This window comes from Gopherus evgoodei, chromosome 3, assembly GCF_007399415.2.
Source record: "Gopherus evgoodei ecotype Sinaloan lineage chromosome 3, rGopEvg1_v1.p, whole genome shotgun sequence".
Lineage (NCBI taxonomy): Eukaryota > Metazoa > Chordata > Testudines > Testudinidae > Gopherus > Gopherus evgoodei.
The window spans coordinates 83136421-83197747 of record NC_044324.1 but is presented as its reverse complement, the minus strand read 5'-3'; the positions used below and the strand labels follow the sequence as shown (position 1 = coordinate 83197747).

At 43.3% G+C, this 61327-nt stretch overlaps 1 protein-coding gene across 1 annotated transcript; it reads right to left on the bottom strand.

The window, feature by feature from the left end:
* Window positions 1–1915: 1915 nt before the first annotated feature.
* UFL1 (UFM1 specific ligase 1) lies at window positions 1916–54156 on the bottom strand. Its single transcript, XM_030555969.1, has 19 exons — window positions 54048–54156; window positions 52899–53044; window positions 45907–45935; window positions 45035–45132; window positions 44382–44496; window positions 36652–36782; window positions 35879–35937; window positions 26013–26159; window positions 23052–23227; window positions 22196–22375; window positions 18221–18341; window positions 15080–15202; window positions 12383–12503; window positions 11493–11659; window positions 9981–10111; window positions 9735–9815; window positions 6000–6085; window positions 5338–5518; window positions 1916–4020 (listed from the first exon to the last, which is right to left on the bottom strand). Exons 1-19 carry the CDS (start codon window positions 54122–54124, stop codon window positions 3805–3807), a joined length of 2385 nt encoding a protein of 794 aa, XP_030411829.1. The 5' UTR covers window positions 54125–54156; the 3' UTR covers window positions 1916–3804.
* Window positions 54157–61327: the final 7171 nt, after the last annotated feature.

Below are 61327 nucleotides of genomic sequence, written 5' to 3'. Positions count from 1 at the left end.
CATACCTCATGGACTTGCTTTCTTCTGTGTGGTGAGCACATCACATCACACAAGCAGTATGTTCTTTTCAGAGAAAGTATGAAATATATGTTCACTTTCCCCTGCACGTTACCTTCTCCAAACTTCAACTCCAAGTGTTCTTCCCTGATTCTTGGAAGGAACTTGCAGAATGGACACTATGTCTGTATACCCTGCCAGATCTGCCTTAAGCACTGAAAGCAAAGTGAAAACCTTCACTAATAAGGAGTATGAAGTGGGGTTAATTAGAAGATAATATGGAGATTAAAAGTCAGTTGCCCTTTCCTCAGAACCCAAAACAAGCTATTGCCACAATAGCCCTTCACAGCAACCTATTTCATGGGTGTAACTAGACCAGCCTGATTTGACCTAAACTTCTACTTCCACCCTCACAAATATCAGCATGGTATTTGTCATTAACAGGAGCCCCTTGAAGAGCTCTCTTTCCTCTTTCATTTTGCTCCGGTTAGTTCACTCAAATTTCTCTTTTTAACCAAGATTTAAATCCCTGACAGTTCATAAAAATAATTTAAAATCCCATTTCACTACTATATTGATCTTTGGCCTTTTTTAATGTATTCTTCAAATTACACTTTAAAAAGATAAGTAGTTATTTAAAATATCAGAGAGAAAGATTTCTGCTCTCACAATAAAGCATTTTAATAATCCAAAACCTTCAGATGACCATCACTTTTATATTTCAGTTACAAACATGCTTTTCACGACGGGAGTAAACTTCCTTCAAAAAGGGTACTGCTCTCACAGACCCCGTACTGTAAAGAAAATGTTAAGGTCAAAAACACGAAGCCATTTGAAACATTAAGCCAAAGGTATACGGAGAGCTTTAACAGAAGTTCTAAATACCTATCAGAAACTCAGGACAACAACCTTTGTTAGATTACACCACCAATCTTAGACTGCACTCGTGCAAGTCATTTAAGTTGCGAGTACTATAGTTTTCAAATGCCACCACTTCTCAAAGGCTAACCTCAAGAGTTTCCCTGAGTAATCACACACTTCCTTTTTTAAAAGTCACTTTGGAAGAGACTATATATAAGAAATTTCATGGAACATGTATTGTTAATGAGTGGAATGAGGGGGCAAGTTGGCGGAAGAAATGCGGCTCCCCAGCTCTTTTCTACAGAGTAATTTAAATGAAGCTACAATGTACATTTATCTGAAAAAGAAATAGGCAGCCTTTTTTTGTGAACTGAACATCTGATCATTAGGATAAGTAAGAATAATAGGAATCCTTTCCTTTTTCCTAACCCTAAGTCCATTATATATAGGAAAAAAAAAATCATTAGCAAAGTGTTTGAGGAAACAATATTCCATTTCTCTCTCTCTCATAATTAAGACACCTTTAACTAGGAATGCACTTGACAGACAGACAGCTAATACTTATTTTTTCTGGCATAGGAATACTGGTGAAGGTTTCTCATACTGAAATTAACCACTGAAAATTCCAGGAAGAGATCACTATTGGAATGTTAGTACTTCTTTCCTATCCTTTTTAAAGAACGTTTTATTACTCTCATTGTTTGGCTGATAATTTAAAAAATCTGTTGCATTATGTAGGAGACTTATAACAAGTTCATTATTATTATGTCTCACAACAGTATTAAGCAAAAGAGAAGCACTCAAAATTGCAAGTATAAACAAATCAAATGGAGCATATTAACAACTGAAGGTTAAGCAAGAAGTGCAAATCCAATCAATATATCCGCAGTTAAATCAACAGCAGAAACAATTTTATCCACTTAACCATTAACTTTATTAAAATAATTATATTTGCATAAAGATATCAGATTGTACAGTATTATTTACAAAACCATCAATGCCATTTAAAAGTGTGTACAGTTAATATAGGAAAATTAGAACTATTTTGATTCAATGACAAGAGGCTAAGTAAGTTTATTGTATGCAAACCATTTTTTTAAACAAAGTTAAAGCAGTCAGAATATTTTCCCCTTTTGCTTTTCTCTGACCCTTCTTTTCAGGTGACATGGTTGTACAGGGGCTTCCGGCTAGGATGATGGACACAACTGTCTGTGCCTCTAAGTCTGGAGGGCAGAGAGTGGAGCTGCTCTTTTGTATAGGATCACTACTGTTTTGTAAAGATATTATTGAATTTAGTACAGTAATTTAGTGATTTTATATAAGTGATTCTGCTTTTTTAAACTCCATTCTAAAAACAAGCCTAAATGAAGTAAGACAAAAGTTCAGATGTCAAGTCACCTTTCTTTTGTTGCAATCACAGTTTTGGGGACATTTTTGGTTGACTTCTACCCAGTGCACACCACTGCACATGACTTGCAGGAATTTAACAGACAATGCTACTTGGCAACTTCTCTACAGTAGGTTTTTCTCAGTGCCAAAAAAGTTTTGGCAAGAGTGAGAGAATACTTAGAACTATTATTTTCACTGAACAGCAATGTCTATTACCTTACTATTCAGACTTGATTTTATGCAAGCAACTCGTAACATTACAAGTATATATAATCATTGCATACTTCAGTGATGATAAGCTGAAACTGATTTGATAAATTAAAATTAAAATTGCTCCAAAACAAATAAAAAAATATACAACTGACATACAAAATGTATGTAATTAACTAATGTTGGAAGGATTCTAGTTGGTATACTTTATACATATTTTCTCTAAGACATAGAATACACCCCATGTACAAATGAGGATGTAAATTACAATGGACATGACAAAAATATTGCTAAATAATATCAAATACCTCTGGGAATAGGTTAACACTAGAAAAAACACTGTAGAAGATATCCAAAATGGTTAAAATTTCCAGAATGTCTTTAAGAAACATACTGTAAAGTGAACAAAATTCTGAACCAAACTCCCTCAAATAAAAATGGCATATATAATAGATGTTTGCCCTTTAAGAAACCTCTCTAGGAATCCCTTCAGTTAAATGAACAAGCTAACTTGTATGCTAATTACAGAAGTCCTCACCTCACTCTCTCAAAAAAAAAACCAACAAAAAACCAATACAGGTCACCTGCAGTTTTATGACAAATCATTAGCTAAGGGACATGAAATGAAAAATAATAGTGTGCACAAAATTCACTGGAATTCATTGAAAAAAAATCTAGAAATCCATCCTTAATTCAGCACCATAACCTCTTTGGTTAATAACATTATTTGAACTGATCGGATATTTTTACTATTTTGTGCAGGTGTGCCTGACCACTTCATTAATAACCTCTGCACTGCTTAATATGCACTCCTGAAAAAGTTCAGATTCATGAGATCAAAAAAAGTAAAGATGACCTCTCATGCCATGCTATTACATACCTATAACCTTAATTTTAAAATGCAGCTGTGGAATCCAGACAAATGTTTACATTTTGATAATTACTATACACGTAAAAAAAGGGGGAAGGGGGAATTCACATCTGAAAAGCAAAATATAAACTTATGGATATATGTATAAGAATTCTTAACCATTTGAAAGAGTAACTATTTCCTGAAATACTACGGAAAGGCTCCATCTTAGAATTTTAATTACATAGCCAATTTAAGTGTTGCTATTAATGTCTTATGTAACAATGCATGCAATGTGGTAAAATATATTTTAAAGAATGTAAATCAAAATTCAGTTCCACCACTACCTGTTATCCTTCAGGCTTCAATTCTATATGCAAAATTTCAGAAGCCAAGACTATCTCAACCATTCTTCACTACCCCAACAAAGTGAACTTCTTTCTCCTTTCAGAAAAAAATATTCTGACTGTTCGCTGGATTTAGATTTAATTAGACCTTCACTCCTCTGTTACAGAAGATTTTCTGGGTCTGAGAACAAGATCTTTGAGAGAGGCGGTGATTTCTTGGAGTTCTTTTCGAATAGTGTCTGGACATTCTTTCTCCCCTAGGTTATCATCCACTGTGTCATCATCCCCTTGTCCAATCTTATAATTCTGACTGATCAACTGTTTCACTACTAATCCCTGATATTTGACCAGAAGAGAATGTTGATCCTGAGGGGAGAAAAAAAATTAAAGAAATGGGTTAAGGTTATTTAAAGGAGCACAGCTGACTTTGTGAGATTAAAGTAAGCAAATATTTTTCCATCAAGACATTTTACAATCTAAATTGTCACATGAATATTTTAAGGCACATCAAAAATAAAATGTCTGTAGTAATGAACAGGCATCTACGCTGCAGAAACAGCATGCTTAGCCACTGGAGGAGGGAGTGCTATGCCCTGATTAACAGAAGTCTGAAGCACATTTTAGGGTGCACTGTGGATTTTCTTTAAAATTGAATTGAAATAAGTCAGGATTTATTCTCACTTCATTGGGGAGAGGTAATGGTTAGGACCTGTTCAATGGTCCACCCTTGGAAGGTGAATCCAATAAAGTTGCAGATACCTGTAGACCAGGGGTGTGCAAACTATGGCCCAGGGGCTGCATCTGGCCCTTCAGATGTTTTCATCTCGCCCTCAAGCTCCTGCCGGGGAGCAGGGTTGGGGGCTTGCTCCACGCGGCTCCCAGAACCCCACCTCTAGTTCCTACATATAGGGGCTGCCAGGGGCTCCACACGCTGCCCCACCCCAAGCACCTCCCCTGCAGCTCTCACTGGCCAGCCAACGGAGCAAATGGGAGCTGCAGGGGCGGTGCCTGCAGATGGGGCAGTGCCTCTGCATAGGGGCCAGAGCAGGGGGACATGCTGCTGCTTCTGGGAGCTGCTTGAGGTAAGCACCACCCAGAGCCTGCACTCAGACCCCCTCCTGCGCCCCAACCCTGCCCCAGCCCTGACCCCCTCCCACCCTCCGAACCCTTCAATCCCACCCTCCTGCACTCCAGAGCCTGCACCCCCTGCCAAAGCCCTCATCCCCTCCCACATCCAACCCCCAGGTTCATGAGCGTTCATGGCTCACCATACAATTTCCATACCCAGATGTGGCCCTTGTGCCAAAAAGTCTGCCCACCCCTGCTCTAGACTCTGGTAAACATTTATGTTGTTGATCCCATGGAACCACTCCATCAACGGCTCAGTGAAATGACAACCTTTAAACTACAATCAAGGGTTGGAAATCGAGACAACTCATAGCTCTGAATCATCCTCACAGATCACTAATTTATAGATGACATGTGACAGATGAAGCCACATGGAAGAGCTAGAGTGCTAACGCCAACAAACAGATTGAGTCAGATAAAATAGAGAGACATTTTATATTCTATACCTATAGATTCTATACCTTGATATTCTATACCTAGAACTACTCAGTGCGGACAATCCCATGTTTTCCTTACAGTCAGACACTACAGGGTGCTATTTCAAAAGCAGAATACCTCTGGGATCTTAGTAGTTAGGAAAGAAATGATTTGTGGTACGCATCTTCCTGGTGCATGAAGCATGCACTGTGTGGAAAACTGAAACAACAGGATCGATGTCAGATGTAAAACAAGAGCTGGATCTTCTGTGACTTTCAGTTGTTCAATCAGAGCCTGTCTATGCTGAAACAGAATTTGCCTAAGAAAACAAAAAGTGCACAGAGAAAACATATTTGTTTCTATTTTGTTCTTTATCAGGTTGGAATTGCTAATATGTATTTAGATTTGATGGATATTAACTTTTTTCCTCCCAACAGACTGATTCTTAATATTAATGGGTGGCATTTTCAAAAGTGCCATCCTGAGCTTTTGAAAAATGCCATCCTGAACTTTTAAAATGACATCTCTGTAAAAAATGATACACAGCAGCCATCTCCACTATCAGAAAAATTAGCTTCAAACTTGGTACGCTATCTGCAAATTAAATATCTGATGTTTGGAAAGCTGCCTAAACTTAGTCTAAAAAGAAGACCCCTGAATTTATCCTCCTCCTCCACCTTTTATCTACCTACATGTTCCACTGCTACCAAGTTAATTATCTAAAATGTGTGCAGAAATAGTGCTATATTTCCCACTTTGCACAATTCTTTAAGGTAATAAATACAATTTTAAAAAGTTACCTTTCCTTCTTTTTGTCTCCTTTTTTAACCATAATATCACAAGCATCTGCTGAAGAATCAAGGCACAAAAGAAAGTCTTCTAAACTCTATAAAAAAAATTAGACCCAGGTATAGACACTTAATTTGTACTAGTGGCTAAAAAAACTAGTTTACAAGCACACAGTTTTTCCCTGTTCAGAATGATGGCATTCAGATCACAGAGATGTAAAATAATTACCAATGTAAGATGGGGGAAAGGATTCCGTTTAAAATAAAACATCACTAAACCTTTAAAAGTTTATATATTTAAATAGTAAAGGTTATAAAATTAAGTAACTGAATGTGGAAAAAAGTATACAATATATCATTTTCTAGAAGGTATTGCAATATTACCTTATATACTCGCTCATTAGCCTGTTCGTTTATAAGCTGACCCCCCAAGATGGTTAGGTAAAAATAGCAAAAACTCTATGACCCTTTCATAAGCTGACCCTATGTTTATGGAGTTGGCAAACTTTGGCTCCTCGCCCGGTAGGATAAGCCTCTAGTGGGCTTGGACAATTTGTTCACCTGGGGCGTTCACAGGCACGGAGCCCCCCAGCTTTTAATGTCCACGGTTTGCCGTTCCCAGTCAATGGGCACTGCGGGGCCACTTCCTTTGCCTGTGAACACTTCAGGTAAACAAAATTTCCTGACCTGCTAGCAGCTTACCCTGACAGGCCGGGAGCCAAAGTTTGCCAACCGCTGCTACATTTGAAAAGCTGGCATCACAAATAACACTCAGAATTTTGCAAGAATTATTTTAATGTAACCTAACAAAAAACCTGTTGTTGTTATAAGAACTGAACAAATATATATTCACCTTTAAAATTACAGTCAATATTTCACATCAGTAAATGGATATTTAAAACAAATAACTTAGAACAATATGAGACTTTAAAAAGTCTTAAAATCTTTCAAAGTCTGAATCAGTCTCTGATTCACCAAACAATTCATTAAACTCGGCTTCAGCCACAGCTGCACCCGCATTGTCATCATAGATAGTGGCAGTGTCATCTTCAGACTCAGATTCCTTCCCATCATCAGCCTGTTGTGTCATCATCAAATATGGCATCATCTTCTGACCCGTCGAGTGAATTGCTGATACTACATTTCCCAAATGATTTTTCTATCATTTCCGAGGGAATGGACACCCACACGTCCTTGATCCACTGGGCGACCAGATTGACTTCAGGCTTCGTAAGATTCCTGTCTTTTGTCAACTTCGCCATGCCTGAACACATCCATTCAGACCACATTTTGTGTAGCCTGTCTTTAAAGGGTTTGTTCAGGCAGACATCAAGAGGTTGTAGAACAGAAGTTAAGCCCCCAGGTATTACAGTCAAAGTAGTTTTCATATTTTTGGCCACATTTTTCACCTCATCCGTCTTGTGTGTGCCCTGAACATGTCCCAAATGAGAATAGCAGGTTTCTTGAAAAGTGCTCTTGGTCTCTTATTCCACACTTTTTCCAGTCACTCAATAGTTCTACTTTCATCCATCCATCCATCCTTCCCTTTTCGTGTACATGTATGATGACACCAACAGGAAATTTCATGTTTTTAGGCAAGATTTTTCTTTTAAAAATAACAACAGGAGGGAGCTTTGATCCATTTGCCAAACACGATAAAACCACTGTAAAATGGATTTTTTCATGGCCAGTGGTTTTAATTAAAACTGTTTTTTCACTAACACCGATTACCGTTCTGTTGCTCGGGAAATCGAATGGCATCGGTATTTCGTCCATATTTCCTATTTGTGACAGTTCAAATCCTTTCGATATTTTATAACAAACCTTTGGAAAGATTCAATTTTTTCTTCCAGATCTCTTGGCAACTTTTGCACTATCTTTGTTCAAATCGAGTACACCAACCCGCTGATGTGACAAACTTTGATAGCTTTACTGACTTGTATTTTTCAGCTTTCAACAGAGCATGCAGACAAATTCTAGTTCTAGTGACAAAGTACCCATTTTGTTGACATTCAACGACCCAATTATTGAGATCTTTCTCCAGCTCAGGAAATGAAGTGCAGCACGTTTGACATTTTTTCTTGCTTCTTGGCAGATCTTTTAGTGTGGTTTTATTTTTTTGCCATTCTCTTACTTGTCTCACGAGTAATTCACGAGCAGCAGCACAATTATTGTTTGCTTCTGCATATTCAACAACTTTAAGTCTGAACGCTGCGTGGTAAGACCATTTTCTTTTGATTTCACCATTATTCATTTTAAATACTACTATGAAAACAGATTATTATTATTGTAGTTATAGATTTTGTAGGACTATATATAGGAATGTCACCTGCTTTATCACTGTCAAATTATTATTGTTCTTTGTTTATTTCAAAGCAGCCCTGTAGAATGGCATGTTTGTGGGGATAACAGACTATTTCAATTTTATTAGAGATTCCATCAATTCTGCACATTACATTTTCATATTGGCTCGAGAGTTATGAGGTCCAATGGTAGAAATGCATGAAGAGATCAAATTACACAGTAGCGGACTGACAACAGTGCTATAGTACTATTGTTCATTGTATTTTTCTGATTGGTTTGTAAGGCATAGCATTTTCTGAAATGCATGGGTCAAATGTCATGCAGATCTGCAGCATTGCTCTTTTCGTATTCTTTTCAAGCCAATCTAGTCCACTAAACAAAGCCTTTGCAACTTTAAAAGGCTGCAGTATTGACATCAGTAAATAGGTTGGCAAACGTTGGCTCCCGGGCGTCAATGTAAGCTGCTGGCAGGTCGGGACATTTTGTTTACCTGGAGCGTCTGCAGGCATGGAGCCCCTCAGCTCCCTGTGGCCATGGTTCGCCATTCCCAGCCAATGGGAGCTGTGGGACGGTGAACCACGGCCACAGGGAGCTGAGGGGCTCCATGCCTGCAGAAGCTCCAGGTAAACAAAATGACAATGTGTTAGATATTCAATTCAATGATTCCATAGAGTTTAAAATCATCACATTTTGGTGTAGACCTGTTTATAAGCCAAATGATTTTTCTATCATTTCCGAGGGAATGGACACCCACACGTGCTTGATCCACTGGGCGACCAGACTGATTTCAGGCTTCATAAGGTTCCTGTCTTTTGTCAACTTCACCATGCCTGAGCACATCCATTCAGACCACATTTTGCGTAGCCTGTCTTTAAAGGGTTTGTTCAGGCAGACATCAAACGGTTGTAGAACTGAAGTTAAGCCTCCAGGTATTACAGTCAAAGTAGTTTTCATGATGCTCTTTGATGCGTCACCTTTTTTACCAAAAATATTCGGCTTATGAATGAGTATACATGGTATCTACTTTTCTTAAGAAAAATATGATAAGCCTTTTTTGTACATTAGGCACTAACTTGTTTTTTCCAGTTTTGTTCTACAGCTGCTATAGTCCACAATTTAATGATTATGATGCCTAAATACCTATAGAGGTGAGGGCTCAAGAATTTTAGGGGGAGGATACATGAAATATCAAGTGTTCTAAATAAAATTTATGAAACTTCATTTTAATCTCTACTGCCAACATCCTAAATTGAGATTACCCCTAAGCCTCTTAAAAATGTTTATGGGATGAAGATTGACTTATTCTTACTGATTTACAAGAATTTGGATTGAGGATATTTGTATGCAGCCTTCACAGCAACAGTAATCACCCATCCGAATCTTTAACTCAGGTGGCTATTAGCATTACATTAGTAGAATGGATAATCTGAACTCTGGAAGTACCTTGCCATTCAGAGAAGTATGTAGCTTAGTTAAAGGACCTCTGGTCTCTTCAGGTAATCTACCTAAAATCTTTTTCCTGACCTGTTGAGAAAAAAACAATATTGTTTTACAAATAAATGTTAGGCTCATCTTCACGTCAGTACTTTATAACTGAAAAGCTGTTGTGAATAGTTAGGAAAGAACATTAATACTGCGACTATTAAAATGAAACTGCCTTAAAAAGGAATGAAAGTGGTATCTACATACCTCACTTGTAATGGCAGTACAATCTTCTGATGCCATCATTAAATCGGTAGCAAGGAAGTTGAAAATAAGATTTGTGATGTCTGTACAAACTGTCTTCAGCATGTGTTTGGCAAGATTAGTTTGTATCTCATCTGTAAGATATAATTTCTGTAAGTAAAAGCAGAGTAAGGCTACGTCTTCACTACCCGCCGTATCAGGGGGGTAGCAATCGATTGCTCGGGGATCGATATATCGTGTCTCATCTAGACGCGATATATCAATCCCCGAACGCGCTTATATCGATTCCGGAACTCCACCAACCCAAACGGAGTTGCGGGGTCGACATGGAGAGCAGCGGACATCGATCCCACGTGGTGAGGACGGTGAGTAATTCGATCTTAGATACTTCGACTTCAGCTACGTTTTCACGTAGCTGAAGTTGCGTATCCGAGATTGATTTTCCCCCGTAGTGCAGACCAGCTCTAAGAAAGTAACTTATTATGTTGTCTAATCCACCCACATGACCGTTCAGATTTCCCTACAGCAGTGGCTCCTATGCGGTGGGCTAAGGACTACTGGTGGTCCACAGAAAGGTAGCTGGAAATGTGGTGCAAGCTCTTCTTGTTTCCAGCTGCTTCTACAGGGGTCCAAAGTTCCTCATTGCAAGCAAGAGCCTGGAGGCTTGAAAATGCAACTGGACCAGAGGAGTCAGAGCAGCTGATACTACTAGGGAATGCAGCTACATGAAGAGGAGAAGAAACTGGTGCCAGAGGACAGCTCTTGAACCACAAATAAGACTGGAGCTGCCAGCCACCATAAGACAGAAATATCCTGGAGAGCAGGAGAAAAGGGACTAAAGCAGCAGGGTTTCAGGAACTAGGCAAAGAGGCAACACCTTCAGGGAACTAAACAGACAGTGCAGGAAGGAGTTGCACAGAAACACATGCAGGATGAAGAAGAACAGATTCTAGGGCTAAATGTAATGAAAGGCAAAAAGAGACAGTATGATTAATATATGTCAAAAAGGCAGACAACTTACTGCTTTAGAGACAGTTAGAAATAGTTCATTTTTCCTCTAATGCTACTTTTTACATGTAAGCACAAACTGTAGTTGCCACAGTGATGCTATGCAAGTGTGAATGGCAGGGGAGACCCTCTAAATTAAGGTGTTGTCCATAATGTGAAGAAATCTGAGAAGCCTTGACTATAGTATATTGCCTAGTGATTGTCCATCCATGTTTTAAGTGACTGAAGTGATGAGGGTTCTACTACTACACTTTGGAGACTATTCCATAATCAAACAGATGTCATCAGGATACTTTTCCTCATATTCAGCGTACTTTCCCTGTTCTTAGTTTCATTCTAAACTTCCAATAGATACATTTTACAACCTTACAGTACCACTGAAATTCCTCTCCCTCCTTGGAATTGAAATCATTTAAATAAAACTAGATTTTGCTAATATATTCAAATGTCATCACCTTTCTAGTACTGAGGTGTTCGTTGTTTTTTTTAAGGAAGTATTCGTTGTACCTGTAAAATGCTTTGTTCCCTTTTCAAATAATCGGATATTATTGTACAAGTTTGAAACCTCTTCCTGCAAATCCTTGATGGTCTGCCTCCTGCTAGCTCCAGACAAAGAAGAGGTTGAAGACACGAATACTGAACGTACCACTTCCTGGTAGCTCTTTGTTAGGGACCTCAGAACAGGGAAAAAAAGGAAGATCTTAAAACTATTAAAAAAAAAAGTAGGGTTTATCCAAATACATTCATTATTAATGAGAAGGCTGTTACACTCCTGTTCCAGAATGCGAAAAAAGTGTATCTAAAAGTAATAGTGCATAAGTGATGATAGATTATTAAAATGTACGCATATTATGTATTTCTGGTACTTTTGGCAGCACAATTTGTTATGAGCTAGTTAAGTCCTTGTCAATGTTTTCAATTTCACAGGCCTATAAAACTTGTCCCTAAATCCAAACAAGAGGGGAAAAAAAGCATATAAGATGTCCAGTGAGGATGCTATTTATATACTGTTCCAAATGGTCACTGAACTGATGTCAGATCAGACAGTTAAGATGCACTTAAAATGGTGTGGGTTTTTCTAAGGTCACTCTCACAGTACAGGATATGCTGGCTGGCAGATAACGTAATACAAACTGCCACCATACAGAAACAGCATTTCCTAGAATGTCGTATCAGCACAGATTTCTGATATGCCAGGAGGTTTGCAATAATAGAGTGAGCTACACCAAGTAGCAAGCACTACAATTCTGACTTCTCTCTCTCTCTCTCTCTCTCTCTCTCTCTCTCTCTCTCTCTCTGAGAAAAAAGTACTATTCTTCTAGTCAAAGCAAGCAGGAGATTCATTTAGAATGAATCATTAAACACCTAATTTTACCAAGATGAATTAGTGCACTTACCATATTAAATGTTCAGCAAGTTCTGTAATAAGCTCTTCGGGGCAGTCCTGTATATGGTTCCTTAAAACATCTTGAATCTCTTCCCGTGACATGAAAGGAATCTCCAGATGCTTATTCCTACCTGTAATGACCATGAGCAACATTTTAATGGCAGAACACTGAGATGATTTTAGTTAAAGCTACCCATGTGGCACAGGACACTGCAATGTCAGGTAGCTCTGATCCCTAACATGAAATGGATTAGCAGTGAATGTTAAGCAATAGGACTTTTGCCACCGATGCAGTTACAACTCTCTCACAAATAAAAAGACTGATATTTCTGTTCAGATGACTTGAAAACTTCTACTATATATTTCACAAATTATCCACAAAAGGTAAAAATGTCAGTTCTAGATTTTTCTCACATTTGTTATTTAGTGCTGAGATATTTTTGTATAGCACTCAAAAGCAAGACATAAAATGACAGAGCACCCTTTATGCAAGGTTATCACCTACATTTCAAAACACAATGAATGAGTACAAGAAGCATTAGGGAGGGAACGGGGGTTTATAGCAATACAATCACATGGATGCTCAACTTAAACATATTTTGGTGGTTTGGTATTTTTCTTTTCTTTCTTTTTTTTTTTTTTAAACTTAGTATGACATTTATTGTGGACACTGCAGAAGAAATGAATTTTCAGGGGATTAAAAGGAGTGCAAGATAATGACATGGAGAAGCAGAGTAGGAAAGGGATTATGCTACACCTTACACATGAAAAGAAATGCAGACCTGCTTGAAGAAGAAACAGATAAATGAGGCATCAAGAATGGCAACACTGACGGAGTAGTGTCATAGAGGTGATGAAACAATAAAAGACAAGGTTGAATGAACAGGAAGAGGTGGAGCTATTTATTTAAGGACTTGGAAGTGAGGAAATGGTTAAATTTGATTTTATACTGTTAGTCAAGCTAGTTGAGTATCAGAAAGAGAGCTCAATAGATAAAATATTGCCAAACAGCACTCACCAAATGCTATTAAACTCAGCACGTTTATTACTACATATTAACATTTGCAATGATTGATTTTAAACTACACTATGGAGGCTTATACTTAAAAAAAAACCCATCTTGCTAGTATTTCACCTAGATGAACAGTCTGAAAATTATCGCACTATGGCAGGGGTGGCCAAACTTACTGGCCCTCTGAGCCACATACAACAATCTTCAGAAGTTTGAGAGCTGGAGCACACCTGACAGGAGTTGGGGCTTGGGGCTTCTGCCCCACTCCTGCTGAAGCCCCGAGCCCTGGCAGGTGTGGCCTGCAGGGCTGAAGCCCCGAGACCCTCCTCCCCGCTTGACAGAAGTTCCTACCTCACCACCCCACTACAAGGCAGAGGTCCCGAGCTTCTCACACCACCCCCTCTCCCCCAGTCTAGTAGGTGGAGGGGGGGGGCGGAGGGCACGCGCGGAGGAGGCTTGCGAGCCACACTTTAAATGGTGAAAGAGTCACATGTGGCTCGTGAGCCACAGTTTGGCCACCTCTGCACTATGGTTTGGTCCACATTTAAAAGTGATCTAGCTTTGTCACTCAGGGCTAGGAAAATTTCACACCGAGTGCCGTATTTAGAATGATCTAACCCCCTGTGTAGACGCAGCTAAGTTGAGGGAAAAATTCTTCCATTAACCTAGCTATTGTCTCTTGGAGAGGTGGATTAACTATACTGATAGAACGAGGAAGCGGCGGCCAGCACATTCCTCGGCCAGCGCTGCTTCCCGCAGTCCCCTTTGGCCTGGAGTGGCGAACTGCCGCCAGTGGGAGCCGCGATCGCCCGAACCTGCGGACACAGCAGGTAAACAAACCAGCCTGTGTGCCAAAGGTTGCTGATCCCTGTGACAGAAAAACCCCTTTTGCTGATGAAGAGGTAGCTACACTATGGTACTGTAGTGGCTTAGATACAGAAGCATTCTAGCAGCTATAGTATAACCATACTCTATATGAAATACTCAAATTTATTGAAAGAGCTTTTAGTTACTGTTAGGGATTCAAGAGACTTGTATAACTGGAATTAGCAGGGTAAACCATAAAACTTCTGAGAGCGTTTTCACTCTTATTTCAATTATAACAGCTTTAAAAAGCTAGACTTTACCAACATTTATAGCACAGCAAGTTTCCCCCTTCATTTAGAAAAGAACTGAAGTGTTGTAACTGTGCTCATTTTTCCAATAGCAATCACTATAGGTCACTGAATCAAAGTTAAAACTTTTGGCTGGAGGTTTTCCTTTTCAAGGGAAAAAAGATCAGTTATTTCTAGTCATCACTAGGATTTCTTAATTTAAGCTAGTTAAACTTTGGAACTAGATAAGACTTGCTGGGTTTTTCAGCAGATATTTAAAGACTACGTATGATCTGCATCTTGAAATCAAGGTTGTTTATTTTCTATATTTTCCTGAATTTAGTAACAATTTTGCTCTAATTCCCTTTACTTTGATTTCTTTAAGATTTGCTGACAATGCTCACTATGAATGCATATTACAATACCACAATTTATATTGAGATACATTTTCATTTATACAATTTAACCTGCTCAACACACTAGTATCTTTTGATATTTTATCTGGGCAGATAGCTATAATGAGGAGAAACACAAAGACTTACAAAAGCAGAAGACAAAGCATGTCAGTGTAAGTAGATACTGGTTAAACAAAATTACAAACCTGTGCTACTTGCTTGTGATTCCTCATCACTCTCCGAATTCTTTCTTCCTTTCTTCTTGGTTTTCTTAATCCTGATCTCTCTGGCATTTCCACCACCTCCTCCTCTCACACTTCCACTGCCCTCTGGTGGCAAATTATGTGTTTAGTACAGACAGAAGCATTATCCCTTAATGTGATGTTTTTCACAGTTATGGTAACAAATGAGGCTGAACTATCTGTTAAAGATACTAGTGAAATAATCTTATCAACCTATCATGAATGGAACCTACATTACATATTGCAGATTAGTGACAGTTTGATATTTAAAGAACATGAAAACAAAGAAACATACTGATTAATAACTTATTAGTTGTCACTTCATTACTAAAATAAAACGGAACTTTCTAAAAATGTGACTATTCCTTATATCAAATTACAAATATCATGTAAACAACATTAGTAAAATAACTGCTCCCGACAGACGACAAAACCAGATATCATTGCTCAAAATACAAGAAAACACAACCGGATGGCTGAAAATAAGATTTTATTAATGCAGGTCAGCCCTGATGAACAACTGAACTACTGAACAAAAATTTTGCAGTTGTATTTAACATGTTATGAGCGGGGAAGGGATAGGTCAGTGGTTTGAGCATTGGCCTGCTAAACCCACGGTTGCAAGTTCAATTCTTGAGGGGGCCATTTAGGGAACTGGGGTAAAAATCTGTATGGAGATTGGTCCTGCTTTGAGCAGGGGGTTGGACTAGATGACCTTCTGAGGTCCCTTCAAACCCTAATCTTCTATGATTTTATGAATACTCTACATTACAGGACAAAATCCTGCACTATAAGCATTTATCGAATCGCTGATAGCATCTCAATTTTCAGTATGTTCCTTTTCCACCATGTAAATTCTTCTGCCCTTGTTTCTGCTTCTTTCATTTGCAAAATTTTACACTCTGTAATAACTGCATTCCATACAAGAAATAACTTTAAGTTTTAGGCCTCATATTTTAATGTAAAAATAATTACATTCTCAAGTGGCTAACCAATGGATTACTTCTACTATTGCTTAAGAAAAACATACAAAAGCAGTATTCAAATGCTTGTACCGTACAATTTGCTGGCTATGTATTTAATATGAATTCTCAAGCCCTGGTGCTCAGTCATGTCCATGGACCCTATAGCGATAGCTGTGATACTTAAGCTGTAGGTTAGGAACAACTTATATTTGGGTAAGCCCTGGCACCTTGTAACTTCTTAGGAAAAAAACAGGCTTTTTGTAGGTTTATTTGAACTGTGACTGAATTAAATTGAGCAGGAATCGGTTGTTTAGTTAACAGTATAATAAGCAGAAACGATAAAAAGCTATTTTAAAAGAAGCTCTTTAATGATTTGCATCCTATCTTTCACACTGTGGGTCAGCACACAAAAGAAGTTGCTTATATTGTTGACCTGCGCAACCAAGATCTGATCTGTGGAGAGCACGAACAAGACAGCATACAGGCTGTAATTTTCAGACAGAGTGAATGGGTTGTAAATCCAATGACAGCCTGGTTAGAGGAACTATAACACTGCAGGATTTTCAGCTCTCTCCCCCGCCCCTCCTTTTTTTTTTTTTTTTTTTTAAACAAAACAAAAACCACCACCATTAATGCTATTTTATTGTCTGTTTTCAATTTCAATGCAAAGTCACACCATGGATATATTTTAGACTTTCATATATATAAAACTGTCCATCATTAAGAGTATCTAAACAGGTGATAAGTGGTATCTGTCATTATTTCCAGTATACGTAATAATGGTATCTAGAACCTTAAACCGTGGTGATGTGGGTCATCTTGATGCATGCTACATAATGGCCAAAAAGAAAACACCACATCACTAAAGCAGATTTGCCAGGGTGCATGATATAAATATCTATGTGTATGCATGTGACTATATTTATACACATATAGTTTATGCCATGGGTCGGCAACCTTTCAGAAGTGGTGTGCCGAGTCTTCATTTAGTCACTCTAATTTAAGGTTTCACATGCCGGGTAATACATTTTAACGTTTTTAGAAGGTCTTTTTCTATAAGTCTATAATATATAACTAAACTATTGTTGTATGTAAAGTAAATAAAGTTTCTAAAATGTTTAAGAAGCTTCATTTAAAATTAAATTAAAATGCAGAGCCCCCTGGACTGGTGGCCAGGACCCAGGCAGTGTGAGTGCCAGTGAAAATCAGCTTGTGTGCCGCCTTTGGCACTCATGCCATAGGTTGCCCACCCCTGGTTAATGCTTATGAAGAGTAAGACACAAGCAAGGCTGGAAGTCATTCTATTTATGACAGTTCTATTAAAGTTCAAACTCCTCTTTAACAACTATGCCCTAGAAAAATCTGCTGTCTCTTGTGGTGAGAATAAGTTTGGTTTCCAGGCCAACTCAGTCCTGATCTCTTGAGAGTAGAAACTAATGTTCTATTTAAATATAAGGTTATACTGTATATCTAATTAAGCTAGATATATCAGTGTTTTGATTCGGTAGCTTGTAATAAGACACAACATTGAGGGACTAAAACAAATTTCTGAATCACCCTATTAAAAAGTCTTTAAGACTTACTGCATTATGTTTAGCCTGATTTAAGTTCTTCAGTGATTACTGAAAACTGTAAAGGTTTAGAAAGATTTTATGTATATTTACATTCTGGAGCAAACTGAGATCTACTGTAAGACTTTTTTGCTAAATGGAGCTATGCATACTTAGACCCAGTATGCATTTAGCCCAGAACATATTAAAAAAACAACAACCTTGTGAACCTTCAAATAATTATGATCTTGCAGCATAACAAAGAGGAGGTTACAAAGTTGTGCTTGGAGAGGACTCTGACTTTAAAACTCACTCCGACTTCATCTGAAAGGGTCTGGATTTGATGAGTTTTGGAGTACCCTGCAAAGCCTATCAATTTCCCCTGCCATATGGAAAGTAGGATGAAGGAGGAGGATGGTGAGTTGGTGGGGAGGAGGGGTTTTCATTGCTTACTTTTTGCCTAACTATTGTCAGCTGGGGGGTTAGGTGAAACCGGTGGAGTTGTAAATGGGAGTACTTTTATAAATAAGTATGGCCAAGGGCAGACAGGTGCTGCTTTATATAAATAAAAATAATTCCGAATACCTTACCTGTTGCTTTCTTCCTTCTTTCATCCTTTCTGTCTTTTTTGTTAACAGATGAATTTTCTAAAATAGAAGCCTCTTTCAGGTCCTCTTCGGTGACTATATTAACAGGATTATTTTTCATTTCCTGGAATGAAGATAATTCATTTAATGTCAAAATATAAATGCAGAATGTGACTAATAAAGCACCATTCATGCAGTCTAGACATTTTAAAACATATTGTCTTAAACACAGAATGTGTTCTACATGCAGCACAGGAAAAAGATACTTATTTCCCTCCTCCAAACCCAACAACCTGTCCTGCAAGCTTAATATGACCAAGGTAGTCAATGAATAATAGACCTGGAAAATAAATCCAATAAAAAACTACATTAATTTTACCGTAATGTATTCAGTCAAGAAACTTAAAGACAGTGTGAGTCTCAAATATTTTAATAAATCCTGAAGTCTAAACAGTGCTTCATTATTTAAATAGATTGGGTAGAATTACAGCACTGAATTTTGTAACTCAATTCTATTACTAACATTATCTTCCGAAACATAATTCTCCAAAGAATCTGGGGTTCACGGGGTGCCAGAGGTTCGTATGTGAATTTTACTGAATTTAAGGTAATAGTGGACATGAATATCTTAGATAAACAACACCTCAAATATGAATAAGTTTAGGCTGTTCCTGAGCTTTTTATATCTACCTACCAGGCGAGGCGGGTTCCTCATCACATCTTCACACCATGGGAAAAAAAAAACCACACAACATTTCTCTGCCTCCCTAATTTCTCTCTTTTTGTGATGGGGAAAACTGGTCTCCTAAACCCTCTCGGTTCAGCTATCCTGCTTTCCACTGCATTAAGATGAGGATCTAATACTGCTTGACACCAGCTGCTTTAAGCTTTGCTAAAAGAGACACTAGTGAAAGCAGACAGCAGTCCAAGGCACTAAGAGCAGGTGAAGGGAACAAGCAGCCATCCAGCCCAGCAGCTGGGAGGGAGGGCCCCCAGAAGTAGGAGACAAGAGTCCGGGGGCGTGCGGGGGAGTGGAGGGAGGAAGTATATGTTGATCCAACAGAGGAGCTAGGACACTGTTTGGGACTCTTTTACTCAGACTGATTTAAGAATATTGGGATAATCCTGGACAAATCAGGATGGCTGGAAGGGTTTTAATTTACTTTTGCTTTTCTCTGTGTGGTTAAAATTGCTTATGGAAAAATAAGAGCTTACATAGGCAAAACTGAGAATAAACATACTTTTTAAAAATCAGCCAATAAATAGCATGGGCAAATAAAGTTTCACTTTATGAAAAACTTGTATTAAACAAACTAGAGTGCTGCAATAACACGGCAAATAGTCACTTAAAATTAGGACTGTTGATTAGTTTCAGTTAACTCACACAATTATCTACAAAATTAATCACAATTAAAAAAATTAATCACAATTAATCACACTGTTAAACAACATAATACCAACTGAAATTTATTAATTAATATGGATGTTTTTCGATGTTTTCAAAAATATTGATTTTAATTACAACACAGAATACCAAGTGTACAGTGTTCATTATATTTTTTACTACAAATATTTGCACTGTAAAATGATAAACAAAAGAAATAGTATTTTTCAATTCACCTCACTCAAATATTGTAGTGCAATTTCTTTTCTTAAAAGTGCAACTTACAAATATAGTATTTTTTGTTACATAACTACACTCAAAAACAAAACAATGTAAAACTTTAGAGCCTACAATTCCACTTAGTCCTACTTCTTGTGCAGCCAATTGGTAAGAGGAAAAAGTTTGTTTACATTTACGAGAGATAATGCTGCCCATTTCTTAATTACAATGTCACCTGAAAGTGAGAACAGGCATTTGCATGGCACTTTTGTAGCTGTCGTCACAAGATATTTACATGACAGATGTGCTAAAGATTTGCACACCTCTTCATTCTTCAGCCATCATTCCAAAGAACGAGTCCATGCTGATGATGCTCGTTAAAAAAATAATGTGTTAATTAAATTTGAGACTGAACTCCTTGGGGGAAAACTGTACGTCTCCTCCTCTGTTTCCCCCACATTCTGCCATATATTTCATGTTATAGCAGGCTCAGATGACAACCCAGCACATGTTTGTTTTAAGAACCCTTTTGCTTGAAATTTGACAAAATGCAAAGAAAATACCAATGTGAAATTTCTAACGATAGCTACAGCATTCGACCCAAGATTTAAGAATCTGGCTCAGATGATGAAAATGAACATGCGCTGGTCTGCACTGCTTTGGATCGTTATTGAGCAGAACCTGTCACCAGCATGGACGCATGTCCCCTGGAATGGTGGTTGAAGCATCAAGGGGCATATGAATCTTTAGCACATCTGGCATGTAAATATTTTGCGATGCTGGCTACAACAGTGCCATACAAACACCTGTTCTTACTTTCAGGGGACACTGTAAACAAGAAGAGGGCAGCATTATCTTCTGCAAACATAAACAAACTTGTTTGTCTGAGCGATTGGCTGAACAAGAAGTAGGCCTGATTAGACTTGTAGGCTCTAAAGTTTTACACCGTTTTATTTTTTAAAATAGGGTTTTTTGTACATAATTCATGTACATTTTGGAAGTTCAACTTTCATGATAAAGAGATTGCACTACAGTACTTGTATTATGTGAACTGAAAAAATAATATTTATTTTGTTTTTTACAGTGCAAATATTTGTAATAAAAATAAATATAAAGTAGGCACTGTACACTTTGTATTCTGTGTTGTAATTGAAATCAATATATGTGAAAATGTAGAAAACATTCAAAAATATTTAAATGGTATTCTATTATTTAACTGCACAATTAATCACACAATTAATTTTTGTAATTGCTTGATAGCCCTATTTAAAATTCTCTCTTTATATTACATGAGATACTTAGAGATCTTCCAGACAAATCATTCACTAAAGCAGCCTTGGTCAACACCTTTTCATTTCCCTGATCTTACCTAGATTCCTAGTTCTGCTAGTGTATTATCTGATATGTTAAGTGTGCATAGAAGTATTTCTCAACTTTGTTGTAGTAGAAACAAGTCAATTACTGACTCTGAAACATTGTGAAAATATAAACATAGTTTTCAGGTTCTTCTTGTATTTCCTCCACTTACTAATAAGGACACACTTGAATTTCTAAACATAGGAAGTGGTCACTTCTCTTTATTTATAAATCACATAAATTTCAACAATAACTAAAATAGGGCCTGATCCCACACATACCACTTTTATGCCAGCAATTTCAATAAAGTTCTCATTTACTTTGGATGTAGGTGGTATCAGAATAAGACTGAGGCTGTAAAACATGCTGAGATGTACAGTGCAGCTGTGCAACTTTGATGTCTATGACTTGATCTGATAGAACCTTTAAATGAGGTCGAGTAACAGATCTTTCAACTCACCTATATGAAATGTTCAATAATGAATGATAAATATAAAATTATCTAGTGCTTTACGAACATTATGTGGTCAAGATCAGAAAACTGGCTTTGTAAAAATGGCACCTTCAGTTGCTGAGATTTCCTTCAGCATGTATTCCTAATCATATCCCCTTAATTTACCACTTAGGACTTCAGGGAGAGCTGCACAAATGCATCCAACAACAGAACGTGGTCCTAAAATAATTTTCCTCGTGTCATTACTTCAGATGCTTTACTGACAACATCAACAGAACTTAATTAAATTCTTTATACTGGTGATGATATATTAGGTGGAAAGAACACACTTTCAGATCTGAAGCTTGCGAGATAGCATTGGAGAAAACATTTTTTATTTAAACAAGATTTGCTTTGAAAGACAATGACACACACATGGAATCAGATGACACCATTTTTACATGAATACGTTTTCAGACCTAAATCATAAGAAATATAAAGGATAAAAAACTGCAGACTATTAAATTCAAATATGGTTAAAACCAGAAACACATATACACACATCCAGATATACAAGACATCATACCTTTTCGGCTTTGTGGTGCATCAACTCCCTGAACAGATCAGTACAACTATTTATAAATTTCTCACTGACTACAATAGTATCACTGAAGATTATAGTTGGCAAACGTTTGTTGAAAGATCTCATCACTTGCTGAAGCAAAATTCCAGAATCTTCTATGGATAATGAACTAGGCAGAAGAGTCTAAGATTAAAAAACAAAATCATTTATATATACACTGCACATAATATTACATTATAAAGAACAGAAAAGGCCACTTTTTACATGTATTAAGAGGGCCTACAATATATGGTAACTGTTTAAAATATACTGTGCTACATCTGAGCTAGATGTGTCCTTATATTTTAAATGGATCTTTAATCATGAAAGATCCCAAAGTGGTTTAGGAATACTAATTAATTTCACCCAGCAATGATATACAGCTGCCTCTGTAATGGAAGCCAGAAACTTAAAAGTGCATCCCAATAAACTAGGACAGAAAATAAGGGAGCATATTATTGCTAAAATTAGACCTTGTGTTCTAGCTAAATTCTAACATCCTCCTATTTTGGTGAAAAGTATAACAGACAGTCTGTTTTAAAAATCTCATCTGACAAACAGCACTTCCAGAAATAAAATATTCCCTAACACAATACTGGAGCAATGATTCTGTACTGATTCAGAAGAATGAGTTTGCCGTAGAAGTCTATCGACAAAGCCTGATTGAGCTTCAGGCAAGTTTAAGGTGGTGAAGCAGAAGTCGTTTGTTTCACTGGTTATTAGACCTAAGTAAACTGAAAATTCTTCTTTAAAGTAACATTATTGGATGATGTCTAATAAAAAGGGGAAGAAATACATCCCACTGAAAAAAAGAGCATACCGCTATATCCACCCACATTCCAGAGCTGATGGCTTCATCTACTGAAGCCTCCACCTGATCGACAATTTCCTGACCAACACAGGCTTCTTTCAGAAATAAGAGCTTTGTGGACTTGTATCTTTTCTTTATGTAGTTCACAGGGTCTGGGATACCAAGTCTGGACAATGAATCAAATTCTGCAAGATTGTAAAAAGTTTATTAAGTTTTACCCATTCATTGGGCCTTCAAGAAATCAACATTTCCAAGAACAAATACACACACAGGGAAGATACTAAAACTCTTGGAGACAACGGTGCCTCATGAAAAAACATTGTATTTAGAAACCATCCCACTGATTGCATACTCATGAACCCCACTAATACAATTTCAAACCTTACTTTTTACATGTAAGGAGAGGATCTGAGAAAATTAACCTAAACATAAGTAGCACATAGGCTAAGTCTACTCTGCCAGGGTGAAAAATACCCATGCTGCCACAACTCATTCAATTTAAAGGAATAAAAGCTGGTCAGTTTTCATTCTGCAGCTTCTTTTTCAAGCTGCAGCAGAGGCTTTTGGGTGATCCTTCTGCAGACCTAGACGCATTGGTTAACACTTGATCCATATTTGGAAGGTCATATGGAGGTTTTTTTAATGTAAGCGTGGATTCTGAAAAAGTTATAGAACTCACATAGGAAAGCTTCCTGTTTATTCACCATAGGCTGGAGTGGGGAAATCTACGACCTGGGGGCTGGATCCAGCCAATCCGGGCTTTGGATCCAGCCCGCGGGATTGTCAATCCCATGGCGCTGCAGAGCTAAGGCATGCTCCCTGCATGCCCTGGCCCGGCACCACTCCCGGAAGTGGCCGGCTTCTGGGGGGGTGGGGTGGAAGAGGGTTCCGTGCTCTGCCTTCGCCTGCGGGTACCTCCCCTGAAGCTCCCATTGTCTGCGGTTCCCTGTTCCCAGACAATGGGAACTGCAGGGGAGAGCAGCGCATGGAGCCCTCTGCACCCCCACCCTGGGGTCACAGGGACATGGTGCCGGCCGTTTCCAGGTGCGGCGTGGGACCAGGGCAGGCAGGGACCCTGTCTTAGCCCTGCTGTGCGCTGCTGCCACCCCAGAGCTACTCAAAGTAAGCGGCACCAGGCCGGAGCCCACACCCCGAACCTCTCCTGCACCTCAACCCCCTGCCCTGAGCCCCCTCCCGTACTCCGCATCCCTCCCTGCATCCCAATCCCCTCCCTAAGCCCTCTTGTACTCCCTCCCACAACCCAACCACTTGCCCCAGCCCTATGTTCATGGCCCTGCATGAAATTTCCCCACCCAGACGTGGCTCTTGGGCCAAAAATTTTGCCCACCCCTGCATAGGCAATGCACTGAATGGATTTTTCAAACTCTGACACTTGCATTAAAAGAGTGTGTTTCTTTTTTAAAAGTTCGTTCACATTTCCAGTTTATTCCTTACAGAAGTCATAATCCTCTGTGAAATTATATGCATCTCCATAGCAATCCATTGTGATGTCATAGAGGATTTGGACTTCAAATAAGAAATAGGAACTAGGAAGATATTCAGATTCCAAGGACAGAAGGGACCATTGTGATAATTTAGTCTGACCTCCTGTACAACACTGTCCATAGAATTTTCCCAAAATATTTCCTAGAGCACATCTTTTAGAACCTCTAAATCCTGCCAGCCCAAGTTTGGCACCCACCTGTACAATGAACAGGGAGAGCTAGGCCCTTATGAAAGGCATCCTCAGAAGACAGCAAGTTGAGCAGGAAGACACCTAAGCTAGCCAGTAGTGAAATTCAGAACGCATCCACCTCATTACAGCCAATAGACCAAAGATTAGGACACTCCCTTTGGGAGGTGGGAAACACGAATTCAAGTCTTTGCTGCAAATCAGGTAGAGATTCAAACTTGAGTCCCCCACATCCCATGTGAATGCTCTAAGCATGGGAATAGTGGGCATATCTTTTGTGCAGCACTGGAACAAGTAGCCACACTGAGAGTGCCTACCAGAGAGGGCTCTGCAGATGAGGCGGTGAAAGTGAGGGAGGTGGGTAAGCTGGGGCTCTGAGTAGCTCATTAGCTATAGAGCAACATCAGTGCTTAGGTCTCTCTGCACATGCTGATGTAAACTTAGGCACCACACAAAGTTAGACCTCAGCTGAGCAGTCATGCCTAAATGTTAGACATAGGCACACAAAGAAGAAGGTAGGTGCCTAATTACCTTTGCTGGTCTAGCTCCAAACCCCCACCATCAGTCAGGCTTATGTAGGGGCAGCTCCAGGCACCAGCACAGCAAGCGCATGCCTGGGATGGCAAGCCGCTAAGGCGGCAGTCAGGCAGCCTTTGGCGGCGTTTCTGCGAAAGGTCGGTTTTGGCAGTAATTTGGCAGCAGGTTCTCCTGCAGAACCACCGCCGAACCCGCATGACCGGGGTGGACCTCCCACAGAAACGCCGCCGAAGGCTGCCTGACTGCCGTGCTTGGGGTGGCAAAAAACATTGAGCCACCCCTGGGCTTATGACATCTGCTCTTAAAGGGCCCAGCATACTGTGCTACACATGTTTTCAGCATGATACATATAAAGTAACAGAATAAGTGTCAAACTATCCTCCTGATAAATAAAGATACCCTGTAAATGTATTCATTGGCATTTAAAACATTCAAACTGTTCTCTCATCGTTAAAGTAATATGTAGGACTTTATTTAGCTCAACTGTGCTTTCTATGTGGGCAAGTACAAACACAGAACAGCTTGCAAATTTAGGCACTGCAATTATGTAGTTATATACTGTATGCATGTATTTTGGAAGGCAGTAGCAAGCCTTTACCAAAGAAATACCAACTACAGTAGCGGCACTTCAATTATTCTTATAAGCCTCAGTCACACATACTGGATTCACTTGTCTCTTTTAGTTACCTAGATCAATTTCCAAGACGACCTTTTATTCATAAAGAATAAAGATCAGTTACCTAGGTAACCATTTTGCTTGAAAAAGGAGTCCACCCAGTTGCTCTGTGTTCTGGCATAGATGTCTGGAACAAACACAGCCTTATCTTGTCTCCCACCAACCACTGTGCCTTTCAGACGTCCAGTGTTAACAAGTTCTTCTAACACAGCTGAAAGAATAAAATAAATGAAACAACAGTTTCAGTAAGATACATACATCATCAAAAATTTGGGACTATTTTTCCTCCTTTTTTCATTCTTTCTTCTTGTATTTCCACTCCTTTTTTTACTACCAGTTGCTAACTGAAATAAACCAATCACAAAACTACCAGTAGTTGTTTTAGTGAAGCAATTCTGAGCTCCCACAATTTTTAATTCTGATAATTTCCTGCCAAATGTACAGTTCCAAGAGAGAAAGCTCCTATGACAGTATCAGACTACTTTTTTTTTTTTAATTAAAAACACACCTAGAAAGTTGGTCATAATGCTGCTCTTCTCTAGCCAGCAAACGAAATTCATGATTTTATTAACGTTCACATTGGACAGGAGTTAACTTTTCAGAACCAATACTGTGATCTTAACATTTTAAAATCATGGCAAGAATGGATACCTATAACAAGTCAGATATGGAATCCTGTACCCCTGCTGGTGACTACAGCTGATCTTCAAAAGTTCCAATTAACCCCTGGACCCTGAGAATCAGCAGCCCACTGATATGAATATACACTGCTGACAAAGGACACATTGGCAACCACTAGTACTAAATTATTAACACAGCTTAACACAAAACACATTATTTTCAATTTATTCAAGTTGCATAGAAAGTTCAGGTCCCATAATCCTTCTGCGTTCTGTCACTGCTCCCTTACAAGTCATTGCTTATATAAAACTCTATAAAAGAAGGAGGCACCAAGCTCTGCTACTTTTGATGGTTCTACTGTAGGGGTTCTCAAAGTTCATTCCTTCCTACAACTACATGACTCGGAAGGGGGGTGGGGGGAGGGGAGGAAGTGGGGTAGGTAAAGCCTGAACCTGCCCAAACCCCATTGCCCTGGCCCGGGGGTCAAAGCCAAAGCTCAAGAGCTTCAACCCCAGGTGGGGGACCTGTAACCTGAGCCCTGCCACCCAGGGCTGAAGCCCTCAGGATTTGGCTTCAGCCCCAGGCAGTGGAGTTTGGGCTTTGGCTTCGGCCCCCGGCAAGTCTAACGCCAGCCCTGGTGACCCCATTAAAATGAGGTTGCGACCCACTTTGGGGTCCCGACCCACAGTGTGAGAACCACTGTTCTACTGGAATTTTTTATCCTAGGTTTTGTTTTATAGGATGTATTGAATTTTTTTTCTTTAAAGAAAGGGCAGAGTAGCCATGGGTTTATACCTGGAGTAAAACATATACAGCTCCTACTTCATTAACTGTTAAATAAGAATGGAACAGAAAGCAAGGGGAACACAACTGGAAAGAAACAGAGAGACCCTCTCCTATGGCAAAAACCCACTGAATCTGTCATGACTAGGGAATTTGTGACAGGAGTTCTACAACACAGAAATGGACAGGAGAGCAAACAGGTGATAAATTGCTTTTCCCCTTCCCTCACAAAAAAGGATAAACAAGGGATGTGTATCACCCCCAGGACGGAAAAAGAAAAAAGGGTTGAGGGACGCACTATAGAAACTGCCATCTGAGAAAGTCATCGTCATGCCACTATTCCCAGTATGCTCGGAACCCATTTCAACAGTATAAGCTAGATGCGTGTGGCGATGCTAACTGATGGGACAATGTAATTTTCTATGGCAGTGATAAACACTGCCAAAGTGGGAACTACAGCATCTTGAGATTTAGGGCTTGTGTACCTGGCAAAATTGACTGGAATAGCTATTGCAGAATAAACTAGCCTGCAATAGCTATGCAGGAATAACTCCCTATGTGGGCACCCTTATTCTGGAATACGAGTGTCCACGCGGGATATTATTCTGAAGTAGCTACTGCACTTTAAATTCACACCCTACCATATTCCAGAATAACTTCTCCATGTAGATAAGACAACATACACAATCAGCTAGACTGTGACGAATAAAGCTAAGCAACTGGTAGCAACACTGGAAAATTTTAGTAAGAAAAAAACAAAGATTGTTAAATAGACTGGCCAAAGCTAACTGTTTTCCATACTGGTGCAAGGACAAACACTGCAGAAAACCATTTTCAGCAACAGTTCAATTACCTACCCTAGACAGGGCAGCTTTGGAAGATTAAAAAAAAGTAAGTACTTATAACTACATGAAAAACAGAGGTTTACACTAACCACTTTTGAAAGCAAACTCTACATACTCATACTACCTAACATACAGAAACAATACAGCATATTGAATGTGCACTGCATTGATTTTATTACTCATTTTACATTTTCAATCTTACTTCCATTTAAATTTCATGAAAAAAAAAGCTTTATTTACAAGATTTTGACACAAAAATTAAAATATAGCCAAACTAGAAGTATTATTAATGGTAGAGCACTAACAGTGTGCCAGGTGCTTTACAAACAGGCGTGGAAGTGAAGCTCTCAAAGTAGATGTGAATATTACTGGTTAAAAATGATACAGCTCTACCCCGATATAACACGACCTGATATAATATAGGTTTGCATACAAGGCAGTAAAGCTCTGACACGCTGCTCTAAGCAGTGTTAAGGATGCCGGGCAAGGCCATGGCCAAGGGGTTCAATAAGGGGCAGACCGTCTTGGGGGGCGGTCAGGGGCTCCCCCGCCCCGGGTCTGGGGGGAAGGAGCTGTGGGAGGGCACTTTTGGGGGCCCCGCAGTCCCAGAGTGGCCTGGAGGATTAGCGGGGGACTGGGAGTAGCCTGCTCTGCTTCCCTCGCCCCGGCCCCAACCGCGTTGCTCGGAGGAGGGGACTTGGGGGGAAGAGATCCCCCTTGCACTCACTAGCAGCGGCAGAAGTGGTGCAGCCCGGCCCCAGCCCGCTCCACTCCGCCAGCTCCCAGCTGCAGTGCTCCGCTTCCTGCCACAGGTGAGTATGGGGGGTGTCCTTTCCCCAACCTCTCCGCACTCACCTGTGGCAGGAAGCGGAGCGACACGTCCCCAGTCCGCTCCACTTCCCTTGCCCCGTCCCCAGCTATGTTGCTGGGGGGCGGCTGGGGAAAGGTCCTGCACTCACTTGCCCGGCAGGAAGCACCACAGCTGGAAGCTGGCGGAGTGGAACTGGCTGGGGCTGGGCTGCTCTGCTTCCCGCTGCTGGTGAGTGCGGGGAGGTTGGGGAAAGGACGTCCTCTGCACTCACCTGCGGCAGGAAGTGTAGCGATGCGGCCCCAGCCCGCTCCATTCTGCCATCTCCCAGGGGGTGGGGGTGGATAGGGGTCAGAGTAGTTGGGGGACAGTGGGTAGGGTTCTGAGGGTGATTAGGGACAGGGGTCTCTGGAGGGGGTGGTCAGGAAACAAGGAACAGGGGGCCAAAGCAAGTTTGATATAACGCGGTCTCACGTATAACGCAGTGAGATTCTTTGTCTCCCGAGGACCGCATTATATGGGGGTAGAGGTATATTTCTTACATTATAAGATTCCTACAGGACAAGGACTGCCCCTTTAAAAGAGATTTTACAGCACAAAAGAGCCTTCATCCTATTTGGATCCTTTAGATCAGAGATGGGCATACTACAGCCCGTGGGCCACATCCGGCCAGCAGTACCGTCCTGCCTGGCCCCTGAGCTCCTGGCCCGGGAGGCTAGCCCCCAGCCCCTCCCCTGCTATTCCCCCTCTCCCGCAGCTTCAGCTCGCTCGCTCTGCCACCGGCGCAATACTCTGGGCGGCGGGGCTGTGAGTTCCTGGGGCAGCGCAGCTGCGGAGCCAGGCCTGACCTGGTGCTTTGAGCTGTGTGGAGGTGGCGGCGGCATGGTCCGGCTGTAGCGTCACCAGCCACCAGTGCTCCAGTTAGTACGGTAAGGCGGTAGGGAGCAGCGGGAGGCGGGCAGGTTGGATAGAGGGCAGGGGAGTTTGGGGTAGTGAATAGCAGTCGTGGGGGAACAGGGAGTTGAATGGGGACAGGGTTCCCAGGGGGGTAGTCAGGAAGTGGGGGGTGGTGGTGGATGGGGTAGCGGGGGGCAGTAGGGGCAGGGGTTCCGGGGGCAGTTGGGGAGAAGGGGTGGTTGGATGGGGCGGTAGGGGTCTGGGGCCGGTCGCGGGAGGGAGATGTACGATGGGGCAGGAGTCGGGGAGGGAGATAGGAGGTGGGGCTGAGACACAACCCCCTCCCCTAACCAGTCCTCCAAACAATTTATGAAACCCAATGCAGCCCTCAGGCCAAAAAGTTTGCCTGCCCCTGCTTTAGATGCTAGAACAACAAAAATAATGAAATATTTAAAATAGAGTTTTAAATAAAAGTGAAAATAATTTAATATGCCTATCTCATAGAACTGGAAGGGACCCTGAAAGGTCATTGAGTCCAGCCCCCTGCCTTCACTAGCAGGACCAAGTACTGATTTTACCACAGATGTCTAAGTAGCCCCCTCAAGGACTAAACTCACAACCCTGGGTTTAGCAGGCCAATGCTCAAACCACTGAGCTATCCCTCCCCCCAATTTGTCCCCCATAAGGTCTTATCCAAAGACCACTGATGTTAATGACAGTTTTTCCATTGACTGAAATGGGCTTTCGATTAGCGCTATAGTGCTCAGAAGTGAGAGAACCTGATGCTTTTTATTAAGCTTTGTAAATTTATTGCTTCCTTAATTGAAACTATATTACATTTAAAAATATAAGCATTCCTTATTATAAATAGCCTGATGTCATCTTCAGGTGAACAACGGCATGGCAATATTATAGGATCAAAGATGGTTATTTTCTTGATTTAAAATTTCAGTATCTGCTGGAATAATTATTAAATGGGGAATTAGTTAATAGCTTGTTTATACAACTTATTCACCAGACTTAGAAACATGAAAGAAATTTCTAAAGGATTTTTAATGAAAGAAGCCAGGACATTTAAAAACATCAAGCTTTTAAAGTTTATATTACTACAGGTACTCTATATAAATAAAATTAAACAAATTATCCATACATTATTAAAATAGATAAAATTAAGTATAATTAATTATGATATATAGTCATTTAGGGCTGTCAAGCTGTTAACAAAATAATTGTGATTAATAACACAAAAAATAATCTCAATTAATCACAATGTTAAATATTAATAGAATACCATTTATTTAAATTTTTTGATGTTTTCTACATTTTAAAATATATTGATTTCAGTTACAACACAGAATACAAAGCGTACAGTGCTGCAAAAAACAAAATAAATAGCATTTTTCAATTCACCTAATACAAGTACTATAGTGCAATCTCTTTATCATGAAAGCAAAATTTACAAATATACAATTATGTACAAAAAAAACTGCATTCAAAAATAAAACAATGTTAAATTTTAGAGCTTGCAAGTCCACTCAGTCCTACTTCTTGTTCAGCCAATCACTCAGACAAAGAAGTTTTTTTTACATTTTCAGGAGATAATGCTGCCCTATTCTTGTTTACAACGTCACCTGAAAGTGAGAACTGCCTCTCTCACGGCATTGTTGTAGCCGGCGCCACAAGCAATTTACATACCTGATGCACTAAAGGTTCATATGTCCCTTCATGCTTCAACTTCCATTCCACAGGACATGCGTCCATGCTGACGACGGGTTCTGCTTGATAACCATCTAAAGCAGTGACGACCAATGCATGTTCATTTTCATCATCTGAATCGGATGCCCTCAGCAGAAGGTTGATTTTCTTTTCTGGTGGTTTGGGTTATGTAGTTTCCGCATCGGAGTGTTGCTCTTTTAAGACTTCTGAAAGCATGCTCCCTATCTCATCCCTCTGAGATTTTGGAAGGCCCTTCAGATTCTTAAACCTTGGGTTGAGTGCTGTAGCTATCTTTAGAAATCTCACATTGGTACCTTTTTAGCGTTTTGTCAAATCTGCAGTGAAAGTGTTCTTAAAATGAACAACATGCTGGGTCATCATCTGAGACTGCTATAACATGAAACATACGGCAGAATGAAGGTAAAACAGAACAGGAGACATACAATTCTCCCCGAAGGAGTTCAGTCCCAAATTTAATTAATATATATTTTTTTAATGGAAGCACGTCCTCTGGAATGGTGGCCGAAGCATAAAGGGGCATATGAATGTTTCGCATATCTGGCAAGTAAATACCTTGCAATGCCAGCTACAAAAGTACCAGGCAAATGCCTGTTCTTATTTATGTCACCAGAAAGAGAGAAGAGAGCAGCAGTATCTCCCGTAAATGTAAACAAACTTGTTTGTTTTAGTGATTGGCTGAACAAGAAGCAGGACTGAGTAGACTTGTAAGCTCTGAAGTTTTACATTGTTTTATTTTTGAGTGCAGTTATGTAACAAAAAACCCTACATTTGTAAATTGCTCTTTCATGATAGAGATTGCACTACAGCACTTGTATGAGGTGAACTGAAAAATACTATTTCTTTTGTTTATTGTTTTTACAGTGCAAATATCTGTAATCAAAATACACACTCTGATTTCAATTACAACACAGAACACAAGATATATATGAAAAAGTAGAAAAACACCCAAAATATTTAATAAATTTCAATTGGTAGTCTATTGTTTAACAGTGCAATTAAAATGGTGACTAATTTTTTGGGAGTAATCGCGTGAGTTAACTGAGATTAATCGATAGCCCTAATCATATTATATATTAAGAGACTTTGATACAGCCTATAGTTATACTAATTTGGAAAATGTTTTCAAGTACTCAAACATTTGTGAAACTGAAATTATATTCAGAAAATGGACAAAATTAAAGAAAAAGCTTTTACTTTGATAATTTCTTGTAAATTTAAAAAGTGAATAAAACACTCTGAAATTCATGAAAATAAGCCGAGAAACGGAGTATAGAAAGGAACATTGGAAAAACATGAAGAACAAAAGCTGTTCACTGAACAAAGAGAGAAGCATCGACAAACTTGGTTAGCTCGACTGTTGATCTGCAGGAGGCTGTCACAACTAAAATTCAAACTTTAGTGGCTAAAAAGTCTTGCATAATAACGGCTAAGCGTTACATGAGCAATTGCTGAAATCAATTTTAACTCCATAATGAAATTGCATTGGACACAAATATTATTGCAACATAAGGTTTAACAGATTTTCCTGTTTAACTCTGCATAGCTGGACAATGCATTCCTGGACATCATATATAGATTTCATAGAATATCAGGGTTGGAAGGGACCTTGGGAGGTCATCTAGTCCAACCCCCTGCTCAAAGCAGGACCAATCCCCAGATAGATTTTTACCACAGATCCCTAAAGTGGCCCCCCTCAAGGACTGAACTCACAACCCTGGGTTTAGGAGGCCAATGCTCAAACCACTGAGCTATTCCTCTCCCCCAATGTCAAGTGCTAATGTAGATGAGTGTGGAAAAGGAACACTGTATGCTAAGAATTAGAGGAGAACAAGCTGTTTTAAAAATTTGTCCTTGGGGCCATCTGTTATGCAGTGCAAATCTCTCATGGGGTTTGGTGTACTTGTGTAACTAGACAATATGCCAAACAGATTGACTTGAAGGGAACTGGAGAAGGTCTTTTAGGACATCTATAATGGTTTGCACATCATATGGGAAATGCAATCAACTAATGTTTAAAGACACTTGCAGTACTTGGGTACAGAAATTCACAGAAATTTAATCCTGAATTATCTTGGATGGTTATCTTGTAGGATGTAGTTAGAAGTTTGAGGAGAAAATGAGTAAACTGCCTGAAATGTACCACATATGTTCTAAATTCAGTCTAGGTAGCCAATTCTAGAAGTGAGGCCCTAAATATTTTTGGGTTCCAACTGGTCTACAACAAAAGATTTTACAGCAGAGAAGACAATTCTGAGAGAATTGAAATAGATTCATGGCTTTGCATGATGCTTTTCATAGTTATGATTCCCCAGCACACTGAACACACCAATGTATGAAATACTGTACTACGCAGCTAGACTTGGCAGTTATTTTGAGCTTCAAAATAGCTCAGACATAGCTTTAGATATTAAAACCTATTTTACTAAGAGAGAGAGAGAGAGAGAGAGAGAGAGAGAGAGAGAGAGAGAGAGAGAATATTAATGCCCTAGTCTTTCTGAGGGCTGGAAATTGGAGGCCAAATTCTGCTCTGTAATAAATCTGGAGTAATGTCATTACAATCAATGGAGGTATTCTGGATTTACACCGGTGTTATTTTGAGCAGAATTTGGAACTAGAACTTTAACTTCCATCTGGACAGTCACTAAGATGAGCAAAGGGGCGGCTTAATTAGTTTATAAGAAAAAATGACAATTTCAATAATTAAAAGGTATATGTTGTAGGAGACAGAAAAGTTAATCACTGCATATCCTTTCCTAACTGAAAGCCCCTGCTTCAAACCTGCAAAGGGAACTACACAGGTCAAGCTCTGGGCCTACAGGTTCTCAGTGCAGAACTGGGGCCTAAAAAGACAGCATTCAGAGTAAAAGGAAATGGAAGGCAATGAACAAGTAGAATAACTAAATGAAGTTAAGCTCATGCCTTTCTAATGCTATTTATAAACAACCCCACCCACACACATTTATTTAAGTATATTTAGTGTTTATCACTAGATATCACTAGAGTTAGAACTGCTCATTTTCTGTTGTGGCTGAGCTAATGTTATTTGGCTTGTTTGGTTTTAAGGAAAGAGGTTGGAGGAATCCTGGGGTCAGGGTCAGCGAGAGGATTGTAGGCATAAGGGAATTAGCCCACGTCCAGACTAACCCGCGGCATCGGCGGGTTAAAATCGATTGCTCAGGGATCGATATATCGCATCTAGTCTGGACGCGATGTATCGATCCCCGAGCGCGCTTACATCGATTCCGGAACTCCATCAACCCGAACGGAGTTCCGGAATCGACACGGAGAGCCGCGGACATCGATGCCACGCCGTCCAGACGGGTGAGTACCTCGATTTTAGAAATTCGACTTCAGCTACGTTATTCCCGTAGCTGAAGTTGCGTATCTAAAATCGATTTTAATACCCTAGTCTGGACGTGGCCTTAGGCTCAGATGTCAGTGGGAGAGCCTAAAGGGGCAGTTAGCCATGTAGAATGAAAGAAGAAAGGGAAGACAGGAACATTAACAGAACAAAGTCATGTGAGGCCCTGAAGGCAAAGAAAAAGAGATTAACTTTTATATGAGAAGAGATAAGAAGCCCGCAAATACAGATGGCAGGATGTGGTCAGTCCACAGACAAGACAGATGATCTTTGAGGGAGCATTTTGTATAGAATAGAGGAGACATGAGAGCTGCATAGTCCAAGAGTTGCAATAGTTGAGGTGAGAACAAATCAAGGACTACAAAAGGAAATCTTCCTGGTTTGTAATTTTGTGAGGTTCTTTTTCAAATAAAAGAAAAAAACAAACAAACAAAAGTGCGATTTATCTCCCTGCTTATTAAGACCTCTGGTTGTGAGCATAACAAAAGCTCTGCCTCAGCTATCGCAAAATAAAGTCAATAAATAAAAATCCTGTTCTGTTAAAGTCATTCAGCTATGTGAAACCTGTCCCTTTTGTGTGCTCCACTGATATGTAGCCGAGAGCACATAATGAAATAGAAGACAAAAATGAATATTGCACTTCTTGCATCATTCCACTCCCTTAGAGGTATTCCATCAATGAGCTTTCACTGCTGTCGATACAGAGACATTTCTTTGAGCTGTGGACAGCACAAGAAGTCTATTACTTATTAAACTGGAAAGCAGACCTATTGCTATTTATTGAAAAACAATACTAAATACTAAAAGGTTTATTTGAAATGATTAATTTCAACAATAAAGAATGTAAGTACATGAAACAAAATCTGAAAGAAACTCACAGTAAAGCAGTTGTTCCTGAAATCCATAACGAGTGATCAAGTTAGTTACAGGAGTAGGCCTATAAAGAATAAAAATGATAAATATGAACCAGGCCTGGAGACTCTCAAATTGAAGTAGAATCTACAAACAAGACAAGCACCTCTGGACTTTTCCCTCAAGAAAGGTATTTTCTGCAAAACTGATCAAGTGTATTAGCCAGACTGTTACTGCCGGGTTGTTTAATTTATGAAATTTATAAATTCATACTGCGTTTAAAACTGTATTAGAACTACCACTGTAAATATATTTACACACACACAAACTTCTGCTAACTAAGTTCCTGATAGAACATTAAGATGGCTATTGAACTGATACATAAATTTCTGAATAATGAAGTGTGGTTGCTGGGTATCAATCTGTAATTATGTCAATGAGGGGGACACTTTCCAGAAAATTAAGAATTCACAGTGAATTTATGACCAGTTTTAGCCAGTTTTTTCAAAATATTTTCCCATTGTAATTTAGCTCATTTTAGCCAACTAGTTTTCCCTTTTCTAGGAGTAAGCCTTTCCTCCTGCTCAAGTATTTTTGTACATCAGCAGAGGACTGCGCTCACATTACATGTTGCTCTAAAAAGGTATGCAAAATTCTCTCTCACTGTAAAATGAATTGTAACTGAAAAGGTCTCATACATACGCCTTTATTTTCTTTTTTGTTCATTACAAATTAATCAGATGCATGAATAATGCTGTAAAACACATTTCTACATATAGATATTTGTGTTAGGGCTTACCTAGTAATGGCACTGAACAGACCACGAATGCGTGCCCGATGCCGGGCTACAAATGCCTTTGTAAAAATCACTCCTTTGTTGTCCTGATCTATCTGGCCACGGATAATCCTACCCAGACGGGGGGACAATGCCTGTGAACAGAAGTTATGATAAATGCTGGGACGACAGTTTACAGTTACACAGGAAAGAAGAAAATCTATTTAAACTGTAGATTACAAAGTTAATTTGTCTAAATAATCAATGTACTGAGAATTAAGAATGCATTTTAAATGGTAATTATTACTGGAGAGTATTGGGAAGGTACTATAAAAAACACAGAGATTGCGTGTGTGAGATCGTGTTATTTTGACCCAACTGCAATCGCCAGGTTAAAGTAGCATTCTTAATAATACATACAATGACCAGAATTATTTAATGACTATTCACTATTCCACACATATTACAATCTTTACAGGTGAATGAAGAACAAAACACATCTGGTCTTGGATTTCTGGGGCTGCACATTCATGTTAAATCCTTTGTGTCTGTGACAAAGGAACTCCCTGACCCACTCTTCCGAGATGTCAGAGTAGAAGTTAACAGCAAGAAATTAAAAATAAAATAAAAAAACCCAGACAAAAGAATAAAAGAGATTGGAAATGGTGTTCAAATTAGTAACTTAAAACATTCAGATTATCTAGGACATAAAAAAATAAACTGTATGTGTATATATTCTGGATGATATGTTTAGAAGATGAATAAAGCCAGAAGCGACCATTGTGATCATCTAGTTTGACTACCTTGCATAACACAGGCCATAGGACTTCCCTTTCAATGAGAAAAGCTCTTTTTCAAAGTCCTAATTGAAAGGGAAGTTCTATGGCCTGTGCTGGAAAAACATTCATTCTTAATTTAAAAATTTCCAGTGATAGAGGATCTACTGCACAACCCTTGGTAAGTTGTTCCAATGCTGAACTACTCTTACAGTTATAAATGTGGTTCTTCTTCGAGTGATTGCTCACATCCATTCCAGTTAGGTGTGCGCGCCGCGCGTGCACGTTCGTCGGAAACTTTTTACCCTAGCAACTCCAGTGGGCCGGCAGGTCGCCCCCTGGAGTGGCGCCGCCATGGCGCCCAATATATATCCCTGCCGGCCCGCCCGCTCCTCAGTTCCTTCTTACCGCCGTGTCGGTCGTTGGAACTGTGGAGCGCGGCATAGCTGTCCTCCACGTCCCTAGCTCTCCTAGTTTCTATCGCTTGTTTATCGCTTATCTCTAGTTCTATAGATAGTTGTTAATTAGTATTGTTAAGTAGATAGTTTAGTAAATAGCTGTTAAGTAGTTCCTGGCCGGGGGGCTTAGCCCTTCCCGGCACCGGGCGCCAGGCTCATGCCTGTTGCGCCAGGCTTCAAGCAGTGTGCGGCCTGCAAGAAGCCCATGCCTACCAGCGATCCCCACGAAGCGTGCCTGAAGTGCCTCGGGGAATCGCACAGATCTGACAAGTGCCGCATCTGTAAGGCTTTTAAGCCGAGGACAAAAAAGGAGAGGGATCAGAGGCTCCGAACTCTCCTAATGGAGGCGGCACTTGACCCGTCGACTTCGCAGACCGTGGTTTCGGCACCGGCACCGGATCGCTCCGGCACCGAGAAGACTCCTCGGCACCGACCTTCTCCGGCACCGGAATCAGTGCCTAGGCCGTCGAAGTCTAATACTCCGGCCAGGCAGACCCGGCTTGAACGCCCGGCCTCGACATCGGCCGCGGCGCCGCCGGCACCGTCAGCACCGTTGACTCCGGGCCCGGCGGGTCTGTTGAGTCCGGTGCCGCCGAGCTCCCCCATGAGATCTGGGGTTGAGATAATGGTCCCATCCACACCGGAGACCTTCGCCTCGGCTCGGGACCTTATTGCCCTGACGGAGCCTACTCGGCTGCCACCCCCGGTTCCTCCGGTGCGGGTCACGTCCAGAGGCAAGCCTATGATGTCGGCACCGCCCTCGGACAGTCGTTCGCCATCCAGGCCCCGACGTCTTGGGCGCTCCAGATCCCGACGCCGCTCGCAGTCCCGGCACCGCTCCCCTCAGCGGTACCGGTCGCACTCGCGGCACCGGTCGGCATCGAGACGGTCGCGGTCAGGCTCCAGTCGACACCGGCACCGCGACTCCAGGAGCAGGTCCCGACGCTACTCGCCGCACCGGTCGACCTCCCGGCACCGAGCTGGTGGCAGGTCCCGGTCCCGATCTCGCTCGACCTCCCGGCACCGAGCTGGTGGCAGGTCCCGGTCCCGGTCGATCTCCCGGCACCGAGCTGGTAGTAGGTCCCGGCACCGAAGCGGCGCCCGGCGCCGTGACAGATCCCGGTCCCGAAGCGGCGCCCGGCACCGTGACAGATCCCGGTCCCGAAGCAGCGCCCGGCACCGTGACAGATCCCGGTCCCGAAGCAGCGCCCGGCACCGTGACAGATCCCGGTCCCGGTCCCGGCACCGTTATGACTCCCGGCACCGGTCCCCGGCACCGAGACGATCCTCCGTGCCGGCCCGCGCAGACCCGTACCATCCAGGGTCGGCCCCGCCGTGGCCCTCCAGGCAGCCGTCCGTGTCCTCCCAGACGGACAGCGGCTATGCGCTGGGCACCGACCGGCAGGCGGCGCTGTTTGCTGATCCGCCGCTGCAGGACCAAGGCCCCCCACAGTGGGGATTCTGGACACCCTGGGCGTACCATCAGGCCCAGGGCCCCCAGCAGCTCCCTGCTAGGCCGGCGACTGCGGAGCGTAGGGCCCCTGAAGCCTCTTTGTCTCGCCCCCCTCCCTCCCCGGAAGGGGACGAAGGGTCCAAACAGCAGGACTCCGCTGCGGCTCCGGAGACAGAGGCGAGGGCTGAGGAAGACCCTCAGTTGGACACTATTGTGCCTGGGGTCTCATCATCCTCCTCCCCGGATGAGGTGGTGGCGGGTACCTCCTCCAACAGTCCCCCCCCGCTGGATCTCAGGGCGCACCAGGACCTCCTCAGGCGATTGGCTCAAAACCTGAGTCTGCAGGCAGAGGAGGTCTCGGAGATAGAGGACCCAATTGTTACCATCCTCTCTTCCGATGCTCCCACCAGGGTCGCCCTGCCGTTTATACGGACCATTCAGGCCAATGCCAATACTATCTGGCAGTCCCCGGCCTCCATCCCTCCGACAGCGAAAGGAGTCGAGAGGAAGTACATGGCCCCTTCTAAGGGGTACGAATATTTACATGTTCACCCGACTCCCGGTTCACTGGTAGTGCAATCGGTGAACGATAGGGAGCGTCACGGCCAGGAGGCTCCGGCCCCCAAATCCAGAGAAGCCAGGCGGATGGACCTCCTTGGCCGTAAGGTGTATTCGGCTGGGGCGCTGCAGCTCAGGGTCTCTAACCAACAGGCCCTGCTGAGCAGATACGCCTTTAACTCCTGGGTGGCAGTGGACAAATTTAAGGAGCTGCTGCCACAGGATGCTCGCCAAGAGTTCACGGCCATCTTGGACGAAGGCAAGAAGGTCGCGCGCACGGCCTTGCAAGCCTCCTTGGACGCTGCGGACTCGGCTGCCCGTACCCTCGCGTCAGGAGTTACGATGCGTCGCATCTCCTGGCTGCAGGTTTCCGGCCTTCCGCCAGAGCTCCAGCACACGATACAGGACCTTCCTTTTGAAGGCCAGGGCCTGTTTTCCGATAAGACAGACCCCAGACTTAAGAGTTTAAAGGACAACCGGGTCATTGCGCGGTCCCTCGGGATGCACACCCCCGTGACACAGCGTAGACCCTTTAGGCCGCAGCAACAGCAGCACCGTCGGCCGTTTTCCCAGTTCCGCCAGCGGCAGGACCCTTACAGGCGCCGCGGCAGGAACGGGAGGCGCAGGCGGTCGGGGAACCAAGGGGGGCAGAACCAAGGCTCCTCAAAACCCCCGCCTGGTCCTAAGCCTTCATTTTGAAGGTGCGCTCGAGGGCGCAGTAACAGTTTCCCCTACGGATCCTTCCCCTCCGTTTTCCAACCGCCTTTCGTTTTTCCTCCCGGCGTGGTCCCAAATAACATCGGACCGCTGGGTCTTGAGCGTGGTGCAGACGGGGTACCGCCTGCAGTTTGTTTCGTTCCCTCCTTCCCGCCCTCCTTCCTCGTCCCTCTTCAGGGACCCCTCTCACGAGCAATTCCTTCGGCAGGAGGTGCGGACGCTCCTCAGCAAAGGAGCTATAGAGGCGGTTCCCGAAAACGAGAAAGGCAAGGGGTTTTATTCCCGCTATTTTCTGATCCCCAAGGCCAAGGGGGGCCTCAGGCCTATCCTCGACCTGCGAGAACTCAACAAATACCTCGTGAAGTTGAAGTTCCGCATGGTATCCCTGGGGACCATCATTCCATCCCTGGATCCGGGAGACTGGTACGCCGCCCTCGACATGCAGGACGCGTATTTCCACGTTGCCATTTGGCCACGCCACAGACGCTTCCTCCGCTTCGTTGTGGGGGCTCGTCATTATCAATTTGCGGTCCTCCCGTTTGGCCTGTCCACGGCCCCGAGGGTGTTTACAAAATGCATGGCAGTTGTCGTGGCGCATCTTCGGCGCAACCGTGTCCACGTGTTCCCTTATCTGGACGATTGGTTGATTCGGGGCACGTCGGAACAGCAGGTGTACAGCCATGTCCGCGTGATCACCGGCATGTTTGCGAGTCTGGGCCTCTTGATAAACACAGACAAGTCCACCCTGAGGCCCACTCAGAAGGTGGAATTTATCGGGGCCGTCCTGGACGCCACTGTGGGCAGGGCCTCGCTGCCTCGGCAGCGGTTCCAGACCATGGCGGCGATCGTTCAACGCTTGCGGTCAGCCCCGTTGACGTCAGTGAGGACATGTCTAACCCTGTTAGGCCACATGGCGGCGTGCACTTTTGTGACCGACTACGCTCGGCTCCGCATGAGGCCTCTCCAGCTGTGGCTTATCAGTCATTACAGACCAAGGCAACCGCTAGACATGTTAATCACAGTCCCCCAGAAGGTCTTAGATTCCCTCGGCTGGTGGGTGGACCAGTCCGTATTGTGTGCGGGTCTTCCCTTTCACCCGTCTCAGCCCTCGGTATCCCTGACAACGGATGCCTCAGATCTAGGCTGGGGGGCCCACCTAGGGACCCTGCGGACGCAGGGCCTATGGTCCCAGGAGGAGGTGGGGCTACATATCAACATGAGGGAGTTGAGAGCGGTCCGCCTTGCTTGCCAAACGTTTTGTCATCAGCTTCAGGGTCGTTGTGTAGCCGTGTTCACGGACAACACGACGACCATGTATTATATCAACAAGCAGGGCGGCACCAGGTCCTCCTCCCTGTGCCTCGAGGCGATACGACTCTGGGACTTTTGCGTAGCCCACTCCATTCACCTCAGGGCTTCCTTCCTTCCCGGAGTACGGAACACGCTGGCGGATCGATTGAGCAGATCCTTCCTGTCACACGAGTGGTCCCTTCGACCGGACGTCGCTCTCTCCATTTTCCGGAGGTGGGGTTATCCCCGGGTGGACCTCTTTGCGTCCAAGGGGAACAGGAAGTGCCAAGCGTTCTGCTCCTTTCAGGGCAGGGAGCCGGGGTCGATAGCGGATGCCTTCCTCATCCAGTGGTCGACCCACCTGTACTATGCGTTTCCTCCGTTCCCTCTGGTTCACAAGGTCCTCCTGAAGGTGCGCAGAGACAGGGCTCGTGTGATCATGGTGGCCCCGGCATGGCCCAGACAGCACTGGTACACCATGCTGCTAGACTTGGCCGTAGCCGACCCAGTTCCCCTGCCCCTTCATCCGGACCTGATTACCCAGGACCATGGGTCCCTCTGTCACCCAGACCTGCAGTCGCTGCACCTAGCGGCGTGGCTCCTGCGTGGCTAACTGGTTCCGAGCTGCGCTGCTCCACGCCTGTGAGAGAGGTGCTCTTGAGCAGCAGGAAACCATCCACAAGAGCCACATATTCGGCAAAATGGAAACGCTTCTCCTGTTGGTGCGTAGAGAGAAATCTCCGCCCTATGGAAGTTTCGGTATCCGAAATCTTAGATTATGTTTGGTCCCTCAAAGAACATGGTCTGGCCTTATCGTCGTTGCGAGTCCATCTGGCAGCTATCTCCACCTTTCACCCGGGTGCGGACGGTCGCTCCGTTTTTTCTCACCCGACGGTGTCGAGATTCCTTAAGGGGCTGGAACGGTTATTCCCTAACGTCCGTCCCCCTGCTCCAACCTGGGATCTTAACCTGGTGTTGTCCCGGCTCATGGGGCCCCCCTTTGAGCCGTTAGCTACTTGCTCCCTGCTTTACCTCTCTTGGAAGGCTGCCTTTCTAGTAGCTATCACCTCAGCTAGACGGGTGTCGGAACTCCGAGCCCTTGTGGTGGACCCCCCATACACGGTCTTCCACAAAGACAAGGTGCAGCTTAGACCACACCCTGCCTTTCTACCCAAGGTGGTCTCAGCCTTCCACGTCAACCAAGAGATTTTCCTCCCGGTTTTTTTCCCAAAACCTCACTCCTCAGGCAGGGAGCAGCAGCTCCACTCGCTGGATGTCCGTAGAGCTCTCGCGTTCTACATAGAGAGGACCAAACCCTTCCGCAAATCCCCCCAGCTTTTCGTGGCGGTAGCGGACCGTATGAAAGGGCTTCCTATCTCCTCCCAGAGGTTATCCTCGTGGGTTGCGTCCTGTATCAGGACCTGTTATGACTTGGCCCATGTCCCTACGGGCCGTGTGACTGCGCATTCTACCAGGGCGCAGGCGTCGTCGCTGGCTTTCCTGGCCCGTGTGCCCATCCAGGAAATCTGTCGGGCAGCGACCTGGTCATCGGTCCACACCTTTGCTTCCCACTACGCCCTGGTCCAGCAGTCGAGAGAGGATGCGGCCTTCGGAACTGCAGTGCTCCATGCCGCGACTTCTCACTCCGACCCCACCGCCTAGGTATGGCTTGGGAGTCACCTAACTGGAATGGATGTGAGCAATCACTCGAAGAAGAAAAGACGGTTACTCACCTTTGTAACTGTTGTTCTTCGAGATGTGTTGCTCACATCCATTCCACACCCGCCCTCCTTCCCCACTGTCGGAGTCGCCGGCAAGAAGGAACTGAGGAGCGGGCGGGCCGGCAGGGATATATATTGGGCGCCATGGCGGCGCCACTCCAGGGGGCGACCTGCCGGCCCACTGGAGTTGCTAGGGTAAAAAGTTTCCGACGAACGTGCACGCGCGGCGCGCACACCTAACTGGAATGGATGTGAGCAACACATCTCGAAGAACAACAGTTACAAAGGTGAGTAACCGTCTTATCTTAATATATAGTCTAAATTTGTCTAGTTTCAACTTCCAGCCAATGGATACTGTTGTACTTTTCTCCTCTAGATTGAAGAGCACTCCTATTATCAAATTTCTGTTCCCCAGGTAGGTACTTATAGATTATAGACTGAGCTCCTTAAGTATTTCACCCAAAGGCAGTTTTTCAAATCCTTTGATCACACTCTTAAAGTATGTTCATTCCTCTTTCCTAAAGGATCACAATGGCTGAGAGAAAACCTAGCTCAGTTCAGATACTGGAATTCTGTACTGGCAAATTTTAACCTAAAATCAGTTCATAGCTCCTAAAATGCAAACCTGACAGATTTAATACTGACCTGTTAGGACACTACCCAAGACTTCATATAACTATTATCTCTGTTGCCTGGATAATAAAGTTGCTATGAGAGGGAAATATTTCTTCAAATCAGAATTCAATGTTTCTATATGAAAGGGTAGATAACATGCAATAACCTGTATCAGGAAGTCTCCTGGAAGGTCGTATGCCTTGCAGAGTTCAGATATTGTCACCTGACCAGTTTCCTGTAGTTTATCGTTTATTTCTTCTGCTAATTGGTCTAGGTAACTCCTTATGTAAAACCAGGAAGAAAAGACATTAGTGTGACATTCCCAATTCAACTTGCATCTTTTTACATGTAGTTATCCTGCCTCATTATTAATTTATTTGTTCAGAGTAAACATTTTTCCAGCATACGCATAAATAAGCTGGAACTTCCTGTAAAATAGAAATAGATGGGTTGTGGGAATTCACCTAGCTCAGTACAACTATTACAGGGGAAAGGCTGTATTTTTAAAATTCTGCTAACCAACCCACTAGTCTGCAACCTGTTCCTTTATTTCCTTACATGGAACAGTAAGAATTAACTTCACAACCCCCTCATAAAAACACACACATTTTTTCCTCTCAAAGGGACCTGAATGTGGATTTTTATGGGAGATGAGGGTACTCAGCACATCAATGGTTCTGGTCCACAAAAGTCTATTCTCTGCCCCAAGAATAAGCTCTGAAGCACAGTGAATAATAGAAGACTTTAGTTATACTGCACCTATAACATCTAAAGTCGTAGCTCTGGACCACTGTATACATTTCTCCTGAACATACTCACTCATTTATAAACTGTCCCAGCACCAGCTGAATAGTTCTGTCTGATTTAACAATGTCATTAGCTCGGCTTTCAATATGGACCAGGTCTACATTTATTATCTGGAAAAAAACAAATCCATCAGTCCCTTAAATTCAAATTAATTTTCAGACATTAAGACACTATACTTTGAAAAGGATATCTGCTTTTAATTTGCTCTATCATATTTATGTGCAAGTAAGTCTGGGGCTTGGAACAGAAGAGTTTGTGCTTTTAAAAAAATCTCTTGCAATTACGACTAGGTTAAAGGGTCCAAGAAAATTAAAATTTTTGTAAAGCTCTGAACAGAAACACTCATTGTCTTATAGAAAGTTTTCTGATTTCAAGCAATTTTGCTCCAGACAGAAGGTAAAATTAGTCACAGAAGATTACTGGGGGATAGAGGTTAGTGGAAACAAGAGCTTAATGAGGGAAGAGAGGACCCAGAAGGACATGCAAAATTTATTATATTTCACTGTATGACCTTATAGCTCTAAATTTTAACAAAGGCAGACATGTCTTATCCACCTGTACTTCTCAATGTACGAAAGCAGAGACATTCAAATCATCAAGAAAGCTTCTTTTCTTAGGGGCAATTTTAAAGAGTGTCAATGTACTACAGAGTATAGTAATATTTATCTCAAAATCAGAGTAAGCATGAATACAACAACATTTGTGAAGTGGTACACAAATGGACAAAGTAGTCAAAGTTAGTGAGACGTGTCACCAATTTTGCAACTGCTGCTATACAGCACTTCAGTATCAGCACAGTAACTTACTTGGAGACTGACTGATGCAGTATAAATGGAGAAACATAGAAACAAAAAGTATATGCATTTTTTATAACAAAAAATTACCTGTTGTAAGTCAACAATGTTTATTCGACCTTTGAAAAAATACAAATATAATTTAAGTATTTAGTACATAAAAGAGCTTTGAACAGGTTTATAGTGCAGCACAGCCAATCAAGTATGAACTTTATTTTATTTTTTTAGTGATCACAAGGAGTGTAACTGACAGTATTTTAAGCTGAAATCTGTTTAATCAGAGGAAAAAATCCACACAATGGCAGCCACAGTGCAAGATTCCCCATGACACCCTAGCCTCTGTGCCTAAAGACAAAGTTAACATAGTCTCTCTAAAGATAGAAGAATTGTTGAGATTTTCCCCTTTACCTCTGTGCTGAAACTGTCAAGTTATGATGCCAACAAAACAAGAAGAAATTGTTACTCGTCCTGTGCAGTAACTGTGGTTCTTCAAGATGTGTCCTGTACCCCAATGAGTGTTCCACTTTAGGTGCACTTGCACTCCCTGTGCTTTTGATAGGAGATTGCTCATAGCAATGTCCATTCGGCCTGCACTTGTGTGTTACTCAGCCTCATGCCCCACACTGTTGCTATATAGCATTGCGAAGCCTAACCTCCACGAAGCCCCATGACAGAAGGGAAGGAGAGCGTTTAGTGGAGAACACATGGGAACACACACCTCAAAGAACCAGTTACTGCACAGGGTGAATGGCCATTTCTTCTTTGAGTAGTGTCCCCATGAATGCTCCACTCTAGCTGACTACCAAGCAGTTAGTTCCCTTTTAAAGAGGAGGGAACTTCGGAGTCCAGTTCAGTATAGAAGAAAGTACAGTTGAGCCAAACATGGTATTAGAAGCAGTGTCGTGAATTATTACAGCAAATGTATGGCTAGAAGTCCAATTTGTGCCTTTACATACTACAATGATAGGAGTGATAGCATCATAACTGCAAGTGTCACCATTCTCAATTTTTGTGCCTTCACAAATGTGTTAAGTAGTCTTAAATCTAGGACTGGTCTCCAACTATCTTTTTTTTTTTTTTTAATCGGACACCCAAAAATACCTGGAATAAAACCCCTTCCCTCTGAGCTGTGTGGAACCTGATTCTATGGTACACAGTGTAGAAGAGAGTCTATTTCCTGCCATAGCAGGTTCTCGTGGGAGGAGTCCCTGAAGAGGAAAGGAGGGTTGGTGAGCAGAAGAGAATTGAAGTGGAGAGAGTACCCTGTGTAAATGATCTCTAAAACCCACTTGCCCATAGATATGGTGAAGGCAGTTACTGAATGGAGGCAGGCATGTGAAGCATTACAGCTGGTAAGAAAGAGGATGGCAGCTCAGGACCTCAACCATCCCATCAAAATTGATCCTTTGAAGAGGAAGGCTGTGAAGTTGAAGGCTGGGAGACGGGTAGTTTCCTCCTCTGAAACCTCTGCCTCTTGTGGTGAGGTGTGTATGGCCTCTGCTAACTCAGAAACTGCACAGGATGGGAATCTCTGTGCTTTCGGGGACCTACAAAATATTCTCTTCAGAGCATGTGTGTAGCTCCCCAGAGATTGTAAAGTGGTGCTGCAAACTTTTCACGTATGCAGGATTCATCTGTATTGCCAGCAAACAACTTAGTGCCATCAAAAGGAAGGTCTTCAATCATATTCTGGACCTGCTTTGGGAAGCCAGGCCCTCTTCATAACTATTGCTGTAGTAACAGAATAGGTAGCAGTATTGGCAGTGTTGAGAGAAGCCTGCCTCTGCAAAAGCTTTCTGCTTTCTGCAAAAATTGACCGGAGCTGCTCTCTGTGTTCTGTCAGCAGATGGTCAATAAAGGAGTTTAGCTTGGTATAATTTGTGTAGTTGTACTTCGCCAGTAAGGCAAGGGAATTGGCGATTCTGAACTGTAAAGTAGTTAAAGAATCAGATTTTGATGCTTATGATTTTTATCATAGAGTGTAGATTTAGTGTAGTTTTGCCTACCACCAAGAAATTAAGAGATGGGTGAGAAAATAAAAATTATGACTCCTTAGAAGAGCAAGGATCGGCAACCTTTGGCACACGGCCTGCCAGGGTAAGCACCCTGGCGGGTTGGGCCAGTTTGTTTACCTGCTGGGTCCGCAGGTTTGGTCGATGGCAGCTCCCACTGGCTGCGGTTCGCTGCTCCAGGCCAATGGGGGCTGCGGGAAGCAGTGCGGGCTGAGGGATGTGCTGGCCGCCCCTTCCTGCAGCCCTCATTGGCCTGGAGCGGCGAAATAAGGCTAGTAGGAGCCATGATCAGCTGAACCTGCAGATGCAGCAGATAAATAAACCAGCCAGGCCCGCCGGAGTGCTTATCCTGGCGGGCCGTATGCCAAAGGGTGCCGATCCCTACCTTAGAGAGAAATATTTTTTGGTTGCCCTTTTGCACGTGTGAGAAATTGAGGCCAGAGTATGCCAGATGACCTTTGCAGGATCCAGGAGTGCCCTGTTGACTGGCAGGGCAATGCGGGCAGAAGAGGCTATATGGAGGATGTCAAGCAGCTTCTGATGTGGTTCTTCAATGCTGTGACTCTCAACCTTTCCAGACTACTCTGAGGAGTCTGATTTGTCTTGTGTGCCCTCAAGTTTCACCTCACTGGAAAAAAAATAATTGCTCACAAATCCAGATAAAAATACAAAAAGTACCACAGCACACAATTACTGGAAAATTGCTTACTTTCTCATTTTTACCATATAATTATAAATCAATTGGAATATAAATATTGTACTTACATTCCAGTGTACAATATACAGAGTAGAATAAACAAATCATTCTCTGTATGAAATTTTAGTTTGCATTGATTTTGCTCGTGCTTTTTATGCAGCCTCTTGTAAAGTTAGACAAATCTCTAAATGAATAGATGTACCCCCTGGAAGACCTCTGTGTACCCCCAGGAGTACACGTATCACTGGTTGAGAACTACTGCTTCAATCTCCTCAAGAGGTATTTGTAAAGAATCCACAGTGCCCTTGATGAGATACTGAAACTGCTTAAAATCGCCAGCCAGGGATGGTGGAGGTGGCATGACAGCTTTAGCCTGAGATGAAGAAAGATGTTCGCAGTTGGAGAAACCTCATGATCAGCCCTGGTCTCCTGTTCCTCAAAGGTCTCTTCCCGAGTCTCCAGTCTCCTGGAAAAGGAGAATAAGGAGGGTTGTCTCTATGAATGGCTGAACTTTAGGCCTCATACAATTGGTGGAAATAAGCCACCCACGGGTTCCAGTATTGCCAAGAGGATGGCACATATTCATGGATGGTGGAATCTATAGGTGGGATGGTAGCTGTGGACATCTGTCAGGCTCCTTAGGAAAAGGCTCCCATAGGGGTGGAGTGGAGAGCCTTGAACAGATATTTGGGAGGTTGACGCAAAATCTTCCTCAGAATCTTTTTCCTCTAAGTCACTTGATAGTAATAGTGAGAGAGCAGAAGGAGCTTGAGGTACCACCATCAGTACGGGCAGGTGTCTGGAGATCTGGAAGTTCTTGGTGCCAAAAAAACATAGGCGTTGAGCAATGGTGAATCAGGAATCTCGAACGCTCTGAGGTCTTGGAGAAACCAGATATCTTACAGTACTGACAGCATTGCTGGTATCGTGTCCAGGGCTTGAGCTGAAGTAACAGTAGCGAAGGTAATGTGAGTATCAAATGCTCTGGGCGGAATCCAGACAGAGCCCAACCAATCTTTTCTAGTACTGTGGTAGAGCTCTTCTTGTCGCTGCAGTCTCCTGATAGTATCAAAAGTCTCTCAGAGCCCGATATTTTAGGGGTTCTTCACTTAGCGGAGCTCTCGGTACTTGAGAAATCAGCAGCATCAGGGATACTATGTCTGAGACCGATGGGATCCGAGGGAGCTGAGGTATTTGATTTCTTTGATGTAGGTTCCCTACCTGGAGAACTTGGAGCACGGTCACTGGAAGACTTGAGAGGAATCTTGGGTTTTCCTCTTAGATGCCCTTGAGGAGTGCGGTTCAGAGATAGAAGAGGCAGCTGACTTACTCGGAGACTGGTGTATGCAAGGGGGAGAAGGGCGAAGAGCTCCTGAAGTGGATCAGAGCCCAGATGCAGCAAGTTCTCCATCTTAAGGAGTCAAAGTTTATCTCCCTGTTCTTTCTGGCTCTAGATTTTAATGCCATACAGAAGTTGCACTTTTGGGAAATATGAGATTCCCTCAGGCAATGGATGCAGCAGGTGTCCATCACTCACTGGAATTTCCTCCCAGCATGACAGGCAACGCCTGAATCCAGGAGAACCAAGCATACCCTTGAAAAGGGCAAAACATCCTCGGGGTGGGGGAATGATCTAAAAGCTATATATATTATATAATTTTTTTTATATATATATATATATATATATAAACAACTAACTAATTGCTTTAATACACTAAGTACAAAAGCTAAGAGAACACAGCTGAGCCAAAACCTGAGATACTGGAACAATTTGTGTAAGGGTGCTGAGAGCCATTGAATCAAACTATCAGGGGGTAGCCGTGTTAGTCTGTAGCCACAAAAACAACAAGGAGCCCAGTGGCGCCTTAAAGACTAACAGATTTATTTGGGCATATGCTTTCGTGGGTAAAAAACCCATCTCTTCAAATGTCAGAATAAACTGTAAACCCTGTATATAGTGGAAAACACTTCAAGCCAGAGGGTGCAGCAGCACTTCGAGCACCCCGAGTTCCAGCACCTATGGCCAAAACTCAACATGAACAACTAGCTAAGGCTTCATCGTAAGCCATGGAAGTTGAGAACGGACTGAAAATGGTTAGCCCGCACAGTGCCATATAGCAACGGGATGGAGCACACGGCTGAATAACATGTATGCACAGGCCATATGGACACTGCTGAAGAAATCTCTAGTCAAAAGCGCAGGGGATGCAAGTGGAGCACCCAGAGGGACACTACTAGAAGAGGAACACCAGTCTACTAGAGATGGAACTGAAACCACCAATCCTTTCCACACATGCCAGAAAACTGCTATCAAGTGGTAACAACTTTGAACTTTTGCCAAGCTAACACACTGATGCAGCACACATTAAGGTAATCTTACGAAAAATCAACTATGGTGCATGAATGTGGCAGGTGTGTTAACTATTTTCCAAACCATATGATGATATGAACTTCACACACAATGGAAAGACTTTAGATTAACTAGAGGTACCATATGCTTTCTCCACATTCTAATTTAGCTCATGTCTATAGTAAGAATGTTAATCCAATACAGTATACTATATCAGCAAAGAGCACCTAGGGTGGATTATACTGGGAACGCAGAGCTTTGTATTAGAATAATAAAACCACTACACACAGGTAAAAACAAGCTGTACCGTTTAAAACTGTAGTTTTACTGGTATAACTGCATCTGCATTAGGGGCTTATGTTGACACAGCTGCTGGGCAGGGATGATGCCTCTTCACACCTCTGACTGACAGAGTTATGTTGGTAGAAATCTGTAGGCTAAACTACCCATTAGCTATAGACAAATCGTTAATTTAAGCCGTATATGCTCCTTGTGCATCTAAACCATACTAAAACAGCAAAGCTTTTTCTACTGTTCACTCTGTGATGTGATATATAGACATGGAAGAACAGGCTGGATATTATTCTACGTTCTACGTCAACAAAACTGATTGAGACATTTTTATTGCTAGTGATGTTGTAAGAGGCAGAAACAAATATGATATTCAGATTCTGAGTCAAGGTCGCAGGCCTCGTTCTTAGGCCTCATCTATTTTAGAAAATTTGCACCGATGAAACTAAGTCAATTTAACATCATACCTAGTTATACCAGTGCAAACTTCCAATACAGGTGTTCTTAATTTGGTTTAAATTACAATTCCCATGGTTCTAATGCATCTCTATTAGAAGTTTTCACTGGTGTAATTATATTGATTTTAAATTGATATTTACACTGTTGTAAGTTTTCTAACAGATAAACACTTTTCAAATATCAGAGGGGTAGCCATGTTAGTCTGGATCTGTAAAAGCAGCAAAGAATCCTGTGACACTTTATAGACTAACAGACGTTTTGGAGCATGAGCTTTCGTGGGTGAATACCCACTTCGTCAGATGCAGCATCTGATTATTAATGCATCTGATGAAGTGGGTATTCACCCACGAAAGCTCATGCTCCAAAACGTCTGTTAGTCTATAAGGTGCCACAGGATTCTTTGCTGCTTTTACACCTTTCAAAAATAATCTACTTGTGAAGTGAGTATTTGAGAAGTCAAACCTCATCATGGAATGTTTTAGATCCACTTTTCTGATTATAACTGTACACACCTTTATTCCTTCAGAGGAAAATGGCTGGTTAGTTGAGTGATTTGCTTGATTCAACAACCTTCTTTAACTTGTCTTTGAAAACTGTCTAAATATATTAGTCATGTTTAGATAATTTCTGACCATAAAGTAATAATGTTTAGTACAAAACCAAACCACCCACATACACATGCAAATGCTTATTTTGTACTACAAGATCAGGCTCTAAGTGCCTATAAAAGTAAAATGAATGTTTTCAGTCTTACTCACACTTTTAATCTGATAGCGATGGAGTCATTAACAATCATTACACAGAGCGCTACATTTACTGAATTTATAAAAATCTATTTTAATTTACTATACATACAAGATATGAACAATATTAATGCCCAAAAATATCAAAGCACATATTTTAGCTTTTAAATTTTATACATTATTTATAGACACACACACACACACACACACACACACACACACACACACACACACAATAATATTAGCAAAATATTAAGGGGACTAAAAGATTTCTTTTTGCACATTGTAACATCCTTGTCCTATATTCTTGATACTACAAAGTAAGGTAACATTGACAATTCTGGTTCACAACCAGCCAGTGGCCGGAGTTTGGAAGGGAGACACAGGTAGAAGAATTCCAACAGGGAAATGCAAATTTAAGTCATAATAAGTTTATTGAAGGACAAAGGCAATCTTTGAATCCCCAAATTATTTTCTGTGATCTTGCTATTAATTTAACTGAAGTGAAGAAAAACAAATGTAACTCTTACCACCACAAACATGAAGCTCATCCTGAATTTCTCTGCTAATCTGTGCTGGAGTGATATACTCCTTTCCATCAAGCGTATGCACTACATCCAGCTGCTTTTCAGCAATCAGTTTAGCAACAATCTCTATGCAGTTACGCTCAGACAGCCTGTGGATGTTATAACGAGTAATCAAGTCATTTTAAATGAGAATTTCTAATTTTGGGATAAGTAACTGAAGCTTTTCAAATTTTACAAAGAAAGATTATTTTGCCGTTCTCCGCACACAACTTTCAGTATGTCAATTTCACACAAAATCCTAATTCTCTTTTCATTTAAAAAAAGATGGTTTTAGTACCTGCAAACATTCCTACAAACAATTAACTTTATTCATGTGAGTAGTATCATTGAAGTCAATTTCCTTGCTCTCATGAATAGTCAATATTTCAATGAGACCACTCAAATCAGCAAAGTTAAGCTCTTTGTCAGTTTTGCAGGATGAGGCCCTATGATTGTAATTTGTTACTCTGGAGTTTGATTTTGAAATTAATTAAAACAATTAAGCAAATGACTGCCCCCCACTTATACAAATTACAACTGTTTGTCAAGACAGATAAAAACAAAGCACTACCAAAAGATTAAATATTTAGCTGATTCGCTGACGTGGATAAATAGGAGGCTGGAACTGAGAGACGTGCTGTCAGTTTGAAACTCCACCAACTTTAAAATGTGAGTTAACAGTTTCACTTGCCCATTTCTGTAGTTTTATCATCACCGCTTTCTTATTTCAAAAATGGGTTTTCTCCCGTGAGGTGCCAGACCCAAACAAACACTGACTGCCTCTGCAGTGACAGCCCAGGACGCACTGGGCACAGAGCAAGGAAAGTATTTTCTACTCCAATTTCAGCCACAGTAACCTTGTTATGATCCGGTCCGCAGTGTGCACTGCCCGCCCCACCCCCCACTGGGCGGAGTGCTCCTCCTTCCCCTCCACATAGTCCAGGGCACTAGACCTCCCCACAACCGTCAAACACGCGGTGCTCGGCGCTGTCCATTCCCCCAGCGCTTGGGCTCGGGCGTTCCGGGGGCCGACTCTCGGGGGAGGGGGCGCGCAGCCGGGCTCCTCTTCTCGGTCGTCAGGACTCGGTGGGGCGGGCACCCCAGTCCCCTCACCTCTGCGCCGCCTCGGCGAACTGCGCCCGCTGGAAGTCGGCAGCCAGTCTCCGGATCTCCTCCCAAGCGGCCGCCATAGCTGCCCCGCCGCAGCCACACGTCAGCCTAACCGCCGGGCTACGGGCCGCGCGCAGGGACAAACTCCTGCAGCGCGTCGCGTTCGCCTCCCCACAGCGCCCCCTAGAGAGGGGAAGCAGTAGCGCCGGGAAAGCGGCTCCCCCCGCCCCCGAGTGGGACAGACGGGCTCCCCTCCGCCCGCCCAGCCCTAGGCTTCGATCGCGCGTGGAGGCTGCACGGGACAGGAGCCTGGGGCAAGTCATGGCAACTGATGGGAGCCTCCGCCCGGCTGCCAGCCGCAGACCTGCCACGGACGCCGGTACCTGCAGGCTGGCGCCCATCGGCCACGGGTGTCACTTGTCACAGGAATGTGACAGTGGCAAGGAAACGCCACGTGATGGGGAAGGTTTCTCAGGTGCAGGATGGAATAAACTGGAGTGATCCAGGAATAGCTAAATTCACACCCCACCATAATCCGAATTACCTTTCAAGTGTAGACAAGCCTTACCTAGCCCATTTAAACAAACCACTTTTTCCCCAATGTAGAAAAAGCCTTGGCTCAGGCAGGGCCGCCCAGAGGAGGGGCAATTTGCCCCAGGCCCTGGGCCCCACTAGAGTTTTTCGGGGCCCCTGGAGCGGGGTCCTTCACTCGCTCCGGGGGCCCCGGAAAACTCTCGTGGGGTCCGGGCCCCCAGAGCTTCTTCCACTCTGGGTCTTCGGCAGTGGGGGGGGATCCTTCCGCTTCGGGGGGGAAGGACACCCCCCCCCCGCCGCCAAATTACCGCCGAAGCGGGACCAGTCGCTGAAGTGCAGCCACGTCTTCGGCGGCGGGAGGGGTCCTTCCGCCCTGGGACCCGCTGTCGAAGTGCCCCGAAGACCCGCAGTGGGGGTCCCCCACCGCCGAAGAGCACTTCACTTCGGCAGTGGGACCCGCTTCAGCGGTAATTTGGCAGCGGGGAGCCCCGCCGCGGGTCTTCGGGGCACTTCGGCAGCGGGTCCCGGAGCGGAAGGACCCCTCCCACCTCCGAATTACCGCTGAAGCGGGGGCCCCCTGCCGCCGATTACCCCATGTCCCCTGAGTCCTCTGGGCGGCCCTGGGATCAGGTTAAGTGATTGGGATTTGCTCGCTTGTTCGGCTTGAGCGGAGAGAGCAGCGCGCAGTCTGGGCTCAGTCAGAAGAGTACTTTCCCTTCAGAGCATGGTAATGGGGGACTGGGCTGTGTGTTTGCATTTAGAAATTGACCCGCAGAACTGCCCTGGTATCTGGAATAAAAGTATGCATTGGTGCTGGGGCCCTGTTGGTCCCACGACATTGGAGAGACGTGGTGGGTGAAGTAATATCATTTATTGGACCAACTTCTGTTGGTGAGAGAAGCAAGCTTTTGAACCTACACAGAACTCTTCTTCAGATATGGGAAAGTGACTTGCTTCAGTATAGGTTGTGTCCCTATAGCTCTGCTGGTCAATTTCCCTGTGCAAACAAGCCCTGTCTTGGAAAGGCAGAAGAAGAAATGCCAAGCAATGAGGAAATAAGGGGAGGGGAAGGGTAAGCAAATAAACTTACAAAATTGAGATTTCTAAGTACTTCTTTTAAAATAAAATGCCTAAATACCATGTTGTACTGTTCAGTCAGCACTCAAAGATAGATTTTTTTAAACAAGAAATGTCTTTCTCTTTGTATATATGTGTGTGCACACCTTATATGTAGCTGACATTCTCAGTAGGTTTCCCAGACCTGAAGAAGAACTCTGTGAAGCTTGAAAGCCTCTCTGTCTCACCAACAGAAGTTGGTCCAATAAAATATATTATGTCACCTAGGCTATGGCTACACTAGAGAGTTGCAGCGCTGATGAGGGGGTTACAGCACTGCAACTTAGGATGTGGCCACACTTGCAAAGCACGGCCAGCGCTGCAACTCCCTCGGGTGTAGCGATACCAGCGCTGGTGATCCAGCGCTGGTCAGCAAGTGTGGACCCCACCAGCGCTTTTATTGACCTCTGGGGTATAAGGAGGTATCCCAGCATACCTTTTAAGCCTCTCTGGTAATCCTGCACACTCCACTGCCATGGGCTCAGCTGACCCCACCTTTAAATGCCCCGGGAATTTAAAAAATCCCCTTCCTGTTTGCTCAGCCAGGTGTGGAGTGCAATCAATCAATCAATCAATCAGCGACCATGTCTCCACGCCCCAGACGAGCCCCAGCATGGAACAGTTCTGAGCTGCAGGACCTCATCAGTGTTTGGGGTGAGGAAGCTGTGCAAGCACAGCTGCGCTCCAGCCGGAGAAATTATGATACCTATGGGCAGATATAACAGTCCTTGCTGATGAGGGGCCATGAACGGGACGCGTTGCAGTGCAGGGTAAAAATTAAGGAGCTGTGCAGTGCCTACTGCAAAACCCGTGAGGGAAATTGCCGCTCAGGAGCTGCCCCCACGGCCTGCCGTTTTTACAAGGAGCTGGATGCCATACTTGGGTGTGACCCCACTGCCAATCCTAGGAGCACGATGGAAAGTTCAGAGCAGGAAGAAGTGGGGGAGGGTGTAGAGGAAGCCGAGAGTGAGGCTACTGGGGTGGAGGGAGACACCCCGGAGTCCCAGGAGGCATACAGCCAGGAGCTCTTCTCAAGCCAGGATGAGGCTAGCCAGTCGCAGCAGCTGGAAGTTGCTGGTGAAGAAGAAGCAAAGGAGCATGCTCGGGGTAAGCAGATTTTATGTTTTGGGAGAGGACGGTTTGGGTTATGGCTGCCTGCATGCATGCCTAAATGTGGAATAGCCCATTGATTTGCTCTATCACGTCTCTGTAATCGGCCTCGGTAATCTCTTGAAAAGTTGCAGCCAGAGCGTGGGCAATGTGCTTTCGCAAGTTTATAGGGAGAGCCACCGTGGTCCTTGTCCCGGTCAGGCTAACTCGTCCGATCCACTGTGCAGCGAAGGGTGGGGGGACCATGGCTGCACACAGGCAAGCTGCATAGGGGCCAGGGCGGAATCCACATTGCTGTAGAAGACCCTCCCTCTCTTCCCAGGTAACATGCAGCAGTGATATATCTGGCAGTAGGAAGCCCTGTTGAGAATTTAGGGATACTTCAGTGCAGGGCGCCAGGTTCGTGGTACCTCCTCCCCTTCCAGCAGGTAGCCAGCCCCGTGGTGCGTTCCGGTCTCCCTACCCCCATTCCAGCAGGTAGCCAGCCCCGCGGTGCGTTCCGGTCTCCCCACCCCCCTTCCAGCAGGTAGCCAGCCCCGCGGTGCGTTCCGGTCTCCCCACCCCCCTTCCAGCAAGTAGCCAGCACCGCGGTGCGTTCCGGTCTCCCCACCCCCCTGCCAGCAGGTAGCCAGCACCGCGGTGCGTTCCGGTCTCCCCACCCCCTGCCAGCAGGTAGCCAGCACCACTGTGCATTCCGCCCCCCTCCCCAGCAGGCCGGCAGTTCCGCGGACCACCCCCCCCCCAGCAGCTCAGCAGCTTCATGTTCCCTACTGTCCCCTGTGCAGGCCACCAGCTACCTCCTCTACCCAGTGCAGATAAACCCCAGTGAGCCATCAGTCAGTTCCCCCTCCCAGGTGAAGTCGGGGCAGAAACACTCACCCCATTGCTCGCCATGCCTTCGCTTCCCTGGCCTCTCTGTGTTATGTTAGGTATGTGGGAATGATGCTACAAAAAGTTTACAAACTCCTTCACTGTGTGATAATAAACAATGTAGCCTCTGTGTATTACATGTTTCTATCTATGGTTTTTTTAGTGACCTTGACTACTGTAGCCGGATCACCGGCCTCACGTCGGTTGCAGAACTTGAGAAAAAATCCGCGAAAATCAAAAGAAGAATTGATCAAAGCAGTTATGAATCACTACAACAGAGAAAGTAGGAAGACGCAGGAATGGAGAGAGAAAAGGTCTGAGTGGAGGCAAACACAAGCAGGAGAAAGGCATTGGCTACCAAAAAAACCTCAAAGCACATGATAAGCCTCCTGGCTCGCCAAACTGACTCTTTCGAGTCTCTCGTAGCCATGCAGGCAGATCCGTACCGTGGTAACCCACAAGCCTCCCAAAGCTCTCTTTCTTGTTCCCCAGTATTTGCACAAAACGCCTTTCTCCAGCAGCCAGTTTCTTATTACCCCCAGCTGCCCCAAACACCTGTACGATCTCCTACCAGCCCTGATAACTACAATCCTTACCCTGTGCACTCCACCCCCATTACTCTGCAGCATAGTAATCCTGAAGTGCAGCAGACATTGAACAGCAATCCCAACACGACATATTCAAACATCTGAATGTACAGTCCACCACCCTAAGCCCCCTGGCCTTTTATGTACTGTACTTTGAATAAAGGATTTTATGGCTTTTACAATATTTTTTATTATTGTAGAAAGTGGTAAATACTGTACCCCAAGGTAGAAAGGAGCACAGCAAAGGCACCAAACATTACTGTTGGCTCTCAGCATCAAATTGCTCCCTTAAGGCATCCCTAATCCTTGAAGCCCTTTCCTGGGCCTCTCTAGTAGCCCTGCTCTCTGGCTGTGCAAATTCAGCCTCTAGGCGTCGAACCTCGGAGGTCCATTCCTCACTGAATCTTTCACCCTTCCCTTCACAAATATTATGGAGGGTACAGTACGCGGATATAACAGCGGAGATGCTGCTTTCCCCCAAATCTAGCTTCCCGTAAAAACACCTCCAGCGGGCTTTCAAATGGCCAAAAGCACACTCCACAGTCATTCTGCACCGGCTCAGCCTGTAGTTGCTCCTGTCAAGCTTCCCTGTATACGGTTTCATGAGCTATGGCATTAAGGGGTAAACGGGGTCTCCAAGGATCACCGTGGGCATTTCGACGTCCCCTACTGTGATCTTGCGGTCTGGGGAAAAAGTCCTGGCCCTCAGCTTCCTGAACAGGGCACTGTTCCGAAAGATGCGTGCATCATGCACCTTTCCAGGCCATCCTGAGTAAATGTCAGTGAAACACCCACGATGATCCACAAGCGCTTGCAGAACCATGGAGAAATACCCCTTGCGATTAACGTACTCTGATGCAGGTGGGGTGGTGACAGAATAGGAATATGCGTCCCATCTATTGCCCCTCCACAGTTAGGGAAACCCATTTGTGCAAAGCCATCCACAATGTCCTGCACGTTCCCCAGAGTCACAGTTCTTCTTAGCAGGGTGCGATTAATGGCTGTGCAAACTTGCATCAGCACCATTCCAACGGTGGATCTTCCCACTCCAAACTGGTTCGCCACCGATCAGTAGCTGTCTGGAGTTGCCAGCTTCTAGATTGCAATAGCCACCCACTTCTCCACTGGCAGGGCAGCTCTCAATCTCGTGTCCCTGCACCGCAGGGTAGGGGCGAGCTCAGCACACAGTCCCATGAAAGTGGCTTTTCTCATCTGAAAGTTCTGCAGCCACTGCTCGTCATCCCAGATTTGCAGGACGATGTGATCCCACCACTCAGTGCTGGTTTCCCGAGCCCAAAGGCGCCGTTCCACGGTGCTGAGCACGTCTGTTACTGCCACAAGCAATTGAGTGTCTTGAGCGTCAGGCGTTTCAATATCATCGTCTGACTCCTCACTGTCACTTTGCAGCTGAAGGAATAGCTCCACTGCCATGTGTGATGTGCTGGCAACATTCATCAGCAAGGTCCTCAGCAGCTCAGGCTCCATTTGTAACAGAAATCTCAGAAATCGCGCTGCAGACTCACAATGCCACCCAACTGCTCGGAATGTGTAGCAAAGCACCACGGGGCGTTGGAACAGCAAGCAGAAAGACCCGCACACTTCCTTCCCCTTCCCACAAGCCACAGCGCCAAAATGGGACAAGGTGCTCTGTGGGATAGCTGCCCACAATGCACCACTCCCAACAGCACTGCAAGTGCTGCAAATGTGGCCACACTGCAGCGCTGGCCCTACACAGCTGTACGAACACAGCTGTAACTATCAGCGCTGCAGAACTGTAAGTGTAGCCATGGCCCTAGTTTGTCTTTCTAATATCCTGGATCAACATGGCTACAGCAAGTCTGTGTATACACAGTTTGTCCCCTGACAGTTTCTACATCTAAATATTGTTCATATAAACATAGGTATTTCTGCTATACAAGTCAGGAAGTTATTCAAATCAAATAAAACTATTTGTGGTTAAAAAAAGTAGTAAACAATTTCTTTAACTATCTCATATGTACACAGTAGAACCACAGTGAATCGAACTCTGATATTATTAGAGGCTGCTTGGGAACTGAGACATATGCAGTAGGTACATAGGATATAAATAATGTTTAATGGGTACACATTTCATTTCTCTCTAGTATTCTGAGCTTTACTGATTCCAGAGTCATGAATATCACAAAATTTGCCTTATTCAATTGTTTCAGGCAATGTACACTCAAAATGAAGATTTATACAGGTTTAATGGACGTAATTGATTCAAAATTCCTTATATTAATAATGTAATATGGATTGATGGTCATATTTCATGATGAATGCAAGTTTGTAATGTGTTATATGATCCACATACAGTAACCTATTGATTCATTTTGGGAGCATCAAATCCCCATCTTTATTATGAACGATGAAAGAAAAGGATGGGGATATTAGTGCTGTCAAAATGAATCAATACTGTATGTGTGACATGAAATACATTAGAAAGTTTCATATTAGAATACTCAGAAAAGTTCACAGTGACTACTCTAAATTCTATCCTTATAGGAGTTGAAAGTTCTTCTAGTTCATCAACCAAGCATGAGTTAAAGGAACATATTATCAATTTTTCTGCTGCTGCTCTGAGGTACTGAGGCATTATTTATCATAGGAACAATCCCTGAAGAACTGTGCAGTGTAACTGCTGGCTGCCAACCTGAAAAAGAAATTATACAATTAATGGCCAATAAGAACAGTCTCTTGAACAAATCACATCTTGTAAAGAGATAAAATGCTTGCTGCACTAGTTACAATAGAGAAGGAATCAGGGATAGTCTAATGATACACCCAAAATTGTCCTTTGTGGTGTTCCTTAAAGAGATGCAGTGTACACATCTCTTCATGGTTGGTTGAATAGAAAGAGGGGCAGGATCATGGCCCCATATTTTTCATACTTTGACAACTAGGAGTTCTTGGATTTACGGGGGAACATTCACTATAATTCTGGCCAACCTTACACAGGAGGAAGCTACTTCTGCCTTCCACACCCGTGCAGAAGCTATTCAAAATCAGACATGTTTGCATTATTCCACTTTCCCTTCTGTTTGCTGC

What these genes read in the sequence shown, in the direction of transcription:
- UFL1 (XM_030555969.1), bottom strand. Translation starts at nt 54,124, where the DNA reads ATGGCGGCCGCTTGGGAGGAGATCCGGAGACTGGCTGCCGACTTCCAG. An exon ending in CTGTTCAGTGCCATTACTAG is followed by an intron (nt 35,938 to 36,651) that starts GTAAGCCCTAAC and finishes TATTCTTTATAG; the next exon opens with GCCTACTCCTGTAACTAACT. An exon ending in AAGAAGGAAGAAAGCAACAG is followed by an intron (nt 15,203 to 18,220) that starts GTAAGGTATTCG and finishes ATTTGCCACCAG; the next exon opens with AGGGCAGTGGAAGTGTGAGA.